The 55,289-nt window shown below is 30.7% G+C and overlaps 4 protein-coding genes across 9 annotated transcripts; 2 read left to right on the top strand and 2 right to left on the bottom strand.

Moving 5' to 3' along the window:
* The first annotated feature begins 8,354 nt into the window (after positions 1-8,354).
* On the top strand, positions 8,355-10,277 carry LOC101211847 (CBL-interacting serine/threonine-protein kinase 6). The gene has a single exon (XM_004146641.3). It carries the CDS (start codon positions 8,731-8,733, stop codon positions 10,021-10,023), a length of 1,293 nt encoding a protein of 430 aa, XP_004146689.1. The 5' UTR covers positions 8,355-8,730; the 3' UTR covers positions 10,024-10,277.
* A 5,158-nt stretch (positions 10,278-15,435) lies between these two features.
* On the bottom strand, positions 15,436-30,243 carry LOC101212246 (AP2/ERF and B3 domain-containing transcription factor At1g50680). 4 transcript variants are annotated; one of them, XM_031889135.1, is made up of 4 exons: positions 28,586-30,237; positions 28,354-28,447; positions 19,097-19,528; positions 15,436-16,794 (listed from the first exon to the last, which is right to left on the bottom strand). In XM_031889135.1, exons 3-4 carry the CDS (start codon positions 19,099-19,101, stop codon positions 15,768-15,770), a joined length of 1,032 nt encoding a protein of 343 aa, XP_031744995.1. In that variant the 5' UTR covers positions 19,102-19,528; positions 28,354-28,447; positions 28,586-30,237; the 3' UTR covers positions 15,436-15,767. The 4 variants fall into 4 exon arrangements, 3 of the variants coding, with proteins under 3 accessions (XP_031744995.1, XP_031744998.1, XP_004146691.1); XM_031889138.1 differs by having other exon boundaries at positions 19,175-19,528; positions 28,586-30,236; XM_004146643.3 differs by lacking the exon at positions 19,097-19,528 and having other exon boundaries at positions 28,586-30,235.
* An 11,120-nt stretch (positions 30,244-41,363) lies between these two features.
* Positions 41,364-44,987, top strand: LOC101212489 (cytochrome c oxidase assembly factor 6). Of its 3 annotated transcripts, none has more exons than XM_011657652.2 (3): positions 41,364-41,643; positions 41,725-41,800; positions 44,672-44,987. In XM_011657652.2, the coding sequence occupies exons 1-3, from the start codon at positions 41,422-41,424 to the stop codon at positions 44,680-44,682; spliced, it is 309 nt and encodes a 102-aa protein (XP_011655954.1). In that variant the 5' UTR covers positions 41,364-41,421; the 3' UTR covers positions 44,683-44,987. The 3 variants fall into 3 exon arrangements, with proteins under 3 accessions (XP_011655954.1, XP_031745355.1, XP_011655945.1); XM_031889495.1 differs by lacking the exon at positions 44,672-44,987 and adding an exon at positions 42,605-43,177; XM_011657643.2 differs by lacking the exon at positions 44,672-44,987 and having other exon boundaries at positions 41,367-41,643; positions 41,725-42,349.
* A 5,186-nt stretch (positions 44,988-50,173) lies between these two features.
* Positions 50,174-53,389, bottom strand: LOC101211609 (transcription factor bHLH82). The gene is made up of 6 exons (XM_004146640.3): positions 52,754-53,389; positions 52,521-52,676; positions 52,255-52,320; positions 51,736-51,801; positions 51,511-51,579; positions 50,174-50,976 (listed from the first exon to the last, which is right to left on the bottom strand). Exons 1-6 carry the CDS (start codon positions 53,255-53,257, stop codon positions 50,569-50,571), a joined length of 1,269 nt encoding a protein of 422 aa, XP_004146688.1. The 5' UTR covers positions 53,258-53,389; the 3' UTR covers positions 50,174-50,568.
* Between the last annotated feature and the right edge of the window lie 1,900 nt (positions 53,390-55,289).

The raw sequence follows: 55,289 nt of genomic DNA, 5'->3' as shown, positions 1-55,289 counted from the left end.
TTATTATTATTAAAAAATATATAGTTATTATTTAACATGTGCATTTTGTATATTTTAATTAAGAAATTAGATATAAATTTATTGTTAAAATTGAGATTAGGAAGGAATATTCCCCATATAATAGGCTATGCTAATTGTTGTTGAGCATTTGGCATATGTGATCCTTTTCAATTCTAAATTTACTTTACGAGAAATATATATTTACATATATTCTTTGCACATAGTAAATTAAATCTGGAACACAACATTCACTTCAAAAAAATCATTTACTTAACTTATTTTTGTGTTTCAATTGATTATGTGATTTAATAATTGTTTTTCAAAATAATCTTATACTATGTTTGAAATATATTTTTACAATTTAAAAAATAAGTGATTTTACCATTTTTAAGTATGGTGTATAATTTGTATTATATTTTAAATCTAACTTTTGTTTAGTTCTAAGTTTATGGTCATGGATGTAGTCCTCTTATTTTTGGTTCAATGGATTGATCTGAAATAGTTATGATGCAAATTTTTTAATTAAATTTAACAGTAGCACATGCTTATTTTTCTTATATATAATAATTATGGGCATAATATACTTTTTTTTTCCCGACTTTATTATAATTTATTGTTAAAATTTTCTACGAAACATTCATATATGGAAAAATGATTTTAAATAGTAAAATCACTTAACAATAATATATATAGAGAGAGAGAGGACATGTAAATACTTATGAATTTCATATATTAATTTCTAATTATTTAAATATTTATAATTAAATTCAATACCATATTGATAATGTGATTAATTAAAGTTTATGTTTAAACTTATATAATAAACTTTTAAAAACTCATTAATTAGTTGGTTAAGCTATCAAGCATTATATTTTATCAACTTTATTGTAATTTCTTATTTCATCCTTATCAATAAAACCTCTTGAAAATTTATGAATATATTTTAGATTTTAAAGAACAAAATTATATAAAAAAAAGTTATAATATCACTGAATATAAGGAGACAAAAGTTTTAGACAAGATAGGATCTTCTCACATGATTGAACCAACGGTTAGAACTCCACCAATTTAATTGCTTTGATCTCTCTTTGATTCTTTTTACTTTACAGATATTTTAGGAGAGAAATAGATAATCAAATCTCTAACTTTAAATTTTAGCTTCAACTTTTTATATTTTCTTATGTGTTATATTAGTTAGTTGAGTTTGGTCCAACGTTTCTAAATTTTGCCCATTTTAAGTAATTAATGCTTGATTTTTTTCTTAAATTCAAAAGCTAAAAAATAAAATTCTACAGGTAAAAGTGTAATATTTTAAATTTAAAAGTAATAGAAAAAGTAATATTAAAGAAAAATGTCTTTTTAGAAAAAATGTTTTAAAGGAGTATGAAATTAAAGATAAAAAATATTAATGATTTTAATTGAAGGAAACATGGTGTTGTGGTTGTAAAGTAAGTAACAAAAATCAAATAAAAATATAATATTTTTCTTTATTAAAAAACATATTCTATGAGAATAATAATCGTAATTATTTAATTTCATAATACGGTCTACGGAGATGGACAAATAAAATTATTAATTTATAGATTGGAAACAAGACAAAATGTTTAATATTCCTTTTAACACAAATACTAATAATAATAAAATCACAAAACAACTTAACATTATTTGTTTAAATATGGGATTTTGGTAATACAGAGAAACAAATCTTATCTTTACAAGAGGGCTATCAATTTTTGTCTGAAATAATTACATCTCTATCTTTTAATATAATTTTTTTTTCTTTTAAGTTATAGATCACAAATTTTTAAATAAGAATGGATAGAAATTGAAATTTTGTTATTTCTTTAACTAGGTGAAACTTTGTTCAAAGTATAATTGGACAGATTTTTCTTTTCTGCCTGTGAACTCTAAGAATTATAATTAGAATTATACTTTATAAATCAGGATTTTAAGTCATCGTTAAACTATATAGCCATAAACCATGCATAAGTTTTGGGTAGTCAATGTTATTTTTATCTCAAAAATATTAAATAGTTTCCTAAGAAACAATTAATTTGGACTAGGCCTTTTTGAAAATGATAATGATAATAATAACAAAAAAAAAATAAAGAAATAATTTGGGTCGAGACAGAAAGAATCTTCTGGTATTTATTTAAATTCATGAATTAATAAGAGATTCCCAGACTCCCTTGTGATGTGCAGTTCAACAAATAAGACCAATAATTCAATTATTTCTATTTTTATATTTTGATTTCATATAATAATTCTTTAACATATACATACACACACACATATATATAAAGTTTCATTGAAACCCTCACCAGTCACCAGTCACCAGACCATACTATCTTGCCCAAATAATAATTGAGAATCCATGCGGCCATGAGCTTGTACCCACTCTCTTAATTGTACCTCATTTAATTATGTGCATATGATATATATACACACAGTACCAAATTAAAAACATGGTTTCTTATGAGAAGCCTTATGTGATTAATTAATTTTCATTGAAAAGTATGTAGTGACACTTTAAATTTATTACGAAGGACTATCTTAATTACAATTTTTAATGATTATTCAAAAAGCAGTAGTGTTGCTTTTGTTTTTGTTTATATATCTATTTTCTTTTCAAATATATGATAATATAGTATATATACTTAATTATTATATTTTTTTACGATAATGTTAGAAGTAAAAATTTCCACGAATTACTCTTGATATTCTTTCGACCTACTCTTTTAATTCACACCTATAGTTGGAACTATCTGTATAAGAGTATTTATACGTGCTAAGAGGGCAAATATACTTGAATGAGATATTATTTAACTAAGTCAAAGCAGGAGAATTACATCCTCCTTGAAACTATTATTATTTGGTGATCATAATATGTATTCTTTTTTAAAAAAAATGGAGAGAAAATGGAAAGTTGAACCACCAAAAATTTGGATTGGGGGTAGCACACAGAGTAGAAGCATATATTAGTAAAAATTGTCTTGAGAGAAAAAATTTTGATGTGACGAAGACCAAGTGGGTGCAACCAATAACTTTCCGTATACAGACGCAAACGTATATAGTCACCCTGCATGCGACCATACGTTTTTATTATTGTTATTTTTTTTTTAATTACTAAATTACAAATAATTGTACATTATGGTCGTAAATAAATATCACTATCACCTCATCTATCTATGTGTTTTGCTGTCTATATCTTACAGCCCCTTTCAAAATCCAACCCTTAATTCAATTAAACAATATTATTACGTCTAACCCATCACTATTATTTAAATCAATATTGCTTACTAAATAGAATCTAAATATAATTTCTAAATTTAAATTTAATATCTTTTTAAATTTGTAGAAATTAAATTTATGATTTTTTTAAATTTTGTTTTTAATATGATATTTATCAAACACAAAATTCAGAACTTTTAAATCTACAAATATTTGACTAATCGGAGTATATAATTATAAATATTCTCATAACGTAATATAGCATTTTGAATTTGATTATTTTGGGTTTATACCATTATATTTAGTTCTTAATTATTCTGCATAACACACGTGACTCTGCTATAAGATAAAAGATGGTGGAATATAATGGTGAAATCTAAAATTTTCAACTAAAATAGTACAAGTCTTTATATAAAAATTAGCTTGTAAAATACAATATTGAATTATTATATTATATTTGATTTTCCAATGTATATATGTATACACATTTATGTTCGTTGAGTGAGTGTTGCCCCTAACTCCAAATTTTATGACTTTAATTATAATTAACTACAACGATACTGTTTAAAATCTCACTTTGTTACAACTTCTATTATTCATTACTCATCCTCTTTCTTCATTCTTTGTTAACAATGATGTTTAATTTTTAATTACCTTTTCTACCCTACAAAAAAAATAATTTACTATCACAAATACAAACTTTTAAAATTCAAATTAATTAAATATCATGGACACAAACACAAACTATTATAACCATAAATTATAATAGTAACTTAACGCATCAAATGGTAATTATCTAATTTTTATTTCGTTTGAGTTTTATTTTAATTTAATCTTTAGAATTTAAGTGTTATAATTTTACGGTTAAGATGTTAATTTGGTTTCAATTTGATTGATAAGTTTCAAATTTTACATTTTAAACCTTAATATTTCACTAAATATCCGTTTCTTGGTCTTGAATAGTAGCAATATCTGAGTTAATATTAAATGATTGTAGCCAACCAAGTCTAACTATTTTCATCATCAAGGAAGATTAAATTTAAAATTTTATATAATAATTATTTTTAATTAGTTAATAGACGTTAACACCAAACATTGATTTGGGCTAATATTTAATAAAAGAAATTGAAATTAATTAAATGGGTAAGTCTTACAACCTATAGGCCAGATCAAAACTAAACTAAAAATTAATTTCACTATGACAACTTTAAACCTATAAATGGACTAATTGAAATAAAACTAGAAACTCACTATAACCATTTAAAACTAAAGAATACCCTAAATCCAAGAACGTAACCAAAAGTGTATTTTTTTTTTCTTTAATTTTTAATGAAATATGTTTCTACATTTTATTTGTAAAAAGTGATAATATATTGCAAAAAGAAGGAAGAGTTCCAACAAGCTTCAAGCAATTTTGGTTGTTTGCACGAGAAAACGAGAAACAAAATTACACAAATGGTTACTTCATAAAAGAAACGACAATTAACGCCATCATTGCTTTAATCACATTCTTGGTTAAGAGCACTATTCCAATTCCAAGAATAAAAAATTAAGAAGATTTTTCAGTTTGATAGAGGATAACCAAATTTGATTTTCCAATCTCTAAATTGTGGTTTTTTTAAAGAGAGAGAGAGATGGACCAAAAATTATTTTTATTTGATACATAGTAAAATGTTTTGGTTGGTGTTTTAATAATGAATAATGAATATTGAATATTGAATTGTATTATAATAGCAATGGTTGGATGAGAGTGGTTTTCGAAGTGTGCTGTTGAAATCAATTTTGTTGAGTAGCAGCCGCCTTGCAAAGCTCTAGAACTACAAATGGGCTGGGCCCATCAGTCCCCATGCATATTATTATTATTATTATTATTTATGACGTCAAATTTGTTCCACTACTTTGATGGTTTTGATTCCGATAGTGTCAGCCCACTTGGGAGGCCATATCGCAGTTCTTTCCACCTGACCGCAGACGATCACCATCCAGGAGCATCACTTGAAGGGCTAATTTTGTCTTTTTCTTTCTTTCTTTCTTTCTTTCTTTCTTTCTTTTATTATTGAATCTTTTTCCATTTGCTTTCAATTTTCTTCCCTCTTCATTTTTATACTTTTAGATAACTGTTAAATTGAATCTCTCCATTTCTTATACAAACACAAAAATTATTTCATGTTAATGTCTCCTTCGTAAATTTAGAAGAGTATTTTTTTACAACTACACTCAAATTTTAGATGTATATTTATGCAGTGTTTTTCTTCAAAAATATATACTAATTTATTGTTGAATTGATTAAACAATTAAATTTAAGAATTACCGGAAGCTTAGTCAAATTGTAAGTGTTTTGGTTTGTATGATAATTAAAACTTGATTATGATATATTTCTTTTAATTTTCTTGTTCCTTTTTAAATAAAAGTTATAATATTATCACGACATTTTATTATTTTTTCACAACTTATTTTGGAGTCTATTAGATTGTTGGAAAAAATTGTAGACCTCAAACTATATAGTAAATTAAAACAAAAAATTAGGACTTAAACAAAAATTAATATATGTTTAGTTTATTTTAATTTTAAATGCATTGTTAGTTGACTTTTTGTGTTGAATTATAACTTATAAGATTATTTTTTGGTGATGTAACATGTCAATACAAAAACATGGGTAATTTGAATTGTAGGTCTCTTAATCTCTAAGATATAACATCAAGTTTACATCTAATTTAAGTAAGATTTATTAAAACTCATTAGCCAAATTGAAAATGAAATTGATATATATATATATATATATATATATAAAAATAGAAAATGAAATTATATCGTGTTTGGAATGATACGTTTGGATGTTATGGTTAGCAATAAATACTTATGGAGTAAAATGCGTAGTTTCTATTTTAAATATGATTTCCATATTGATATATAAAGAGTATTGTAAAGACAAATAATTAAATAGAAAAGTTATACTATCTTTCGCACATGAATCTAAGTATAGATATTTTATGAGAGTGGATATGTGGATCGTCATGAATGAGAAATCTCACACATTTGAGGATGTCGAAATGTTCGCTTACTAATATTATCATACCCAACGAAGTCTAAGTGTTGATTCGTTAAGTTTTAGTTATTTGTGTGTCAACTGTATTTACTGTATGTTTACTAAGTAATTAGTATAATGTTGTAATTGTTAGACTTTATATTTGCACATTACACTCTCGTATATTGCACTGAATTCGATTACCGAATTATGTGTTTTGTCTATCTTTGTTTATCTCTTTGATTTCTTTCTAGAATGAAAATATTGGAAGTGTAGATATATACAATTAGAAATATATATATAAAAAAACAAAAATTCAAAAGCTGCAAAACATTTGTTGATGTCATGTCATACGAGAGGGATATTTGTTTTATTTGTTATGTATAATATATTATTATTATCGTTCTTAATACCAAGTTCTCTAATATTTTTAGATTTAATTCTCCATGAAAAAATAAATATTTTTAAATATAGTAAAATAAGTTAAAATATTTACAAAATATAGTAAAATTTTAAATTATATTAGTGACATATACCGTAAATATGAGTGAACTTGTATGGTCTATCAATCACACCTAAATAAATAATATTAAAATAAATGGAGGTTCCCTCAGTCTGTACATACTTTACTCACACGTGTCATCCTATTTCTCACTCCCACTATTCCGTCCATTCATCAATCCCATATGAGAGAGAGAGAGTTTTAAATTAAAGTAATCAGTTATGGAGATAGGGAAAAACAAATCTTTATTTACATATTTTTATTAACGTGGAAGGTATAAATACATGAATTCTAACTCTATTCAATCATTGTTAATTTTTCAAAATTAATATGCAACACTAGTTTGGTGATAAACAACTTTTGAAGTTGCACCCAGACTCCAACAAATAGATATTAATTTGTTAAAATATTGGTTCTTCTATTTAAATTTTATTTCATTTTAGTCTACAAATTTCGTTTATTTGTTTTTTAAATAGGGTCGATTACACCTCATTTTGGGAGTAGAGATAATAATTAATTTAGGTCTCTAGTCCACTGAAATGGTTAATTCAGGAGTATATAAACTAAATCAATACTTTTTTTCAAAGAAAATCAATATCATTAAAATTTGATTTTCTTGATAATTCCGTCGGTTTGAATCCATGTAGGAATTAGGAAAGATCCTAAAAAGATTTTCAAATAAATAAATAAAGATAATTTTACTAGAAATGCAACCTTTTCTCTTTCTTACTTTTTCCCATTTTTTATAAATTATTTATATATTAAAATGGTAAAATATTGAAAACTATTTAAAGAAACAAACTAACTCATCAAACTCTTTTCGATACATTTAAGTCATTTTTGTTATATTTTTTATAAATAGTTTCATTTATTTTCCAACTAAATCACTTAAAATTTGAAAAAGTAGCACATTTTTGTTTTGGTCCTCACATCTTTTTTTAACTCGCAAACTTGTTTTTTCTTGTTGAAGATCGACTACCAAATTTTTTAAAATATTAAAACTTTTTCAGTTTTTTTTATGCATGCAGTAGACAATTAGAACAAAATTCTATTATTTTTCAAATCTTGTTTATTTTTTTTTTAATTTTTTCAAACAAATTATTCAAACTTTCTCAAATCCTCTCCATCTTAACTAATTTTTAGGCCAATCTTCAAGATTTTATTTAATTTTTTTATCTTTTCAAAAAAAAATATTCAAAACTTCTACCAAATCTTAAACGATGAGAAGAATTAGGAAAATGAAACAAAATTAGGAGAATAATGTACTACTTTTGCTATTTCTCAAAACTCCCCGTAACAATTCAGAAAAAAAAAAGGCTGAGCATTCGGAAAAACCGGTAGAGGGGCATAATGGTAATAATGTAGAATCCAACGGGCGGTTTTAAAGCGTGGGCCCACGTCTTGAAGGCCCACCAATATGGCCCATTGAAAAAGCAATGACGTCAAAACTGGGAATGGCAGGATCAACCGCCATGATTCTGACACCTTCTCATCCTCGAGATCTATTGCTAACCGTCCGATTATTTCTTCAGTATCTGAGGAGAAAAATGTAATTTCGAAATCTCTCTCTCCCCCCCGCTATAAAAAGGGCAAGAAGATGCAGAGAATCAAAGGGACGAAGAGCGAACCTCCGCCGGTGATTGGTGCTCTTTGAAGAAACCCTAGAAAAGAGAAACTTCAGTTGGCTGTGAGATTTGAGAGGAGGCTCTCTCTTAGGGAATGCAGAGAGATGAGAGGAGATTGGTTTACAAGTTTCATCTCTAGTGGTCGAGCTGGCAACTCCATCGGGGGCCGGAACTGTCATCGGAAACACGTTGAAGACGGGTGATTCGTTTCTCCTTCCTTCTCTTCCTCTTCAACTTTCTCTTAATCTCTAACTAAGTAAAAGGAAAAAAAAAAAAAAGGCGAGAAAGAATCTTTTGTATATACCAGTATTTTTGCGTATTTTAATCTTTGCAAAAAGATCGAATCAATGGCGGAAAAGGATAGAGATGGTAGTTCTGGTGTGCTCCATGGGAAGTATGAGTTAGGTCGGCTTCTAGGGCATGGAACTTTCGCGAAGGTTTACCATGCCCGGAACTTGCAGTCTGGGACGAGTATGGCGATGAAGGTCGTTGGGAAGGAGAAGGTCATAAAAGTAGGGATGATGGAGCAGATCAAGAGGGAGATCTCTGTGATGAAGATGGTGAAACATCCGAATATCGTTGAGCTTCATGAAGTTATGGCGAGCAAATCGAAGATTTATTTCGCTATGGAGCTTGTTCGAGGTGGAGAATTGTTCTCCAAAATTTCCAAAGGTCGATTGAGAGAAGATGTCGCTAGGGTTTACTTTCAGCAGCTAATTTCCGCGATCGATTTCTGTCACAGTCGTGGAGTATACCATCGGGATCTCAAACCGGAGAATCTTCTTCTCGACGACGACGGAAACCTTAAGGTAACTGATTTTGGACTAAGCGCATTTTCCGAGCACTTGAAACAGGATGGATTATTGCACACAACTTGTGGAACACCGGCGTACGTTGCCCCGGAAGTTATCGGGAAGAAAGGATACAACGGCGCCAAAGCCGATCTGTGGTCTTGTGGAGTCATCCTTTACGTTCTCCTTGCCGGATTTCTTCCATTTCAAGACGACAATATTGTATCCATGTACAGGAAGATTTACAGAGGAGACTTCAAGTGTCCGCCGTGGTTCTCACCGGAAGCCCGACGACTAGTCACCAAACTCCTCGATCCAAATCCGAACACCAGAATCCCAACTTCGAAGATAATGGAATCGTCCTGGTTCAGGAAATCTATACCAAAAACTGTGGTTACAAAAGAGGAACAGGAATTCATCGAGAGCAACGAGAAATTAAAGCAATCCGAAACTTTAAATGCCTTCCATATAATTTCTTTATCAGAAGGGTTCGATTTGTCGCCGTTGTTCGAGGAGAAAAAGAGGGAAGAAAAAGAGGAGCTGAGGTTTGCAACGACGAGGCCGGCAAGCAGTGTTATATCGAAGCTGGAGGAGGTGGCCAAGGCAGGGAAATTCAGCGTCAAAAAGAGTGAATCAAGGGTCAGATTGCAGGGTCAGGAGTGTGGAAGAAAAGGGAAACTGTCAGTGGCGGCGGAGATCTTCGCGGTGACGCCGTCGTTTCTGGTGGTGGAGGTGAAGAAAGATCACGGTGACACACTTGAATACAATCAGTTCTGCAGCAAAGAGCTTCGGCCGGCGCTGAAAGATATCGTGTGGACATCACCGACGGAAAATTCCATGCCGGCTTGAGAATTAGGAAGGAACTAAAAGATTTTAATTATATTCAGGAATTGACGCAATTTTTAGTTTGTTTGAGTTAAGAATTTGAATGACATATTTTAAGAAAAAGATGATGATGGTGATGAAGCTAAAGCTTTGAGAAGTTCGAGTTACGGAACTGTGGAAAATGGTTATGTGTCAGTTTATCGTTCTCTAGTCATTATCGTGTTTATGTGCATAATAATTGTTGGTTATCTTTCGCTAAAAATCATCTGATTTCGTCACTTCTTTTGTTTAAATTCAATTTCATACAAAATACTTTCCTATAATGTTTACTAATTAAATTCTAACTTTCTGAGGAAAATTATTATTCAGTGAGACCCAAAATTGGAAAATTAATTTTGATAAGTTCAATCTTTAGTACAAACAAATCTTCTAGTATAAAGTTGTGAACTTCGATGTAAAACTTATTTCTTACTAAAATTTATTTTTTATGGTTTGTTAAAATCCTCTTCAAATGGACTAGAACTAATTATAAAAAAGAAGTTTAAATTCAAAATTTCAATTGAACATATAAACGAAATTGCAGTAGTTGTGATAGATAGGTAGCCATCTCAAATAATTGTGGAATCTTTTGGAGAAGGGATAGCACATTGATTGCATAATAATAATAATAATACTAATACTAAAAATAATAATGACAAAGAAGAAATTATGTAGAGAGATTATAAAGTGAAATTTGTTGGGCCCTCTTCCTCTCTCTCTCTCTCTCTCATCAATTATTGTGTTACCCTCCAAGGAATTATATGAAATGTGTGTTTTTTTGGTTAAATATTTTACAATTTTACACTATGCTCTTCCAACTTCAAACCTAATCTCTCCCCCTTCCAATCCACATTGGTACAATATATAATATATTATCAATTATTTGTACTTTCAAAAAGAAAAAAAAACAATTATTTGTACTTTAGAAATTGAAATATAACAATTAATGTTTGTGCATTTTAGAGGGGTGAGAAAGCATGTGTTTTCTCATCAATCATTTTCACATGAAATGTTATGCCTTCCAATGCCTTGATTTCCTTAGTTTTAAGATAAGTTTGAATTATATTATTCTTCTTCTTATTTTTTTTAAAGTTCTATTTTTACTATTAAATTTTGATTTTTTTTCTCAATAAAATGAAAGTTGATGAGATTCTTTATATTCCAATTTTAAATTTTTTCACTTTGTAATAAAAAGAAAAAAATATTCTTTTTTAGTCCAGGGTTTTTAAAGTTGCATAAAAACAAACTATTCAAAATATAAATTTTACATGTAACACGTAAATCGAAATCGAAGATTAATTTTCTTTAGACGTTGATAATACAAAATTATCTTAATTGATTTACATTCATGTTTGCTTATAAAGCAATTAAAAATAAAAAAATTATATCACATGTAAAACAAAACAAAATATAAAGTTTAGAACATACAACCCCACATGTTAAATATTTATAATTAACTTGACTTGTCATTTGTCTAAATTCCCCATATGAACTTGATTTCAATGTCCATAAAGGAATTTTCCATATCAATTTACTTTGTTTATGCCTTGAAATTAATATTAAAAACAATAATTAATTACTATTTTTGGAAAGCTATTATACCTACCTACCTTATGTTATTTTATCAAATATGTTGTAATTTGTAAATGATAAGCTTTTTCCTAAATAACCCTCTTTTTCCAAATATTCACTTTAATGATTTAAAAGATACTTTCTTTTAGCAATACCCCTTTGTGTGAAAGTAATAATTACATATTCAAATAGTATTTGAGGGCAAAAATCACTTCTCACTTTTCACTTCTCACTTTTCCTTAATTGAAAAACATGTGTATGATTTGGATTGATTATAGTAAGAATGCTAAAAAAAATAGCATTTCTTCCCAAAGAAATTGAACATAAACTACCGGCTAAGTTTTAGATTTATTTAAAATGTAGTGACTAAAAACTACAGTAACAAATTGAATAAATTTGAGAGTACAGAAGCTAAATAGATATAAATTGATATTTCTTACTCATTTTTCATCTCTACCCGTATGCTTAATTCATTAGTATGTTTTAAGAGTTCATTTACAACTAACTGGGATGTATTTGATATCATATTTGTATCTTTAAAATTACTATATAACATATTTTATTCTTTGCAAACTAATATTTAGAATCATCCTTAATTTTGAGCGGTTTTGTATATAAAAAAGATATAATTATTATTAAATCAATGTTCTTTATGCTTAGTATCAAAATGTCACATATTACTCTCTTCATATATCATTTACATCGTTATGTGTCTTAGTCTAAAATGAATGAGTTGTAAAGGTAAAGTAATTTGTATAGTCCACTTTCCAAAGGGGTTGTAATTGGGAATGCCATGTGGAAGATCATGCAATGCAATGTATTTCATATTTTCATCAGCTTCCTCTCTTTTTCCCATTTACAATTTTGGTCTCTATTCATCCACCATTCCATTCTCCACATTTCTTTCATTACCTTTTTATATCAAATTTCATACCAAAATATCTATACAATTCAAAAAAACACAATCATTCCATTTTCCATAATTCTTTTTTTGTTACATTGTTTGAATTTTATAGACTCTGATACCATATTAGATGATATGACGATTCATCTAAAGACCAATTGATAATGAAAGAAATAACCGATCTATCAACAACTCACATGCACACTCTACCTCGAAAAAAATGGATCATATGAAATCAAAAATTAAAAACTTTGAATTGTTTTTTCAGAAATGAAAAGTGTCCTAACATGTGGGGAAGTCACATGAAAACAAAGCAATGTTTAGATGGAAATGTAGGGATGTGTTTGGCATTAGGCTTCACATGGGGTTTGGCTTTCTTATGCCCACATATTATTATTACTATTATTTCTTCCACTTTTTTATTTGTATTTGTCTTTATTTTTCTTTTCCAAGACAGAAAAAGAGAATAAAAGATATGCATTTCTTAATCATATTCCTCCTCTCATTCTATTTTCTTTAATCATATGTTCAAAACAAATGTACTTCGCTTCCATTTATACAATCAATCTGCATTTAGATTGTAAAATTGATTTCATTTTTTTGTTTTGGTTTTGCATTTTTATGTGTGTATGTGTGTTTTGATAATAGATTTAGAAAGTATGGTTTAATTTAAAAAGTGAATCATAATACATTTGGTAGTATGTTTATTAAAACAAATAGTTTGTAAATAGTGGTAGTAATCTCTAGCAAAATAGATAGAGAGTAGTGATATGAAAATGAACATGAAATGCATAATGTGGGAGAGACATAACAATGTTGAGAAAATATTGGAGAAGAGACATAAACTTGAGAATTTGGAGAAAAAGATTTGAGCATTTATTGTTTATAGCTATAGAGGAGTGGCCTTTTAAGCCACAGAAAGGTTCACCCAATTGACTCTTTGAGGGAATTTGAGGCAGCAATTATAATCTCATCTCTCTATAGTTGGAATTGAAATCACAACATATACTTTTTATCAAATATATATCAACCACTACATCTTCCTTCATTGGCTTTTATATTGCCCATCTCCTAATCTATTTAAGGACCCCACCACATATGTCATATCATGTTCTTCCTCTTTTTTTTCTTTTTTCATTTTCAACAACTTGGATGGAAGGTAGGTATGATGATTCCAGACCTGACCTCTTCATCAAAGTTTTTAGGTTGAACTGGGTTCAAGTTGACATTTCATTTTGAATGAAACTTTTCTTTGTGATGGGACGAAACCAAATATTTGACATCTCAATTTAAAGTATGTATCTTAAATAGTTGATGAGATATTAATGCAATATTTCCCTTTTCATTTTCAATAACATAGCTAAGACTTTGCTTGTTTGAGAGGAGAAGATTCAAATATTTTTTTCTAAAGATATTAGTTCATTTATTGTATACAAATTGGTATTTCATTTAAAATTTTCAAAACCTTGAAAAAGGTAGGATCATTCAAAATGAAATGAATCAAATATTTGACAATCTGATTAAAAATATACACATGTTTCAAGTTATCATTGTATTTTTCATTTTCAAGAAGTTGAAAGAAGATAGGATCCTTCCAAACGAAAGAAATGTATATTGTACAAAAATATAATCCTTAACCAATTGAATTATGTTAAAAAAAAACATTTCCCATTTTACTTTTAACAACTTGGATGAAGGAAAGTACGATCCAATTATTTTACTTTGAACAACTTGGATGTTTTTAAATTTAAGTTTGACATTTAAAAAAAAGAAAAAAGAAAAATTCAAGACCTTGAATGAATGAGGATCTAAAAATTCAACCTCCCTTGATTAAAAATATAAACCTCACCCACTTGAATTATGTTCAAGTTGGCATGAGAATGTTTTCCAACAATCATCAAACTGAAAACTATATTAGGAGCTTGGTAGAGAGAAGCACCAAGAAAAGGAATGCACAGAAATAATTGGTTGAGTTGTCTATTGATCTGTATCAATCTCTGTCTTTTTGTAAAACAATATCTTACATTATCATGATGAATAAAGACTATACATCACATACGTTATATGGGGAAGGTGCTTTGAATAACAAAAGAATAATACAACTAAATACACAAAAAACATTAAATCAATCATACCAAGGTTAAAGCAAATAAAACATTAAATCAATCATATTAAGGTTACTTTACTTTAGAATATTCAACTAAATCCATTAACTTTTGTGCATGAATATATTGAACACCTACCAATAAGGCAACTAGCTAAGGAGAGCCATGCTGTTTTTGGAATTTCTGCCTTATTAAAAACATTTCTATGTACTGCTTTTTGAAGGGGAGAGAGACAGAGAGATTATAAAATTAATTTAAAAAGGAAAAAAGAAAAAACAACATTAAGGTTTGGTATTTTAATAATAAAGTAAAGTTTGATTAATGGAATTTGGTGAGTGTCACTGTTTGGTAGATGGGAAACCTCATCTAGAACAATGACTTTCCATTCTTAACAAAGTGGAGAATAATTTGTTATTAGACTGATAACACTAATATAATATACTCTTCAGTTTACTTGAATCTAACAACTTCATTATGATGATTTTATCTCAGGGTAGGGTGTTGTTCATTGCAACCAAAACTAAATAAACTATCAATATATATGTACGTCCATGCATATTGTAAAGGGAAAATAGGAATTTAGACAAAGATACTTCTAGTGATAGACACAAATAGACTCATCTATAACCTAGACATTTATCAATGTCAATGTCAGTGAATAATGAAACCCTTTACACTAATCAAATCTTCTATATGTCAGGTGAATAAGAGTTGCATGTACGTAGGACTTCAGAAATGAGTTGAATGTTCTAATTGCTTTGGATCTCAATAGTGAAATCCATTCAGGAAACTGTGTCAAATAAGAAGCTTGAACAATTGAACAAGACAGACAACCCAATCAAATTGATTAGATATTTTCTCCTTTTATCTTAATATCTGTATCCTTTCGTTTGAAGTCCGAGGTTTAAATCTCTACTATATTTGTTAGTACATAAGCAATTCACTGAGGGTGAACACTACACAGCAGCAACATCGAACAATTCTAATAAATTCTCCTGATACTAGGTATGTATTATCTTAGCATTGTTCCAAAAAGAATCTCCTAAGAATACCTTAAATGAACTTTCTTTAAGGCATGCGGTTTAAACACTAAAAAAGTTACTAAAAATGGAAAAGAAATCATCGGAGTAGAATAGCAAAACTTACTTTCACTTAATATGCACTCCAAACAGTTTGAAGCCCTTAACTTCACGTTCATCTTTTAGTTCATCGTCTATGTGCTTAGGCGAGACCGATTCCTCAACTTCTCCATGCCTCAAATTGAGCTGCAATTCGCTACATGTGGTTTCATTCTCAACCAGGCCACCACTGTTGTCACGGTTTTTAACATCTACCACACAAAATGTAGTTTTAGAATCACTTGACTTTGCTGCTTCACATAAGTAGAAAGCTATTGTGTCGTTAGCTTTCAGTTGTTTTTCCTTCACAAAGCGATTCCAACCACGCGTAAAAACATAGCTCTGGCTGCTTTTCCAGTAACAGTAGCGAAATTTCCATTGTCTCATCATTTTGTCAAAAAATAATAGCTGCAAGTCGCGATCATCATCAACGTGTTCCACATTTTCTGTTGTACTAGCTGATATTCGAGGGAAGTACTTAACAGCGTACTTCTTTGGTATAACCAATCTGTTCAACTTACCAACATCGCTAGGTGTTAGCTCCTTTTGAAAAAGTTGCTTAATAGATGTCCCTCCATTGTTATGCGCCTTTTCTGTGGAGGGACTGGCCGACGTTTGTGTGCTTTCAGAACGATCCCTTAAATACTCAGAAAATTTAGTTCTGTAAGAACCGTCCTTTATCATATTAAGCAAAGTTTCTGTAGTGTAAAGTTTCTGAAAGTTAGGCTCTTCAATAGTGACTTTTGTCCAAGGAAAGTTTCTATGACAATCTCCACTCCTGATTCTGATAGCAGCACTATCATATGCCATGGCTGCCTCATTTTCAGACTTGAATGTACCAAGCCAAATACGCTGGTGATTAGCGTAAATTTGAGCACCCCAGTGGCCATTCTGCTGAGGCACAACACCTTTGAATTTCGAGGTTAAACTCCTTCCTTGTCTACTACATCCATTAATAGGGAGTGGACAAGTGATGCAGCTTGAATCTAAAGTTTCTCCAACTGCATTCGTTTTGGCTTTCGAAATCATACTCGAGAACTCTTGTTTCATGGCGGTTCTGAAAAAAGACCAACCAAACAGATGATCAGATTTTGTTAACATTCTCATTTTACTAAACTAATTACTCATTAAACAATTGTTTAACATCATGAAAGGTGTTCATCAAAGTATAAACCTCCACTAATTGATCAAACAAATTAAAAGTTATTACATCCAAAAGAAAGAAGCAGATACCAGATTCTCATTCCTCGTTAAGTATAATATTTTTCTCCATAAACAGCATACATATATAGCCAGCAATAGGAATAAATAAACACATCATAACAAAGGAATGCTTAACACGATCTATCTACCATACAATCATACGAAAGAGTCTGAGAAAAGTTTACTTGACCATCAACATAAGATTATCAATAAGAGTGAGCTTTGCAGGTGACTTTTGAGTGTAGTTCTTGAGTTCAACAAAGCTGCACCTTTAATTGGGTCCATTGTCTCACCGGGTCAAGCAAAATTGCAACCCAATTGTTGAATTAATAAAGATAACAATAAAAAAGATCTTTTAACTAAACAAACCTATGAAGACCTACCCTACTCTTATGTGCTTAATTTCCAAAATCACAAAGCACCACATGAAAAGTTAGTATAATATACTTCAACTCAAGCAAAACCCACCTAAGAGTTCTTTTGGCTGGTAACAATTATCCTCAGGAATCTATTTTTTTATGAAATGGAGACAAACTTATTTATTAATGATAGAACTTAAAGTACAAGAGAATTATACAATGAGTGTAATAAAGAAGCCTAAAGAGCAAATCTGGAAGGATCAGGAATCTATTCGTGTTCCAAACAAGAAAGATGAGCAGCCAAGTTTACTCAGGAAGAGAGTATAAAATGGGAACCAACATCCATAACAATGTTTTCACAAAACTTCTCCAACCCAATTTTCTTCATGCTCAAAAGGATCGAGATGGCCTTGTTGTAAACTAACTGTGTGCACCCCACAGACAAAGCATACAGTTTTGAGTTTCAATTGGTTCTCTCTTGTCCGAGATTGAGACTGAAAATGAAACTCTATAATATACACTTTTGAGGTTCAATTGTTTCTCTTGTCAGAGACTGAAACTGAAACCCAATACAGGAGTGTTGACGCACAAACCCTATATATGAATGCCCAAGCACAAACATCTTCCCTGCAGGTCCCTAGGGTTCAGCATCCAATATAAAATTATGATGTCTAATAGTTGTAGTAGTCAGAAACCAGATGCAGACCATGTGGACCTTTCCACTTACTCTCCCCTATCCCATGGTATCAAAATCAACCATCTTCCCTTCCGCTCCCTAGAGTCTTTAACTCGTACTGGATTAAAAGAAACTGCTCTAATTATTAAAATGACAAATATAACGAGATGGACATATAAAAATAATTGCAACTTCAGAAATGCTTCAGCCTTCTTAAGGTATCTAATAGATGCATTAACTTCCTCTCCTAAAGCAGGAACTCCAGCTTCTGTCATTAGAGTGCCCCCAATGCTACATGAGCATAAAAGGTAAAAGTCTGGCTACACAGTGGAACCCTCAGTTTAACTATGGAATATTTGAATGAGAAATGAGTTAACCAAATGTCCAAACATCAAGGGCTTTACATATCAAAGTACATAGCCACTGAGGCTGCAGACTTGGACGCTGCAGAGAATCATGCAACCATGATGGTCGTTTTTATTAATATTTGAAAAAGATGCATGCCCCTAAGTTCTGTTCCTCGTGCATAGTTCAATCTTTTCAGCAATTTCAGTAGTACACCCATTCAATCTTAAAATGGGATTGAATAAGTTAGACCAAGGGAATTGACCACAGAGCTCATTTCACTCACTCAGGACAAGTCTTCTTCCTCGCTCTCTTACAGAATGATTGAGATGATATGATCTGCGATCATTAATAGGGACAGGGTATGTAGAATTTACTAGTGAATTGAACCTTGTTGGACAGGCACTTCAGTCTCCGTGTAAATATATCACGTATAAATGATATACCTTCAAGATGAGATATGGTTGCAAGAGACAATAAATATAGTTAGACAGTGTAAAAGTGCGTTTGGCATACTATATCTCTAGTAAATTCAAAGTTCTTATGTGTGTTGAAAATACTTAAGAAACTTCAAGGTAAACAACACTTCAAAATGAAAGCATTTTAAGTACCTACAGAAAAAAAACTGTACATTTTGTTCAAACTCTCAAAAGTAGCAATAAATTCTTTCTACATTTCACATCTTCTAGGAGGCAATTAAAAACGGTGGAATTTAACATGATTAGCAAACAAGAGATAATAAAAAGCTTGAAACATAAAAAAAATAGAAGTAGCACCTCATGTTGCAGTGATAAAATGGATGAGGTTACTAGTGAGTACCAAAAGATTGACAGTGATCAAAAGGAAAGCATTACAGTTTGTCATCCTGGGTTTTAAGGTGGATGAGGAGTCAATCCAGCTGTCTCATCTTCAGTTTGCTGATGATGTGCTTTTTCTGTTTACCCAGAAAAGTTCCTTTGACAATGTTAAAGGTCTTTTGTCCTTCAAAGGTATTTCGTGTTTCAATATCATCAGGGATAAAATTCCATCATAGACTTAAATCATGACCTTGCAAAGTTGAGCCTATAGGCTTCTCGTGGTGGGTTGTGGGGTGAATCAACTTCCACCTTTTAATCTAGGACTTCCATTAGGTCGTGACCAAAGGTGCCAGTCTTTATGGCATCCAGATATGGAAAAGCTTTAGAACCCTGAAATGGGCCTTCTCCAATCTAAAGTAGAATCATTGGGCATTTATTATTTATTTATTTAATTTTAATGGAAACAAGATTTTTCATAGAAATAACGGATGAGTAATGCTCAAAGAACGTGAGATGAAACAAAAATAAAACTGTAAACTTGCCAAAACAAGTTTTTATATTTATGATATCGGTTTAATTTAGCAACTCTATTGAAAAAGTGATAACGAATTAATTGTGGGAAGGGATTGATAAAAGGAGAGAAGGTCCCATCTTGTAAGGTGTGAGGTGGTTTTAAAACCTTCCGATGCATGAAAGTTAGGCATTGAGAACCTGAAACTTTGCAATGAGGCTTTATTGGCAAAATGGTTGTAGCTCTAATAATAACCTTTAGAATGAAACATCTTCTGGTTTTCTTTTTCTTTCCCTTCCTAATTTATGAACATCAAAGAGATGATAGGTTGAAAGTTTTATTTTGTCATTTCTACAGCTTATATAATAAGAAGGTACGCTCAGTGACTTCACTTCTACTGCGTCATCCGCAAAGACCCTTATCCTCCATTTCATGGGGTTTTCATCATCATCTTACCAACAGAAATCCACAAAAATATTTGCCTCTTCCTATCAGTGATAACCTTCATGGGTGTCTTAAAAGAATAAACTGTTGAGTTCAAACTCAATTCCTTCCCGGGAAACTCGTATCGTGCTTTTCCCGATATTATATGCAACACTTAACCACCCTTGGTTGCCTCCATTTTTGGATAATTAAAATTCCTAATGAGGTCAAATTCTGAGCAGTAGGTTTGTATGGGAGAATTAGTACCTTAAACAGTACTTGGAGGATTTTTTTCCCTCTGTGTTGTACCTGCATGGCGCATTCTCATTAAAAGCCATGAAGAGGTCATCGATCATGTGTTGTGGAAGTGTCAAATTGCACATTTGCTTTGGTAAAGACTAGAGTATTGTGCTATGATTGAAAAGATGCTTCATAAATACTAGAAAATTTTGTGACAAGCTTGTTTCATTGTCCTTTGTGGAATTTCGGTTGGAGGGGACTAGCAAGAGGAGGCCCATAGATCATGGGTAAAGATTTGGAAGATTGCTAAGCGCACCATCATGGTTGTTTGTCACATGATCTCTTTATAATTATGAGCTTGGTTTGAATCTCATGAATTGACGTTCGTTATGTAGTTAAAATGGTTTGACTCCTTTCTTGTTTTGTTCTTTTCAAATAATATATTCAGAAAGAGGTTCAAGATCAATAGACGCACTCAAATATCTCAACTAGGTTGTTCACATATCTTTAGAGCCCTCAACATTAAAAGCTCCTTTTTTGTGGACATGTCTTTTGCATGCTCTCATACATTCTTTCATGTTTCTCAACAAAAGCTTATTTTCTTACCTTAAAAAATACTACAAAAAGAAACCTCAATCCAAAAGAATGGACCAACAATTAATTACAAAAACATCCCAATTGAGAAATGTCCATGGCTATAAGAAACAAAACTCATCCTCAAATCTCATGAACCCTCTAATATACGTCGAATTGTGCGTCTCTAGCTAAACACCCAACAGAATGGGAAAGAAACAAAAACAAGGCAACATAAATTTCCATTTACGTGAAAATAAATGTTCATAAGCACCACGTAAATCAAAATCGTAAAGGCATGACCGAATCCAAAAGGGCAAAAATAAAAAATGATGCATAGGAATCTGCTTCCTTGCAAGCACAACACACAGAAAAATGCTTCTAAAGGCAATTTCGGACGTTCACCTTCAAGGGCAAAACTTGCTTAAAAAAGAATTTGAGAAAATTACTAGGTCCTCGGTCCTCCATTATCTTTCACATTCAATGTATTTAGATTCTCTCACAATCTTCGAATATTCAATTTTTGTACTTGCCCTATGGCCAAAAATACGTGTCCATCCAAGTCCATGGTCATTCTCCCTTCTTTTGAAGGTATATACTCTAAAAAAAACTATAGAGTACTTTCCTTGAAAGTTTTCCATGTGATTATGATATGAGCTAGAACACTTTTGGGTTACATACAGGACCAATCACACATTCAAGAGCTACAACTAGCTTTAAGTTTTCACATTCAAGAGGAGGTAAATTCACTTGAGAAGATTCAAGCAACAACAATTGATCAGAAGCTTTATCATTGGGAGTCATTTGACGTTACAAGATGGAACCAATTGAATTTTGTAATTTATTTTATTTTGCAAAAACATACCTTATTTTTTGGTTTTTAATCATTGGACCCATACATGTTTATTTGGATTTTAGTTCCTCTGGGTTAGTGCAATAGGTTGGGTTTAAAGTAAGGAAACAAAATATAACGTTGGTTTTGATGTTTTTTAAGATTTAGGGTTTTCTATCAATGAAAATGGGTAGATGACAGAGCCTCGTCACCATCCTTTTGTCTTTATCAAAGGGCAACCCAAATTTAATTCATTCCCTTTGGATGTTCTCAATTTGATTGGGTGTTAGAATTTGATATTAGAAGCTCACCAATTGGGTTTCTAATTTTCAAATCTAAGGGTTTTATATAAGATGATTAACACAATTGAGTTATTGTTTGTTTCTAAGAATCATCCCCTGCCAATGGGTTATGGTGGTGTAGTGCGTATAAGAACACCTCAAAATGTTTGGAGTATGCCTTTGGGGACGTTATTGGGTTGTGACAATTTAGAAGTCATTCATTTGTGCCAGACTATAATGGATGAGGCTTTATTCCACCCTCCTTATTGAGATAGAATGGAGGTTCCTAAGAATTCTGCTCCTTTAATACATACTATGGAATAATTAACTTGAGAGAAATAGAAGAGTCTGACAGGTGAATTCTAGAACTGTTTTTATAAACCTCCATGCTTTGAAAACTAAAAAAGTGGCTTCAAAAACTTATTTGTCGAATTGACAGAAATAACCCAAAGAAGATTCATCTCTCACAATTGGCTATAACAGATTTTCTCAATTCTTCCTAGTCGAGATTCACCCAAACCATCATTTTTTGGACTTTCTCGATGGACGTTGGTCAAGACAATGGCCGGGATTGTATGTAATCTTTCCCAAATCTTAGGTAATCATTTCCAAAGTTAATCTTCTTTTCCAAAGCAAAAACTATACAACAATCACCATGAAATCAGATTTTCTTTCTTAGACCGTCACACAATCGCTTTAAGCGGGAAACAATGAGAAACTCATAATTTCATTTGGTAATATTCTCAAATCAGAAACCAAAATCGAGTGTCAAACTTGGGAATTTGAAGAAGATTATGTAAGATATAGGAAAGATTACAAACAATCTCAAAGCGAGAGTCCACCAAGAAAGCCCAAAAAATTGATAATTTAGACGTATGATGAAAAGAAGTCAGATTTTTACTCAAATCCTGGAATCAATATCAGCCAGAAAAACAAAAAAAATTATTCCAACAAGTTCTCCAAGAGTACTAGTTAAAGATGAAAACATTTTAGGGTTACTTCTTATCCTTTCCCCTTATGATTTATAGAATTTCATTAAGAATTCTAATGTTTGCTTGGGAAAGATGTAAACTATGTTTAAGAAATTGCCAAAGAAAACAAGCACAGTGTTAAAAAACCAAGCTGTCTTTGATAATCATTTGGATTTTTTTTTGTGTGTTTTATTTTGATGTGAAGGATTGGGATGGCTTGGTAAATTCAAACTAATTGTGGGTAGAACTTGATAATTCAATTCCATTTTAGTTTCCTTTTAGTTATCCTTTTAGGATTCTTTCTGTCATTTAATTCAATGTAAATAAAGAATTCCTTCCATGTATTAAACAACTATAATTCAGTAAAAAAAAGATCATTTGGTTTACACTGAATTGATATCAGGGCTCTAAGAAACTTAGACGAGATGGTGGAAAAAAGCCTCTACCCTAATCATAACCCCATGACAATCCTCAAAGAGGCAAAGCAAACAAAACAACCATCGAATTACTGAATACGACGACTCACAATCCATGTTGTCAACAGAAAGCTCCATCAGTGGTATCTATTACTTACTTGAATGCATATCCTTGAAGCTGAATCAATTAAAAAGTAAATACAATCTTGACTTACCATGACCACAAGTCAGAAAATACAATCAAAGTTCAAGAACAACAATTAATATTGCAACCAACAACCTTACCCACAATCAAGAAACCATTAAGAACTACTTGTTACCGGTGCAAACGAGTTGGGTTGGACTGGGGACATTCTTAACCCAACTCATATTATCAAATTGGTTGAGTTGGCAACCTGAATTGTATTACCAACCTAACCATTAAAATGTGGGTTGGGTTGGGTTGGGTTGAGTTGTCAAGTTGTATTGTTTTTTTTAAAAAAAAACAATGGATTTCAAATTTAAACAATTGTATTGATCAAGATACACGATCCCGAGCCTTAGTTGCACCACGATGCCTCGTAATGAAAGAGTTTTGCCTTTACTTCATTTGATCTTGACTATACAATGCCCTAGGATGAAAGAATTCTCCCCTTAGTTATTGGATCTTGGGCCTTAGGGTGTTGAGATGGTGCAGAATGAAAGAATTTTGTCTTTATTTTATTCAATCTCGAGCATACATTGCCCTGAGATGTCCTAGGATGAAAGTATTCTGCCTTTAGTTATTTGACCTCAAGTCTTAATTGCGCCGAGATGGCACGGGATTAATAAATCGTAAAGATATAAATTCCATATATAATATAAATATATATCATTAATTTGAGTTGGGTTGGGTTGAACCAAATTTTTCAACCCCTAACTCGAGACCTAACCCAACCCATATTTTAAACTAACCCAACCCAACCCAACCCATATAATATGGGTTGGATAGGTCATGTTGTCGGGTTATTTGGATTATTCTTGCACCTTTAGATTGTGTGAATAATGAACGAAGTAGAAGGAAAAAAGAATTAGTTGCAGACAAGATGAATAAGGAATGTAGAAAGATCATGGAGGAACTGACATTGAAACAAAATGTCCAGCTACGCCTCCTGATCTTCTCTCTCTCTCTTTTTAGGCTTTTCTATTATCCTCAATACTGTATATTTCTCTTGTACGTTGAGTTTTCATATTAATAAAGAAGTTTGTTTACTTTAAAAAGAAAAACAAGACAAAGCCACTACAGAAAATGGGTCCATTTGGTTAGATCAATTAACCGAGAAACACAACTAACCACACTACCTCCATCACAAGAGAATAAAGTAGAAACTAATCTTGGGCACTAAGACAGCCAACAAGTAAATCAATAGCACCATGAGTATGCAAGACATTTCCAAGATTTACCAAGTATCATACCAGAACAACCAAGATTAAGATTATATACGCGGAGATATTGACAGAATCTAGTTCTTCAAGTGTGTAAAATAAACATACCTGTGGGCAATCTAATTCAAAGTAATTTGATGATCTTTTTTCATTTCCTAAGGTGTCTGCACATGTTTAGACAATCGAGGATATTTTGAACAACTACATTCTTGGAATCATTGATGATAGGATTGATGGACATAATTTTCCCTTTCAAGAGTAAAGTATTCGATATATTTTTACCTTTATTTTCTTTTTAAAACTAAAGGACTTTTTTGGGAGGGATAGATGATGTAATAAAATGGGAGCAACTTGGAAAATTCAAATTAATCTCGTTCAGTCTTTGATTAATTCCATTTTAGTTTCCTATCTAGATTTTAGTTTCCTTTTGGTTATCCTCTTTTATGATTTTTTCTTGCATTTAATTCTCTATAGGTAGAGAATTACTCTCTTGTATTGAACAACTTTGATTCATTAATAAGGAGAATTTTTCTTTGGTTTACATAATATATTTAACATTTAAGTTTATGAACTCTAATTTCACCTCCAACTTCCTCAGTTATATTGTCCACTTTCCACAAATATTTTTGAAAACCAAGTCAAGTTATGAAAACAAAAAAGAAAAGAAAACAAGCATACATTTATTTTGTTATTAGATTAACTGAGGATTCAAATGTTTCTTTGATAAAAATGAAAAGCATGGCAATATAACTAACATAAAACAAGCACGAATTTCAAAAAAAAAAAAAAAAAAGTTAATACAAAATGGAGGCCCAAAAGGTAATCAAACGATATCTAAAAGAATAGGGGATTGAGCTAAGAATTAAAATATTTTTATAAGAAATATGAAAATCATATTAAAGAAATCGTGAATCCTCAACCCAGAAGAGTGACTTTCAAAAACTAAATCAATATCAAACAGAATATTAGTCAAATTTAACATATAGTTAGTAGAACATTACAATTTCTCTTCCTGTACAATACATAAGGTCTTGTGTTTTATGATTTAAGTATGTTTTTCTGATGTATTTAAAGCATCTCAAGGTATCCTTTAGCCTTTAAACCGTTAATCAAGAGGCAAAGCATCTAAACACCTAAATATATATAATTAGCATTTTGTGGACAATGTATTAAGAATCTATAAAGCACTGACACTTCCATAACGGCCAAGAGTGGGGTCAGACTAATAGGTATTCGACACGCCAACTACCGTTTCTATTATTTAATGGTTATTCTTTTGCTTCCTGACGTGATAGAACACACCAGTGACAAACCAAGAACACTCCATAAGCAAATATATATGTGTGTGAAATATATATGTATGTATACACACACATATATGTATATTTGACCCACTACCCATAGCCCATTCAAGGAGCTCATCTAATGATGCGGGAATGATGAGGGTGCTAAGAAGGTGTCCACTTAGTAGAGATGTCCTGGTGCACCTGCTGACCTACAGTATCTTTCTCTAAGAAATTTTTTTTTCAAATTTCAGAAGTTTTTACACTTCCATATTAACACACTTCATCCTTACGACTTAGCCCACAATCTACCTCTAAAAAGATAATAAAAAAGCGACTATTCTACGGTGGCAACGATGACTTCAACTTTGAGACCCACAACTGCCAACAAGTTACGTGACTTCTCTTTGTCTTGTTTGTCACATTTAAGTTTCTTTTCTTCTGTTTTTACCTTTCCTTTTGTTTTTCATTTATGTTTTTCTTACTTTTGTTAAATATGTGTGGGCATATGCAAATTTATGCCCACATATTTATTTTAATTAAAAAAAAATTAAAATAATGTGTTCCCCAACTTGTAATGTCCTACTAATTTGGAAATTGACAAATCTTCATGTTGGTGTCATATCGTATTCGTGTCACTTGTCAGTGTATGTGTTTCTTAGCTAAAAATTATCATAAAGATACTCAATGTTTTTATCCACCAAAATTCAAAATGAAAGCTAAAAACATGCATGATCACTAATCCTACAAATTGAGTCACGACAACAATGTACTCGATTTCAATACAAAAAATAAATAAACAAAACAAAAATAAGAACATTTTATTTGTCAATCTTGTTTGAGAGGATGTACTTCTTGAATGCATAAAAACAAATAAATAAATAAGGCTGCGCTAGTTGAAACAAACGATGTCAAAAACCTAATAAGTACAATGTTTCCAATATTAGGGGGGCACATTGTCATTAAAATTTAAAAGTCAAGACATGACAATTACCAACTCCAAGTTATATTACCTAGTCTTTATAAATAAACAAATTCTATCCGAAAATAAATAACAAACAAATGCAGCACTGTATATGTCTAGAAGTTTTAAGTACACTGGAAGTAAATACTGTCAACACATCATATGACAAAATTCTTTGTTCTTACAGCAAAAAATGCTGGATAACAAGAGAAATGAATGCTTGCGATACTTCATGCAAAAGTACTGAAGGGAAACAAATCCTGAAAGGGGAGAATAATGTTTCAACCACTGTTTAAAATCCCTATAGCTCCAGGCTTCAAAAGCTTGGAGAATTTTTTGTGTCATTTCATGTGTAACCTTAAGTTGCTAAATCTTACATAGTAACAAGCATTGTCAGGACTTGAGCTTTAAGTCTAGTGGCAAGCACTTATTTCTTGACAGATTTCAGCTCATGCGTTGATAAAAAGAATGCATTGATGAACTTGCAACACATTAACATCTAAAAAGAGCAAGACATAAGGTAGGGTGTGGTTTTTATCTTATTCATGACCACACACAAAATAAAAATAAAAAGTTAAAGACATGAATGTTCAAAATTTGCCATTTCCTTGAGAAAAAAATCGGTTCATCAATATAATGTATTTAGTAGGTTGTCGCCTATTGCTTAAATTTATTCTCTACATACGTTGACACTACTGTAAATGTACACTCTATTGATAGAAATTTAACAAATTTGATTATGATGATTAACAAAATTTCACATGCGGAAATGTTATCACTTTCAAAATGAAGAAGGCGGCCATGGCTTCCTTTAATCAAATGAAAAATATTTGCAACTTCCAATTTGCTAAACCACATTATCTTTGTCAGCAAAATAATTTCATCATTTCGCTGTTGGCAGCTTTAATCAGAAAGTCAAACTTCACAAGGGAGAAAACCTTTCTTAGCTACAAATTTTCTTAAACCACTCAGAATCAAATTGATTTAGAAACTTCAGCACTTAAATGTCTAAATGAAACCCCCAAAGTAACACAAAATTTCACACATATAAAAACGTAAAATATCATAATGAAGTTTAGAAGCATTAAACAAAGAACTAACTACCATCATATGATCTAAAAGAGCATCAAAGCAACATCCACACGGTAAAATTAACCCATACATAAGCTCATGTTAAAGAAAAAAACATTGTGCGATTTCAATGAACAAGACCAAGTATAAATGGGAAAGGAGAATCAAGTAAAAAAACAAACAAAAATCACAAGAATGAAGTTTTATAATTCTGTAAGTTATAATCAATAGAAAAAAGAGAGAAAAACAACAGAAAAATGTTATTACCTCTATAGCGGACAATGGGGGTGGCGATGGTGATAGTTAATCTGAAGTGAAGAGAAACATAAGCAATCTGTTGCCTCCCAACGTCAAACAAGTGCTGAGAAAAGTAATATTCAAGCCCTAATTAGCTATCACTTGAATAAATAACCAGAGAGAACAAGATGGTGATGATTTTGGAAAAATGTACAAGAGAACAAAAATACAGGAATATCTTCTTATCGAATAAATCAGTAACCTGAATGGGGAAATTTTCTGGATTGGAAACTCCATATCTGGGACTAGAAAATAGCAGGCCTTTCAGACATCCAAAACGAGAGATTGTTGCCATATTCAGCACTTGAGTCACACCCTTCTCCAAGTAGTACCCCACAACGGCAAGAAATTTTTCGTTTTAGGAAAGTAAATACCAAAACAAAATCTGTAAAACTCTTCAGCAACGAAAAATAATGCCTGCATAAATATTTCCGCGGATTCCAATATTCTCAAGAGTGAAAGAAATATTTTGTCAGATATAGAATAACCCAAATCTCAGGAAATCAAAATAAATATATAAAATAAAAACACAGAGCGTGGCCTATACGCCTAAAACAAAAGAAACCTCAAAACATAGCCGGGAGTTTACGGTTTAGATGGGAACAGTAATCAGGGTTTTGCACTAAACAACAACGATTTTTTGAAGGATTTTCCGTTAAATAATGAACAGTAAATGGTTTTGTACCTTCAAAAATTCCATATATAAGCAGGAGAGGACCATCAAAAGTCGCGCTAATAAGTTTCCATGGAAATCAATGTTAAGAAATAGAAAAAGAAAAGGAAAATGGTTTTCGAATTTCCATGGAAAAATGCAATAGCCAAAGAGTATATAATATTTTAATAAATATTGGAAAGGATGAATTTCTATGGAAAATTGCAATAGCCAAACAATATATAGTATATATTAATAAATATTGGAAAGGATGAGAACAAACTGACAAATTAAGAGTGTGAAAGGCGAAATTGTACACTACAGTGGCACCGCTTGAAACTTCGAAGTGGCCGCTTCAACTTCACCAGTCTCATTGTTTCATTTGTCCATTAGAGGAGTAAAAAACAGAAGAGGGTACTCTAGGAAGAGAAACGGAGCGATAGCCGATGGACATCTGGCCTTTCTGACAGCATGAACCAGAGGGAAAGAAAAAAAGAAGGATAGAGAGAGAGAAGAAGAGAGCAGAAGGGAAAATTACGGGGAAGCTGACAGAAAGAGAAGTGAGCACGCACCCGCAAAGGTATGCCTTTCATACATTTGGCTGCAGCGTGTGCTCACTCTCTTCTGTCACTCTCCTGCCCTTTTGCTCTCTCTTCCTCTCCATCTCCTAACACACTCACCATCATTCATTCATTCAAATTGCGAACCCAACAAAACAAAACAAAACCCATCAACAATTTCCCATTAAGTCGTCAGATCTCTCACCTTAAAGCCCACCCATTTATGGAATCCACAAAAAAAAAAAAACCATTTTTTTTAATCCTCCTGAAAAATTTTCCATTTTTTTTCTTTTGTCTGACATTTCATCGAACACCTTCTGTGCAACCTTTCGTTTTCTAGTAAAAAGAAATTTCTTTCCATCGTGGACGGCAGCAGAAACTGGGAATTGGAAAGAGAAATAGGGTTTTGCTACTACATCCCACAGATATACTCATTTTCACACGCCATCAAAAGTAAAAAAACCAATCCTGACATCTTTTAACCACACTTTTTCTTCTTTTGAAATACGCGTCTGGTAAAGTCACCAATTAGATAATTCCTCCACCACCCCTACCGCCGCCATCTCCGCACCGCCGGTGAAGAGAGAGACAGAAGAGAAGAAGGGGTTTGGGGCATTATTATGATAAAATGTAGAGAGAGCAAAATTAAGGAGGGAGCGGAAGGAGAGGCAAAAGGACGAAAGGTAGAGGACAGGACAGTCAATCGAGTGGGTTTGTGGGGCCCCACCCTTTTTCCTCAACTTGTGATTGGCTCTAAGCCACATTTCTCTGAACCACGTGGACCACTAAGCTTCCGCCAATTTGACTTCATATGCCCTAATCCCCACCTTATGACAGCTAGATATTTTCATATTCTCCAATACCATCAATTTTCTTATTTAATCTACACCTTCCTTCTATAATAAATATATATAGATTAAAAGAAAAAAATACAACGTCAAAATGGTAGCCGCGAATATAAGCTTCAACCGTAATTGACATCATATTTCCTTGTAATAACCCAAAGTTTTGTTTTCTTTCTCACAATTATTGTATAGAAAAAACATATACGTACTATGCAATGATTAATGCTCTCCTTTGCTTAGGAGTTTTATTCGCTATTGTTATTAGTATGACACTCATCACTTAACATTAAAACGTTCATTCGTATTAAAAAAATATTGATTTTCCTTATACACTAAAACCAAATAATATTTTCATAATGTTATTAAGTAAAAATGATTGCTTCTCTAAAATTTAAAAGTACATTAGCAAAATCTATCATTTGTAAACTTTTAAATCTAAATGCTACAGAAAAATGGAAATTCACTAAATTATTCTATATCAAAATTTTGGATTCTATCAATAACAAATATTTCCTTCTATCATTGACTATATATCACTGCCTATCATCGATAAAATCCAAAAATTTTGCTATAATTCGTAAATATTTTAATTTATTTTGCTATTTTTAAAATTTTCTATTGATATTTTTAATTCTTTTAAAAAACTATGATAACTGAACCTGTTTATATTCAATATTCATGTAAAGTTTACTCATATTTTTCTAATTTTACTATTTTCTAAAACTCTATCAACGTTAATATTTTATTGATATTTTCATAAATATATTTTGTTATCCACATTTTAATACTTTCTAGTTTTATCTCTATTTTAATGCTTAAAATTCATTGTGTTTTTTTTTTAATGGAAAAAATATTTTAGTTTCTAAACTATGATAGGTAACAGTTTATTAGTGCCTACTGTTATTGAATTTTGATTTTGATTTTTTTTTTCATTTAATCTTTGAAGTGGTATGTAATAAACAATATTTTAGCCTCTGTATTGCCAAAATTTTGTTACAGTTTAATATTTATCATGAAAGAATTAATCAAAATAAGTATTTATATCATGATGTGATAGCTAGTTAAGTCTCTGTAGTATATACACACACTTTGACATACTATTAAAAGACATGAGTGTTAGTTCAAAACCTTTAGAACATTAATTTTAAAATTAATAAACTTTTAGTTTAATTTAAATAGTTAATAGTTAACCCAACGTTTACAAATGGTGAAATAGGTAATGATTAAAACTATATTTAATGTTTAATTTAGCTAATTTATAATGAATGTTAAATGCGTTGGATGCAATAATGCAAACATAATGGTGATTAAACAGATATATTTTCTTATAATAATAGATTAGAAATGTCAATTAAATTATAGATTTTATATATTCATAAAGTTGAAATAAAGTTAGTGTTCCTTTTGGGTTTAATGAAATTTGATAATAGTTTCTATTTAATTTCTCACAAATAACCTCTCCATGAAGTGAATCTCCTAAACAAGAGTTGAAGATTAAGGAGTTTTATGAAGTCTGTAAAGAGAAGAAAATATTTGCACGTGAACTCGGATGCTTTGGCATATTGTGAGAAATATTTTTTGGTATGGACTTTTTTGTTTGTTCTTTCCCTATTTGTGAGAATTTACGTATTCAAGTTGTACGATCCTTTCTAACTTTAAGTAAAGGTTCATTTCAAACATTTTAAGAATGTTTAAAAGGATATATTGGAGATGATAAAATTTACAAAACTTGTAAATGCATTTTAAACTATTGAAAAATATATATAAAAATGAAGGGCTACATGTTCATTTTTATTTTTATTTTAATTTGTGAGTATTAGATTTATATGAAATGTAAACTATTTTAATCAATAATTTGATGAGTTCTTTAAAAAAAATATTGAGCAAGTTTTAAAATATAACGAAATATCACTATACTTATAATGGATTGTGATAGATCAATATAGATTATTATTTGTATATATACCATGATAGACACATATAATATTTTACCGTGATCTATTATTGATAAATTGCGATATTTTGTTATATTTATAAATATCTTTCTCATTTTTTCATTTAAAATATTTTTTTTAAAATTGAGATAATGTAGTTAAAATAATAATAATAACATAACCACATAACAAATTAAAATACATGGCCTTTTCCAAGAAAAAAAAACGAATTATTTACATTATTTCGTAGAAAAAACACAAAAATTTCATTACATCTAACATATAACACACTTGTTATTTTTATAAAGAAATAAAAGTTTAGAGATTTCAATTATGAAAACAATTGGTTGGGATATATTTATCAAATTAAACTCAAGAGTTTGAATCTCGTAAATGCATTTGTAATAAAACTAAAAAAGTAATTCAACAAAAGAAAATATCGATATGTACGTTAACAAGTCGAGTTTGTGTTCAAGTGGTTCATTGTAATTATTCATTTAAACAATATATTAGAACATTAGTATATAATATATGAGTTGATTAATTAGTATAAGTTAATTATTTTAATTTTCCCTAATCTTTCATTGTTTCGAGGGTTATTTGAGGCAGAGTAAATTTTCATATGATATTTTGATGGTTTATTTTTTTTTTTTTGTTGATCACATTCATTTGGATGGGGATTCAATGTGTGTGTTTTTATGCTCACATGGCCTCATCCTTAAGTAATTTGGCTCATGTTACAGTCAATTATTAACCTATATATATCTCTTTCTGAACGAGTAAAATGAGTGTTCATAGGCTCAGTTTTTAAAAAACCAAAAAATTCAAATGGCTACTGAATGAAAACCTTCCCTTTTTATGTTTAGTTTTTAAAAATCAAATCTATTCGACACCATGTCCCTCTTCCCATCTCGAAATTTTTTTGCTTTCATATTCACTTTCTGCCCATATTTTCAAAATTCAAACTAAATGGCAACTAACTAAAAAATAGTAGAATATATAACACAATGATAAAATAATTGAATATATCGCACAAAATTTAGTTAAATAAGGAGAAAAAAACTCACATGTTCCGCTATAATTTTTGGTGTTTCTTCTAAAATTTCTCAAATTGAAAGTTATTGTTGGTAAATGTTATCATTGATAGTTGTAATAACTTTTAGTTACTACTAGTGACAATGGTCTATATGACATCCTTACGATCGAGTATTTCTTCGCAATTTTCTCAAATTGAAAATTATAAATAATAGCAATTGATAGATTGTATAAGTTGTTGTTACTAATAGATGTTTTATCAATGATAACTTTCAACTAGAGAAATATGATATCAACTACTATAATTGATATCGATTATCAACAATAGCTTCAATCATTAATAGTCACGAAAATGCATACTTAATATACTTTTAAAACTTGATATTATAGCCCACATCAAAATTTTAAAGCTATTGATTATTAACAATAATAACAAGGGTTAAAAATCAATTATAGTCCGAGAGTTTCAAAGAAAACAATAAGATACTTGAACTTTCGTTTTTAACAAATTAGTTTATGTAATTTTGATTTTGTAACAATTTAATCACAAATGCAATAATTTAAATCGGATGTTTGATTGTGATTTAAAGTTTGTAACAATTTAACTTCTAAAATAAAAATTAATATCAAAATTTAATGATATTTACCGCCTAAATAAACTAGTAAACCATAAAATTCACATCATAAATTTTTTTAAAAAAATGACATAAAATTTGGTTGAGTTTTTTTTAGCCTAGACTAGATTGTTACAAATTTAAAAGTGAAATTAATAAATTATTACATGATAAAGTTTAGAAACTCAATTATTATATAATTAAAAATACAAATAGCAATCCGTTACAAATCAAAATTTAAAAGCGAATCATTTAGAAACCATTTCATTTTTTTCTTTTTAATTAAGTATATTTTCTCTGAATGTCTTACCATAATTTGTATATTTCTTATATACAATAGTTAAATTGAAAGGCAACGTCCAAAAACAAAAACAACTTTTATAAAAGCTATTTAACTTTTATAAAAGCTATTTTTCTTAGTTTTCTTAATTTTGCTAGTTTTTTAAACGATAATTAGAATATGGATAACAAGTTAGAATGGTTTTTATTTCTTATTAACATAATAACATGGTTTATAATTATGAGAAAGTGAGAGAATAGGGTTAGGGGAAATGGGGAGATCTTATGTCCAAAGAGAAGGGAGAGTGAAAAGAGAGATAGATATATAAGATGTGACATTAAATTTGAAAAGACGAGACTAACGTCTTATCCTAATGAATTATTCAAGAGAGATAGGATAAAGGAGATTGATGTTATGCCTTAACATTGCTTTTTGCTTAAATTAAATAAACATATCTCTTAAGTAAAATTAAATAATTCAACGTAACATTTCTTAATTAATAAAAATCTTATTGTTTAGATAATATTTATCCCATTGGAAACTTTTACTAAATAAACACAACAATGATCTTACACTCGTTGAATTATATATCAGTTGTATTGTTGAAAATTAAATTTAAAATGACATTTCTACAAACGAAAAGCATATATAAACTTGCATTGTGTTATCACAATCATTTATTGGTATAGAATTTAATAGATTGACTATGGAAAGATTCGTGCAAATTATAGACGATCAAAACGAGAAAATCATTGTATCTTGCATAATTATAATGGTGAAAATTCGATTTGACATGGTTTGAATTCAAATTTAAACACGTAATGACTAGAAATGACAAAATAAAGATAACACGAAACGGAACAAAAAATCATACGATCTATATAGACTAATATATTTTGTGCATTTGTCAATTTATGATTTGTCTGCAACTTGCCATAATTTGTACTACAATGTTTTACAACTGGGTCATCTGTTATGGACCCCACCCCCATGGTTGGTAGAAACCTAACTTGGATACCTCATGCAAAGCAATTAAATGTGAGAGAGGGAGATTAGCTAGATCCTCAGTGATTTTGTTAAGTCTCTCGTCCTTGTGAGATGTGAAAAGGGTGTTGAACAATTTAACTATAGAAAGTCTCGAGACACTTGGTATGATTGATTATAAGTTTATCAATTATCAAATGATATTTTCAAAACTGAACTTGCTCTTATCTTCTAGTTAAGTTTGATTGCTGGAACCTTGTCTTAATTAGCCTCGTATATAAAGATTTTGATTTAACTGAATTTGACACTTGTTGATGAGATATGTTGCTTATCTATTTTTACTATTGTTAATTTAGTTTGATTTTAAAAACAAGAAAAAAAGAAGTTCTAATTATTACTAGAAGAATGAAAATATAAACAAAGAAACAAGGTTGGTCATAATTTACTAATTGAAATGATTTTGAAATTGCAAAATAGATTCATATACACATGAATAAATCAAAAAATTCAAAATGATATAGATATAGATATAGTTGAAGACGTGGATGAATGGTGGGTTGGTATTGGAGGGATGAAAGGAATCCAAATTCACAATTAATTGTTTTTGTTGGTACATTTTGACATCATTATTCATCACTCAAAATTACGTACAATTGTGTTTTATGTGAATAATAATTACTGTACCATTTTGTACAATATTTATGCATTTTCTATGGTACATTCTTGGAATGTGCCCATTTACAACTCTCAATATACAACTTATATTTAGAATTTCAAACCAACCCATGAAAAAATTGTAATTAAACCTATGTGATTGACGACCAACTTATATATTATAGCTTATGCAGATTCGCTCATATCTCAATTTTACTCTTTATAGATATATATAGTTGATATAATATCAATATATATCACTAACATGTCTAGTGTTAAATCTACTTTACAACTCCCTTTCGTCCAAAATTCAAAATATATGGATTTGTCAAAGATGTGAAGTGAAACTAAAAGTCATTGGTCTATTAAAATGATATCAAATAAATAAAAAAAATTAGGAAGATTATAATGATATCGAATAAAAAAGCATTCAAGTTTACCGTTTAGTGGTTGCCATTGGCTATAGTTAATAGAAACTATCACTTAATGATAACGCAAGTGATTATATATTTCTCAAACTGAAAGCTATCTGTAATGGTTGATATCACCAATAGTTTTTAATTTTGAGAAATCGGAAAACTTTTGAAATAGTAATGAAGTACGAATTTTTCAAGTATTTTACCCATTTATTTGTTATATATATAATTACATTTTGCTTAAATGTGGTTTATGTAACTTGTCTAAATATTTACTTAAAATTTAAAATGATAAGGATCTTTCCATGTCTTTAACTATAGGGCCAAACTCATAATTCAATCTAAAAGAAGATATTGAAAATGTTTAATATTTTTTTATGTCAATATTTGATACGGCATGAAAAACGAGTTAAATTATATTTACAAGCCTATTTCTATAGAAAAAAATGTTTTTCAGGAATACATTTTTTAAAACACGAATCTAAAATTTAAACAGATTTACATGTTTGGTTAGATTTTTTTTTGTAAGTGTTTATGAATATAATTTTATAATTTAAAACCTTATTTTCTCAAATTTTGATTTTGATTGTTTTATTTAAAATGGATTATTTTTCAATCTTATTTTTTAAAATGCATTTTGAAAAGTTACCCAACACCTCATTTTTTTTAAAAGAAAAAAATATTATTTTTGTTCAAATTTAAATATTTTAAAAGATAATCTAAATAAGACTTTCACATTTTCATTTTTTAGTTTACCAATTGAGTCGGAGGATTTTGAACCTAAAGTCATAGTTGAGGAACATTTGCTTTACTTTTTTACTAGTCATTCTCTACTATGACAAATCATTCCTATAGTTTATGTATAATTATTAGTTTGCAAGTATCATATAATTTATTTTTCTCACGTATTTTAGTTCAACCAAAATGAAATAAATTTATATATAAAAAATATAATATTGATAAACTTTTGGATATATATTGTCACATCCTATTCAAATATCACTTTACGTGATCATGGGGTAGCATGATTATCTACACATTTAATGTATTTCTCTCTGTGAAACAGCACACAGAACGCCTAGTAAGTGAATTAGTCCATATATCCTTAAACTTCTCTAGCTCATACTTAGAATTTTACACGTGTCAGTTTACTTAGCTTTACAAATTATGCTTAATCAAAGCCCAACACATAATTAGTTGTCAAATCAAGATTGGACATTTCCTCAAAATACTTAACTTTTTCTTGTCTGACTTCACCTCGCATTACAACACCAAAACATCTAACTCTTTTTGCATTTACAAAGCTCGAACGTGCACTTCTTCAATGCATCGTTTAACTTCAATGCCTACTACTCCTCCAAAACACCTACTTCCAAAATAACCCTTCTATTCCAAGTTCGAGCCTCACATATATATAAAACAACACATAAAAATGTTAATTCTTAAAAGTTTCCTAGTATTGATCACTTAATTCAAAATTAGTTTTGAAGAAATGAAAAAGAAAAAAACATAATTAGTTTTAGAGGGGTGAGGAGATAGACAAAAAATTAGTTTTAGAACTTTTTGAACAGTCAGAGCATAAAGGTCGATGTGTTGAGATCTTTGAGGGCATTTGAAGTGTTACGCTTTGATATGTCGTTAAAGTGTTACAACTTGACTATTGTAACATTTATAGATTTCATGTGTTACTAATCATGTGGGCGTTGAGCTGTTACAAAACTCACTACTACATATAGTCCATCTCATCTTCACATTTTGAGTCATCCAAAAATTATATTCTTACAAAACTCTCTCAAAAACTTCTTTCATTTTTGTTTCCAAACAAATTCATTCAAGAGAGTCCATTTTTCAATTGGTTTTGGTGCAACTATATTTTGGTTGTTTTATCTTAGGAACAATGTGGTAAATCAAGAATATTATTTGCACTATGAGTAGAGCAGTAAAACGTCTTAAATTAAAGAGTGTGATCCAAGATTCAATTTTTATCTAACAATATTATATTTTGCAGTTAAGACTTTCAGTCTACGCATACTTAATCCAGAATGACCAAGTTTCAAGCGATGTATGATCCAAGTGTCCAAATATTCAGATGCATTGTTGCGTCTACTACTTACACCAACAGGTAATTATTTTGTTTTTTTTTTTTTCTTTTTATATATTTAGTTTTTAAAAATTAGACATTATTTCATATTTAACTTTATTTATCTTATATCTACTTTTTAGTAATGGTTTCAAAAATCAAGCCAATTTTTCTTAAATAGCTTTTAAAAAGTAATTTTTACCGTCTGATATCTGTTGTAATTTATGATTACTGTATGATATCTCTCTTATAATTTATCCTCATCACAAATTTGGTGTTTGAGAAGTTTATCAAATTAATTATTGGGTTTGACATATAATAATTTAAATATATCTATTAACATTTATAGTTTTTACCATTTGTGGTTTTCTAAATAATGATTGTTAATGCACCCATTTTACAAAAACGACTATAAATAAATAGATAAAGGGTTTTTGGTTTTTGGTATCTTATAATTTGAATAAACACAAATACATTGATCGTATTTAAATACAACAAATTCATTGGAGTTATATATATAACTTTCTGATTGACGGAAGGATGTGTCATGAAAGTAGTAGAATTGATGCTTTCAATTATTTGCCTCTTTTAAAAAATGTTTTCAATTCTACTATATGATATTGGAGTTGGTAGGTGGCTTTCTAAGGATGCATTTTGATTCAAAGGTGGAGTTTGTTGATTATATGAAGATTGAGATGTGTTATTATAAATATGGAGTGGGGTGGATATCTCTTTTTGATAAAAATTAGGAGGGTGAAGGTGGAGTAGATTAAATAATTATACACTTTAAAAACGAGTGATTAGAACACATGTTATTATATTTTTAAAATTTTAAAAATAGCAAATTTAAAAGTTGATATCCTATGATTACTGTCTAATAATCCAATAATTACCGTCTAATAGTTATCTGATATTATTAATTTTGTCATATTCGTAATATAAAAAAATATATATATAAGTTATCTTTTTCTAAATGATTTTTTTGATTTGATGCCATTTTTCTTTACTTTGCATTCTTTTAATAAAGTTTTGTCTAAAAAATTAAATAAAGTAAATATTTTTTTAAACTATTATTTGTTTATTAAAATAAGTAATCATATTAATTTGTTAAATTAATATTAGTTTATAATTTGTCAATATCCAACGAGAAATGAAAACACATCAAATGTGTTTTATAAATGTTTCTTGTTTACTGATTTTTTTCAAGATTTATTTTTTATTTTATCCATGTTATTTTATTCCTATTTAATTCAATTAAATATTACACCACCTACTTTATCAAATTTAGATAGAAAGGTTTTCTAGCAATCTTATATAGATCAAGATGAAGATTGAGATATAAAGGGCAGAGCTGACAAGATGGAAGATGAAACCCCACAATGAAGAGGATAACTGAAATCTACGGCGAAGATAAAGACAAAGACCCAAAGCAAAAACACATATCAGACGAAAATCCAGATCCGCACGAAGAGGAAGAGGAAAACTCAGATGTGGCGAAGTGGAAGACGTCGTGTAGAGTAAGACGATGAGAAGCGAGGAAGGAAGATAGCGAAGACGATGAGAGGAAGGGGAAGACGATGATTATTTAGGGAAGACGATGGAGATGAGACAAAAAAAAAATGAAACCACGTGGAGAGTGGTTATTTGGGGTAGAAGATGAAAATAAGAGGAAGAAAAAAGAAATCAAGTGGGAAAAGGAAATGGAAATAGAAAAACAATTGAGAGAAAGGAAAAGGAAAGAAATAAAAATAGTTGAGAAAAAAAGAAAAGAAAACCAATTAAAAACAATTGAGAAGAAAAAAACTAATAGAAATAATCGATAAAAAGGAAAAGGAAACCAATAAAAATAATTGAGAAACGAAACAAGAGAATCTATTTTTTCAATAATTCCTTATAAAATGAAAACGTTTCTACTATTTTTAAAAACAAAAGACATGAAATGTTACCAAACACTTTTGTTTTTTAAAAAATGAAAACATAAACATAAAACATGAAACAAAAACGTCACCAAACAGATTCGAAGAAAAACCGTCCAAACAATTAGCAACTCATGAATGAACCCTAAATCCTCCAACCAAACAACCTCCAGGTATTTTGGTGAACTTTATTATTCTAAATTCTGAAAGACAAACCCACTTTTGAATTTTGTATTTTGGAAATTGGCTCGTGTAACACTCTATACACTTTTATTTAAAAATATAACAAAACACATCAATCTTCACAACTATAGCAAAATGTGCGGAACACCTGTGATCCTTTATTGTCTTGATCGGAATATGGATATCGAAAGTTAAATTTCGGTTCATGATCTAAAAATCGTTTAAGTTCAAATTTATATCCAAATAGTTTTCTACCTTTGAAGTTTGAAATCTTAGTAGCTCATGTTATATTACTTTTTTTACGACAATAGTTGTAAATATAACAATTAGATTCAAATTAATTAAGTATATAGTAATATTTAAAAAAAATTATAAAACAACAAAATTTATCAAAGTCTATCAATATATTGTAAATATTGGTATATTATTGATAAACCATAAGAATCTACGGGTAATAAAAGTATATCAGGATAGATTTTGTTATATTTATAATTTTTTTAAAATGTTGCTTTATATTTAATTATTATTCTAAAAATCATCACATATTATAGTTATCTTATCCTATTTTCTATTTTTATATTAGATAATTGTAATGAGTAACGATTTAGAAATAATAATTGAAAAATATTGTAAATATAGTCGGGATAGATTCTTATAAATTGTAAGTAGACAACTAAAAAATGTTATATACTGTTTTGAATTTAATCGTTTATATTTAGACTAAATTAAGGAATTTGGCCCACAGCAGTAAGATTTATGGAGTCCAGTGAGATTGGGCCCAGCCCAAAACTACGGACCGAAATTAGTTGGGACGAGACGACGAAAAACCCCAACCGATTATGAAAGAGACCAAGAAACCATAGCATCTCCGTCTTCGCAGGAACTATGGCTTTCGAAGCTGACTCATCTGGAGGCTCCGATGAAGTTCATACCGACGTTCTATCGGAATCAAGACAAGCTTGCTACAAGGCTCGCGATGCTTTTTATGCTTGTATGGAGAAGGAATCTGATAAAAAACCTACTGAAATTGCTTCTGTTGGCCTTATTTACCCTGCCGAGTGTAAAGCTTTGAGAGCTGATTATGCCAAACTTTGCAGAGCTTCTTGGGTAACTGTCGTTCCTCGATCACTGGAGATTACAATAACATATTGGGTCTATTAGGTTTTGATGGTGTTTATGATTTTGTAGGTGAAGCATTTTGATAGGAAGTTTTGTCAGAACAGTAGGGTTCAAAGACTCCTAGATGACAAAGATTTGAGGAGAGGTCCGTTGATACTTCCTCAGCCTTACACTTTTAAGCCCACTAATTAAACTAAACACAATCCCTCCGGATCAACATTGGGCGGTCAGAGTCTCATGTTTTTGCTTCTTCTTCTTTTACTATGTATAGAAATGACTGTGGAAATAGATTTAGTAATAATGTCCATCTTCTTGCCAGACTACAAAACCTTAATACCCTTTTTGGGCATGTAATTTTAAGGTATGATGTAGAATTAAATTTACCTTCACTTAAGCTTTTGGGTGAAGGCAAATTTAATAGAATATCTAACACTCCCCTAATAGAACACTTTTACCCACAATCTTAAGTTTGTGTGACTGTTCTTCATATTTCAAATCCACAAGTGAGGGGAGTGTTAGATGATATATAATTAAATTTACCTTTCACCCATTAGCTTTAGCTTTTAGCTCAATCAGTGATTTAAGAGGTAGTTCTAACTTCTTGCATGACCGTGATGTAAAAACTAAAGATACAAGACCCTAACACTTGTAATTTCGTTATCTAATAAAAAATCACTTCGTTATTTGGACGCTTTATTAGTTTGTAGAAGTAATATTTTGAATTCTTGGCTGCATAACTTCTTTGAATGTGCTTGTTTGGCTCACGATATGAGAGTTTCTTCATTTGGCTGTCTAGTAATGAACTCTCAATCACAATTTGAATAGGAAGAAATGTAAAGTGCATGGGGCATATTGGCTAGTTGCATTAATTTTAGCCTTTAGGAACAGATATTCAACTCAAATATATAAGACTTTAAGGAAAATGTTTTTTCTCTGATCTCTTTGTCAGTGGAAGTTTAAATACTATGGATTGAATTCAAAGAAGGAATCCAAACTTGGCTTTCTCCAAACATCTGTCTTTGTTGTTGCAAGAGTAAAGATTTTAGCAATCACCAGTTCCTCCATGGTGTGACTTACATTATCAACAGTTTTAATTTGTTTGGTGTCCTTCAAAGAAATTGGGAAGATGTTCTTTTTGAATGGTTGTCTAGTTGGTGGATCAAAGTGAAGGCTAGAATCTTGTGGAGTAGTGCTTGTTTACCTTTCCTCTCAAGCTATATGGAAGGAAAGAAATTGAAGATTGTTCCCAGATAAGGTCTCGACTTCCAATGTTTTTATCGAAGATGCACAATTCACTGTCTCTTGGAGTGCTCTACGCAGTTTTTTTGTAAAACACAACATGCTCTCAAATTTTAGATGGGAGATCATTCCTTTTTTATCCTTCTATTTTAGGCTTAGGATCTCTTTTCCCTAAGGCCTTTTGTATGTTGTTCACTTTATTTTGTTTATAAGGTTTCTCCGTTTCTTATCAAGAGAAAAAAAAATCTCAACTAAGTGATATCTCATTGACTTGGAAGCTCAAGTGTGGTTCATCCATCTTCATGGACACGTTAGCTAGTTTTGCTTGTAGATGATTATGCTTAGCATTTGATTGAGGCTCTACAAAACTTTTCTGCCATACATCAGTTCTGCAAAATGTTAGGAACCAAGGTAGTATATGATGCCTTTGTCTCACATTGGTTAGAATGGGATGACCAATATGGTACTTAAGTGGCTTGGTTCTTCCACCTCAACTGGCTTGGTTCACCAACCCATACCGCTCTCCTAGGTACTTAAGTACCTAAAATGGTATCATAGCAAGTTATTGACGTTTCAGAGTGGAACTGACCGAGGGTTCTAATCGGGTGTGGCCAAGTGAAGTGCCATCAGAGTAGCCATTAGGACGCCGACTTTATGGGGATGAGGTATTGTTAGGAACCAAGGTAGTATGAGATGCCTTCGTCCCACATTGGTTAGAATGGGATGACCAATGTGATTCTTAAGTGGCTTGGTTATCTCACCCCAACAACTGGCAGTTGAGGTGTGGTTTTTCGAGGTGCCTAAGTACCTAACACAAAATCTACTAAAAGCTCTCAAATTATGGACATTCTCTTTGTTACTGTTTAAAGTTTGAGGCTCACTGAAGTGCAGTAGGCCGTAGCCTTTAAGAGCATAGAAGGTTTGAACTTTTTTTTGTGAGATGCTATATGTATATGTGGAAGTATTATACAGAAAAATAAACATCTTAGAATTAGATGATTATAATAAAGAAAAAGTTATAGCACATGAAACTTAAAGGTTAGAAAGGTTCAAACTTTCTGTACTTATAGAATGTTTGGGTGAGAATGAAGGAAAAGAATGGTCGGGAAATAGCAGTTAAAGCAAGGTCTAATCTAGTAATAGTAAAAGAGAGACCCTATCTAGATATATATATAAAGAACCCGTAAGACACAGTTTCTTTTGTGTGCCTACCAGGCCCCTGCCTCATGGAGCTTTTTAAAACACGCTAGTTTGTGAATGTGAAAACAAATACGCAAGAGATTGATATACCGATAAACAGGACAAGATTCTGTTGGTATCCTGCATTTGCCTAAAGATTACCATAGCAGAAGATACACTTGAATGGCAAGTGACGTATTTGAGATGGACACTGATCCGTGATCAAAATCACAAACAAAGATGATAGACTAACTCTAAAACATAACAACATATTCAAAATGAAACATAATAAACTAAGGAGGTTCTAACTTTCTAATTCCTATTAGAAAATATTCCAATATTAACAAACATAAAACTGCTGTGAAGTTCTCTTAGATTGGAGTCCTCTTTTACAGGCGAGGTCGAAGTTTTTTTTTGCTGGGTCTTTTCTTTTTTCTTTTCTGTTGTTTTTGTATGCCCTTGCATATTCTTTTCGTGCCCCTCCTTAAAAGCGTTCCCAACAAAAAATGAGATTGCAAGTACTGCAAATTTTATTAAAACTGATTGTCATACCAAAAAAATGGGGTTGTAAGTACTGGAAGTGTATTCCGTTTTTCAGTTATCTCGTGAGGAAGGCAGCATCGAACCACGAGGCTCCATTGCACTGACTACTGATTGGATGTCTTGGGACTTGGGAGTAAGACTGCTGATTGAAATAGGTTTTCTGGACGTGGTAAGACCAAGAGCTCTTGTTAAGGAACACCCTTTGATTAACGAGTCTTTTTCTTCTCCTCCTAGAAAATTAGGATATCTTTTAGGGGCTGTTGGTCCACCCGATTTCATAAGTCAATGTTATTTAACTCGACCATACCACTTTAATAGTGGTCACTATTGAAGTTTACATGTTTAGTAAAGAGCTTCATATTTTCCTCTCTCTCCTTTTTTCTAATGTTTCATAACTTCAAACTAAACAGTTCTATAACCCAAATACAAACTTCCTAATCTTTAGTAAACAACTTTACACAACAAACAACAAATAGACTTCCTTTGAAAAAGCTTAGCGTCCCAAACACCCCGTAGTGATACAACAATGCATTTAAGATTAGAATTCTATCCTTCGAAAAGGCTTTCAAGGAAATGAAGAAAAGTATGTTTGGTGACATAAAATGATTCAGATCATTTAATAGGCTGGTCAAACTGAATGCCCTAGAAAAATTCCATGATTATTGTACTACGGAGACAATGTGTGATTCATCTGACTCTCGCTGATTAGACTTTTAATCTGTTAGTCTTGAGGAGGTCCATCGATTTGATTAATAAAGGATGGCCTTTGTGGGTTTATTGACAACGTGACTAACAATTGTATCGTCAATTATATCACCGGGCATTCTCAATTTTGGGATAGGGATACAAAGATTGATCTTCCACTTTGCTGATTCATTTGTCCGTTTGTGGCCAAGGTCTAGTTTCTAAATCTGCCTTTCTCAAAAAGGTTGAAGACTGATTGCTGGAACCTTTGTTTGGACAGTTTTCTGGAGTTGGAAAATATACATATTGTGAAAGAGAAATATCCGTAAATGGAAGGGTTCGATATTGCTTGTCAAACACAAAAAATGTTGTGTATTTAGTCCAATACAAATAGGATAATTTAGTTTGAGAATAAAAAAAAAATATATTTATTAATATGAATAAATTTTATAAATTTTGAGACTCAAAAAATATTGATTGATATCAATATTTCATTGGTACATACGTGGATGCATATGTAATACTGAAATCTCGTTATCGACATTGATATTTTAATTATTTCAAATGGTGCCTTGTTTGTTGAAGTGATTATTTGGACAACTTCGAAAGGGACCCCTTAGAATTTTTTGATACAGTTCAAGTTTGTGGGAGATTCTTTTGTATATAATATACAACACAGACACCCTATTGGTGTTCTTGTCATTAAGAATTTTGGTATACCTATACCCTTACGATCATTAGAAATTAGAACTTAAAAATGTCCTTTTGCGTTGGACATGATCATATATATAAGATACATCGAGTGATTAAGTTTTAGATATCATATTCTTTTTGTTCGCACTATAGATTTGTTTTCATGAATACCAGTGGACCTCATTCTATTTATAAAGAAAAACATGTTGATATAATACATAACGAATGAAATTTCCATACTTTTGTAGTATAAGAAAGAATTTTCTCAAATCCCAAGTTCAATGGAAGCGAAACAGTCTCGTAATGAATAGTTGATTTCTGTGACAGCTAGAATTTTTAGTTGAACTTACTACTACTTTTGATATTTGTCTATTCAAGAGTAATTCTGATTCATGGTAGAGTTGGAAGTTCGTTTCAAATACAACCTTGTATGTTTTTGCACTTATTATGGATAAGTAAAATCCTTTATGTAGATCTAAACGCATAAATGGTACATAAATAAATAAAAATGTGATATGTGAACTAAACATATTGTCGTTTTCTTCCACTCAACTCATGTTTCGAAATGTTTTGTTCTTTCGTTTATTTTTCACTCTCAACCTCTAAATCTACTTTTCTAACTATATGAGTTTGGATGTGTTTGCATAAACAATACATAAGTAGATATACTTTCTCATCCACGATTTAGAATTTGGTGACGAAAGATTTAAGAATTGTTTTGAAACAAACTTCAAATATTACAAAATGGAGCTTTTGAAAGTTTCAAACTATAACGGATATCAACCCCATAATTTAGGGTTTTTTTTTTTTATATATATATATATATATATGGTTAATTTACAACTTCCGTTTATGAGTAATTTATTTTGAATCTATTTAATATTCAATAGGTTTAAACTTTATATCCAATTGGTTACCTTGATTTTGATAACCAGCAGGTTTCTAAACTTTAGGTTTCCAATATCTTTCAAAATTCACAACTTACCTTAGGGTCACTTTAAACCCAAAATTAAATTTTACCTCAATCAAAGCAATAATTCCTAAAAACTTCAAATATGTAAAAAACTAAAAAGACTTACTAGTTACTAAAAACAAAACCAAAATTTCAGATATCTCATTACATTTGTAATTTAACCAATTTTATATTACTAAAACAGTCACTGTCCTTTGATAACTTTGGATGGGGGTTTCTCATGAACAAGCAACTATGAAGACTTTTCTCTTTCTTTTTTCTTTTTCCCCCATTAAAATCATATAGAAAATAATAGTAAAAAAAGAGTGGAAATAAATAAGTCAAATGATGAAAAATGGTCTAAAAATAACCCCACCATTGAATAAAATTTCTTCCGTATTGGACTTTTAAAGAGTAGTGGACTACATGTCGGTCCTCCTGGGCCCATTAGTCGCTTCCCACTCTTTATATCAAACAAATGTTTAATAAATCAAATAAATACCACCACACATTAAAACAATACAAAAACTTTAATATTAATCCAAATTCAAAGTCTAATTTTCAGATATTGCTTTTTTAATTCTTCTCAAACAAATTTTCTATTGGCTATTTATTAATAGAATCACTTTTAAAAATCAATTTTCAAATACTATTATTTCAAATTTTTGTTATGTTTTGTATTGTAATATTACCCTCTCATCTTTTTTATCTATAGGATATTCTCAAAGATTCTCTTTTTCTTCTTCTAGAAATAGTCTACAGCAAAATTGCCCCATTTTAAATTTTCTATTTTTTCTTTCTACTTTAGTTTTAGTTTCTTTAACTCTAAAGTTTGTCCTTTTATGGTTTAAATTTTATAAAAATTAAAAGAAAATAAAAAACCTTTTTTTTTTTCAATCTATATTATAGAGTTCATGATTTATGTTGACATTGAAGGAAATGACATTATAACACATTTGAATTAGATTAAACTTTGTGTATGTCTGCTTTTGTAATAATTAGATACTAAATTTCAATCTTAGTATTCACATTATAACCACCCTCTGGTTGCTTTCCTACTCTTTAGTCTAATGAAAAACTATGACTTTGATTTTTTATTTATGATGTAATTAGAAAAGATGATGTAGATAAAAAAAAAGTAAAGTTACGCGTGGAAAATACGTGATTGATTGTTTAGTAAGAGATGCAATTTTTTAAAAACACGTTTTCAAGTGAAAATTCGAATATGCATGAAAATCCATTGTGTTTACACGTATACTTGAATATATGACGAGGATATAGATTGATGATAATTAACATGTAATCCTTCTCTTGAGGTTTGCTATGTTGCGCGTTTGTTACACCAAAATAATGTTAAATATTATGACAACGTAATTCACAAGAAAAGAGAACGCAAAAGATAAAAAATAAAACATGCCGATACATTTTGCATCAATAGAATTAGAGAGTTAGTCAACTAGAGATTTTCGTACTTGGTTATTTGAAGAAGTGGGAGATAATAGATTCAATAGATATTAGTAACCATTAAACATATAGAATTTTACTCGTGCCAACTCAAGTTTGACAAATATATACATAGTTGATAAAAGATATTTCTCGAAATATACAACGAATTATCTTGAGCTCAGCATAGACTTTCAGAATTCAAAGAATAAATTATAGAAAGTAGATTAAAAAGGAGCACTTCCAAAAATGACAAAAACAAGTTAAAATAATTAAGTACATCACACACATACTTTATTATTTACAAAAACGACAAAAAAAAAAAAAGTCCAACCCACACATATAAAAGAATCACAAGTCTTAAAACATTTTTACAAAATAACTAAATCAATTTATCATCCAATACAATTTTTCATTAAAAAATATATTGATGAATTTATCATCCAATACAATTTTTCATTAAAAAATATATTGGGTGAGACGTTTTTTTTTAATATTATTATATTAAAGAAACATATAAAACTAAAAAAAAAAAGTGTTAGGGATTGAGCTAACAACTCCACCATCTAAATCAAAATGCCTTTTAATTATTATGTAAGGCTTAACTACAATTTGCTTTTCTAGGGAATAGAGACATAATTATTTTATCCATTATTAACATTCTTTCTTATTTTAGTTCAAACAAGAAAAGAAAAATGATTTCACAATTTATTTTTCTGTTTTTTATTTTATAATTATGTTGATATATACACACACAAGGATCAAGCATGTATAATATATACTTTTAAAAAGGACCAAAAAGCTCTTGATAAAAATCTCTTTTCTTTTTTTCTTGGGGGAGGATTTAAATACTTTATATCTTTTAGAAAAGGGAAGTTGTAAAAAAATGATTAAGAAATGAATGAGAAGGACATATAAAAATATAGCAAACGAAGAGTAAGGAACATAAACACTACAGCATACCCTAATATATATATTTCATCAAAGTTATGGTTTTAGTGAAAGATTACCTACCAACTTTCAAAGTGTAAACTGTTTTATTTTTTATATATAATTTTCCATAGTCAAATCAGCAAGGTTTTTTTGAAATATTTGAGTGAATAATGTCTATTGAGATGAGGATCATAATTGAATAAAAGTATAGAGAAAGAAGAATTAAAAGTTTTTGTCAAAATTGTTCTTTGGTTATGTATGGTCAATTTTTTGTAAGGAGAGATTTATTCTTTCAAATCTTTTGTTCCTTCTAGATTTCGGCCTTCATTCAAAATTTGGAGAAACAAATATCTATCTTCTAGAATTTGTTTAGAATCTTAAAAATAAAAATAGACTTGGTATATGGAAGAACAATTATGTTTGTTATATCTCATGAAATTCTGCAATTAGAATGTGACATATTCGTTGTTGTTAAAAGCAAATATATAGTAGCAAAGTATAATCATTACACATTTTCCTAAAAGAAGAAAAATAGATCAATTTCAACTCTTAACACAATTGATAGAGATAAGACAAAAACAACATTAACTTATATATTCTCTTCACTTAATCATTTATTTTAAATAGTTTTCAACTTAATTGTTTTTCAAAAAAGAATGCCAACGTGGCATGTTTCTCCACTAAACTATTAAATAAAAAATAACAAATAATGAGTAAGCCAAAAATCTCAATTTGATGTATTTTTTTTATTTTTTTACTTAACGTCTAAACCCATCTAACCTTGACTTGAATTATTAAATTAAACTTAACCAAAAGACCATCTTTCCTTTTGGGAGGAAGAACCCAAAAACGAAAACAAAACTATCTCTAATTTAATTAGTAATTAATTACTGAATTAGAACACAAACCATTGAGTCAACAAGTAGTTAAAGGAAAAGGAAAAGAAAAAGACAATAATTGTAATGTAAAAATAGGAAGAAAGAAAGAAAGAAAGAAAGAAAAAAAGGAAAGGCTTTTGATGTCAGAAGGAGAGGATGTGCTTCCTTTGCCTTTGCCTTTGCCTTTACCTTTGCTTTTTTAGAGTTTTTTCTTCTTTTACTTTTTATGTTAGGGTTTGTAGGCCAAATAAAAGTCTACGAGAATACGGCGCCGTATTACAAGACTTGCCTTATTTTCGTAGACTTCTACAAAAGTTTACTCCTTTTCTTTTTAAAATCAAAAAGTCAATTCTCCACGCGCCGCCGTCTTCACGGCTTTGATACGGAGGCGGCGTCCTTGACGGAGCCGTTCCCCATGCTCGTCGATTGCACAGTCAGCACCGACATACTCGGCGACGATGGCCCTTCACCGTTGGATCCCATCACGGGATGTTGACTCCCACCGCCACCGCCGCCGCCGTTCATCAAGGGATTCCTGGAGTGACAGGTGGACGTAGAGATCGCAGTTGCTAGAGATATGGGCATAAGACAAAGCCCTTTCCCTTGCAAATACTGCATCGCCGATCCCATATCTTTCTCCATTAGCTTTGCCACTTGCTGCTCCGTCACCGTCATGCTATCGTTGGTCGAGGCAGTTTGGTTTCCGCCGTTGCCATTATTGTTGGAATTCCGACCACCAGCTTGGGCTCCACTTCCTTGCATGCACTCACCCCCACCCTGAAACCACACCGTTTGTTCATTGTTGTTGTTATCAGTAATATTATTTACTAATTACCAAATGATTAAATATTATTTAATTTTCTTTGTTTGTTGTCATTTCAATTGAAAAGGAGTGGGAAACCAAAAGCTGATAAAAGCCTTCGCACGCGTGCTCCCCTTTTCCTTTTGTCCTCTTCCCTTAAAGGAATTTTTGGCCGCCTCATCCACTTTAACTTATATCTCTCTCTCTCTCTCTATTTTTAATCAATTAAACCCTAAACCTGAATTAATACTTTCCATCTTCTACCCTTACTTTTATATAAAAATAATAATGTTACAATCTTCCTAAACTCCTTACTTTCATTAATTATTATATAACTCACATTCAGAAGAAAATCACCCTTTAATATCAAATTGCAATCACTTAACTTTCAAGTTCAAATTACAATTGTTATCTAAATCGGGGGTTTAATTTGATTGAACTAATTAAACTTTACATATTTATCTCTTCAACTAAAGAAAAAAAAAAGGTTATAATACTTATTTATTTACCTCAGAGGAGACGTCAGCGACTAGAGGAGCCACAGCAGCTGCACCCCCCAATCTGCTCATGCTCAGAACCTACACCAAATACAAATAACAAATTTTAAACTAATAATTCTTCCATTCAGGGAATCTTTTATATATATAAAATAACAATAACAATAACAATTCAATCATATTTCATAATTATAATAAAATAACAAAATAAATATGGGGTTGAATTTAGAGTCATACCTTGACTTGGAGCTGGAGGAATTTAACGTAGTCGATGATCTCATCAAGCATCGAAGCTTTATCCGTCTGAAATTCCATAACCCTTTCAGATTCATATATATAATAAATAAATTATGATTATTAATTTTGCTATTTATTACTATATATTCACATAAATATTCCATTTTCCAAAGTACATGTTTTAGAAAACGGAGGCGTTGCTAATATTTAACATGCTTCTCATTTTGTTAGTAACTGCCATGTTATACTGTCGACACGTGTCACGGAATTTCCGTGAGATTAGTTTCTCACCGGAAGAGCAGTGACTGTATTGCCCTTGATCATTTGGTTTAATTACAAGGAAGGTACAAAACTGACCGGCGGTTACAGTCTTGCAAAGAGGTTCGGAGCTGCTACACTCCGGACTCTTTTTTTCTTTTTAACAAAATTTTGGGATTAATAATTTAATTAATTTATATTTAGAAAAAAGAAAAATGGAAGATGTGACGAAGATGAAGGAAGGAAGGAAGGAACGCTGACCTTGTTTGCATTGGGAACGAGTTCTTGCAGAGCTTTCATTCTCTCTGCAATTCTCTCTCTTCGAAGCTGTACAAACAAGACAAATTTGCGAACATCAATTTCTTGAGATTAATAGACGAAGACCCTGATTTGGTTTCTGTTTGATTCCTTGGAAAACGTGAGAAAATGGAATGGAAAAATACTGAGAAATGAGAATGATTCGGTTTTGTGTTGGGTTTAGTAAAACAGAGAGTTGAAGATTTATGGGGAAGGAGTTTTGGTTTTACCCTTTCGGCAATACTGTGTGGGTCAGTCGCTTGGCCTCTACGAGCTCTGACCTTCTGCTTTGGTTGAGATTGAGAAACTCCGGCAGACCCACCTCCTGGAGTTTGATTCATCACGTTTCCCGGAGCTCCAAAACTATTCGATTGAAGAGAACCACCCTGAGGGGGAAAAAAACAGAGTTATTAAAAATTGGAATCCACCGGCGAGGAATTGACAGATCCATCACAGAACAAACCGAGTTCGGTGGGCGGAAACAGGATCCATCAACGACGTCGTTTTGGGAGCGATCCAAGTCGGCATTTCCAAGGGAGAGAGGCATAGGGGGGAGGCCATGATCTGCAACGCCATTTCCGGCAGAGCCAGACATTCCTCTGGACAAGAGAAGCTGTTGTTGAAGCATAACGGCGGCCTTAGCGGCGGGAGAAGTAGCAGTGAGGTGATTCTGGTGAGGATCATCGGAGATATCTCTAGAGGGTTTATTGATGGGGTTAAGGTCCCAAGGGGATTTAGGGTTTGAAGGGTTGAGGTCAGGCCAAGAACAGGAAGGGATTGTGTTGAGCATTTGTTCGAGGAAGTCGTCGTTGGAAGCGGCGGAGGGATCAAAATGGTGGAAGTGAGAGGGAGGGATCTGGGGCGGTGGGGGATTCAAATGGTGGTCGGCATGGAGGTCTTGGAGAGATATTTGGGAGTGGTTTAAGAGAGAGTTGAGGGATTGCATTTCTCTGCTACAGGGCTGCATAGTGTCCGGCGGGGAGAAGGTGGACGGAGATGGAGGAGGGGTATGGAATATATAAATTATAATGTTTTATATATATATATATATGAAATTTGGTAATCGGTATGGGGAATGGGTTTTTGTTTTTAAGAGTTTGGTTTTTTGTGTGTTTGGTTATTAAATAGCAAAAGCTGGAGCTTCTCTCTGGCACACACCACCTTTGGTTTCTCACCACCCCCTCATTTTCCTTTCTTTTTTATTTTTTTATTCCTCCTATAATCTTTTTTTATTGTACTTCATTCTTTCTATCAAAACCAAGTTAAAAAATTTATTAATAAATGTAGTACCAAACCTAATTATAAATTGAGTTTTAGTTAATTGATCAAGTTGATAAATATACGTGCTAATCGAAAAATAATCGAATCCTACTCAATTTCATAACCTACAATCTTGGACACTATGATGACCAACTCGAGTCTAAAAGAAAAGACCTATAATAACTAACCTTACCTGATGATTCCTAAAAAGAGATAATAAGTAAAATTTCTAATCCTCTCTACTTCTCATACAACTATATGTACAAGGATGAAAAGAGGGCGGTACTGTAATTCTTTAATATTTTTGTTAAATGTTATTTTCAATAAATGGAAGGCAATAATAATTTTGAGTTTAATCTTCAAATAAACAAATATATACATATATATATATATACACAAGTTTCCAATGCAAATACATAATAAAAAAATTATAGAAAGATGCACAATTAATATCATTATATGGTTTCCTTACTGTTCTTATTAATTTTATGCTTAGAAAACCTTTTGTTTTTTTAATTTTAAATAGAGACGTGTTTTTTGTGTTAGGTTAGACGGCATTTTATTTTTAACATATTAAAATCTATAAAAACTCTTTTTCTATTTCCAAATTATATGGAAAATAATAATAATAACAATTAAAAAAAAAACCCTCAAAGAGTTTATACAGAGTATTAGTAGCACGCGCTCAGTGATCGCGTGGGCCTCACTTGCAACGACGACAAGCGGTCGAGTCCCATCACCCGGTTTTCCTAAGTAGACCGGATAATCCATGTCAGCCGTGAATACCGGAAAATGCCACGTGGATGCTCGTTATTGCTTATGATTAACAATATCATTTGCGGATATTAATCATAACCACAACTGTGTACCAAAACAATGATTGTTTTCCTTTTCATTTAACTTTATTGAAATTAATCTAGTTCTTAAATTTATAATATTTTAATTTAGAAATAAATTATATGATTTTCACCTTTAAGAGTTGGGAGTTCAATCTCTAGCTAATAATATTTACTGTTAAAATATATAGGATTAAATTGTTATAAGTTAAAAAATATAGAGATTAAACCAAAATTTTAGTAAGAACTAAAAGTAACTTTTAACCTTCTTAAAAAAAATGTACAACTACGTGGAAGTCAAGGCAAGCGAGTAGAGCTGAAATTCAACCTTGAAACACCCACGATCGTGTAAGGCAGTAATTTTAGACGCCATGACGATGACTTTATTGTTGCGTTAATTTCTTTTTTGCTTAAAATTCGAACAATTAGTTGAGAAATTCAACTGTTTTAATTTTTGTTTTTCGAAATCAACCATTAAATTAGTTTTTAAAGTGCGAGACTGTTTCTAAAAATAAAGAAAATAAAAAAATCTCAAATTGAAAGTTAAACATATTAATATTATTTGTAATATATAAACCATTTTTTTGGCTTTTATTATTTTTAATTTGGCAAATGGTATATTTTGAATTTAAAATTACAAATAGAAATTCCAATGTATCTTTTTGATATAATACTCGATATTATTAGTTTTTGGTATGAGGAATCTAACTTAAAAAGTAGATGGGAATGATAAATGTACACAACAGATTAGAATCTCATGTGTTTTAGTATAATTTTTAATATAAATTTTCACACTGTAGAATTATTTTCATCATCTAAAATCTTGAAGACTTTTTTCTTCTTTTATTATCTTTCTATAACACCGCAGAGTTTGAAGTAATTTTGAAACTATTAAAAATTAGT

Source organism: Cucumis sativus, chromosome 1 (genome assembly GCF_000004075.3).
Source record: "Cucumis sativus cultivar 9930 chromosome 1, Cucumber_9930_V3, whole genome shotgun sequence".
Lineage (NCBI taxonomy): Eukaryota > Viridiplantae > Streptophyta > Magnoliopsida > Cucurbitales > Cucurbitaceae > Cucumis > Cucumis sativus.
This window is presented reverse-complemented; position numbering and strand designations above follow the sequence as displayed.

Bases quoted from the DNA above. Each gene is read 5' to 3' on its own strand.
- LOC101211847 (XM_004146641.3), top strand. From the start codon at position 8,731: ATGGCGGAAAAGGATAGAGATGGTAGTTCTGGTGTGCTCCATGGGAAG.
- LOC101212489 (XM_011657643.2), top strand. From the start codon at position 41,422: ATGGCTTTCGAAGCTGACTCATCTGGAGGCTCCGATGAAGTTCATACC. The intron at 41,644-41,724 runs GTAACTGTCGTT...ATGATTTTGTAG, and splicing joins AACTTTGCAGAGCTTCTTGG to GTGAAGCATTTTGATAGGAA.
- LOC101211609 (XM_004146640.3), bottom strand. From the start codon at position 53,257: ATGCAGCCCTGTAGCAGAGAAATGCAATCCCTCAACTCTCTCTTAAAC. The intron at 52,677-52,753 runs GTTTGTTCTGTG...TTTCCCCCTCAG, and splicing joins GTTTCCGCCCACCGAACTCG to GGTGGTTCTCTTCAATCGAA. The intron at 51,802-52,254 runs GTCAGCGTTCCT...ATGGAATTTCAG, and splicing joins TCGTTCCCAATGCAAACAAG to ACGGATAAAGCTTCGATGCT.